The sequence below is a fragment of the Malania oleifera genome, chromosome 7, assembly GCF_029873635.1.
Source record: "Malania oleifera isolate guangnan ecotype guangnan chromosome 7, ASM2987363v1, whole genome shotgun sequence".
NCBI classification, from domain to species: domain Eukaryota; kingdom Viridiplantae; phylum Streptophyta; class Magnoliopsida; order Santalales; family Ximeniaceae; genus Malania; species Malania oleifera.
The window spans coordinates 48,471,908-48,543,996 of NC_080423.1; positions in this window are offsets into that span (position 1 = coordinate 48,471,908).

Genomic DNA, 72,089 nt, shown 5'->3' on the forward strand with positions numbered 1-72,089 from the left:
GGTTTAATATCTCTTCCCCACTTAGCCGCTTTGGCGGCGACCTTCGTTCAATTTTTCTATTGAAGCTTCTGACACCACGAGTCCTCCAAGGATATCCAGTTCGTAGAAAATGGCGATGACACATAAAGCATAACTTGTGGCCATGCTTCAAGGATAAGGACCCAACATCCTTATTACATACTGGGCATGCTAAGTAACCTTTTATGCTCCAACCTGAGAGGTTGCCGTATGCAAGGAAATCATTGATTGTATACAAGACTGCAGTATGCATCTGAAATGTTATCCCGATTTCCACATCGAATGCCTCCACTACTTTTTCCTATAATTCTTTCAACTCATCAATTAAAGACGCAGGTATATATCAATATCATTACCAGGTGCTCTTGGTCCGTGAATCAGCAAAGACATATAAATGAAAGGTTCTTTCATACATCGCCATGGCGGCATATTGTATGGCATCATCATAACTGGCCACATGCTATATGGGTTGGTCATGTTACTGAAAGGATTGAACCCATCTGAAGCAAGGCCAAGTCTAATGTTGCGAGGATCACTAGCAAACCACGGATGCATTTTATCAAATTCAGCCCAAGTTTCGAAGTCCGCTAGATGTCTAAGGGTGTTTCCATATTGAAGACGTTTCTCTTGATGCCATCTCATATTTGTAGTAGTCTTTTTGCGCATATATAATCATTGCAGCTGCGGGATTAATGGGCAATATCGTAAAACTTTTTTGGGGATCTTTTTACCCTTCTTCTGATTAGTTATACACCTCGGTTCACCACATTCTGGACACTCGTTCTCATTTTCATGTTAACCATAAAAGAGTGCACAATCATACCTACATGCATGTATTAGAGTGTAACTGAGACCCAATTCACGCATGTATGTCTTCGCCTCATAAAAAGACTTGGGAAGTGTTTCCCCATTAGGCAGTGCTGCCTTAATGAGGTTTAAATGCATGTTGATTGCGCTCTGAGATAACCCATGTATTGTCCTTACATGAAGCAACTTTATCAGAAACTCTAATTTTGAGAAGTTTTTACAGTTTGGATATAGGGGCACCTGTGCATCCCTCATGAGATTAGTAAATGGTTTACCAAGTCGATTCAATGTACTAGGATTGCAAGGTATGGTACCCGCTGGAGTAGTTTCATCACCAGTACGTGACACATTGACATCACCTACGTCCACTGCCATCCCCCTTTGCAATTCACCTAACATTTCAATTAACCCTTCCGAACATGTATCACTACCTACTATATTTGCCCCCTCATCTTCATCATCATCATTATCGCTCTGAACTTCGTAATCTTCACCGTGGAACACCCATCTTGTGTACCTTTTCTCCATTTCAAAGTCTAACAAATTTGAATGGACCAGATCAATGTGTTTGAATGTTATGTTTTGGCATTTCTTGCATGGATACCTTATTCTACTGGCTTTGTCTGCACAAGGACGCACGAACTCTATGAAATCATGTACCCCTTTCACGTATTCTGGCAAAAACCTACCCCGAGCATTCATCCAACTCTTATTCATGTTCATTAATTACCCTATAATATGTTCAAGTAAATGGTGTTCATTATATTCTCAGAATGTTTATCATGCATGCATCGTGAATCCTATAATCAACCATCATACTCTAAAGGGTACGGATCCTATCCCATTCAGGAATGTTGCATTTACATTGCGATCAATCACTCAAATTCCTTCGTCATAGTCGTTATAAATTTTGGCAGCATCTCCCCATGGCTCTCCAAGTACACGAGATGGGGGAAGTGAAAATTTTTCTAGTTTTCCATCACTAACAAATTGTCACGACACCCCACTATGCACCTAGAGAACATAAGTAAATACGCGCTCGAAATATATAATGACAATTGACAAAGCGTGAACGATGACAACAATGTAAATACAACTTCCTGAATTGTCTACATTGTACAATCCAAGAATGGTTGTAATACAAACATTACTAATCGTAAGTGAAACAAATAATTAACATGTTCAAGTGATTATTAGTCAACATAGTATGACTAATAATCAATTGAAGTATAACAATTGATTTGTCTCACATATACGATTAGGAATGAATGTATTGTAACCGTTCTTGGACAGGTCTAAGCTTCAATGAATACATGAAATGGCAGTAATTAATTTAGCATTTTACTTCATATTCCATTTAACGAAATTTCGGCAGCATGCCGTCTGTAAATTGGACATTTCCTAAAAAATTCCTACAGTAAAACTTGATAGATTCAAGCAAACAAATCACAATAATATGCACCATGTAGAAACAAGTGAGTTTGAGCATGCGAGAACCTAATTCCACTGCCAGCATGCAATTCACAATGTTGAAAAACCTTAAAATTACAAAATCAAAAAATTCCACTCTCCTTAGTTGACCCAACCAGCTGATGTAACCAATCTAGGTCTACTGTTCAAATTGCTACTCATTTAGATCAGCACTTAGCAATCCTACTCAAATTTGTGCACGTAGACGTGCCCCATCTGAAGATTGTTCACAAGTTACACTATTTTGGGCAACAAATCATCAGAATTATTCATAATATGCATTGAGTTTGATACTTTAAAATTTATATAAATTTGAAAGTTCATCGTTCAATTGTGAACATTGAACCTGAATTCGAGAAATATCCTCACGAGGTTGTTTTCAAGGTCTATGAACCTATTTGTTTTACCATGTGAGGCATAACCTATTAATGCATACCTTCTAGCTTGAATTCACAACTTAGGTCTTTAAAAAATTAGATCGCCTTCAGTATGCTAGAAAACCATTCAATAGTTTTTATTTTTCATTTTTAGTTTCATAAAAGAATTAAAACAATGCTAACTCTTTTATTTCTAGGTTTCCAAATAATTAGAATATAGAAAATTATAATTTTTTTTAAAATTTTCAAAAAAAATATATAAAAAATCAAAAATCAAGAAAATAAGAAAAAGATATTTTCCAACTTTGCTACGCAAATTTTGAAAATTGAAAAACAATATGGTATTTTTGTAATTATTTTAAATTTTTAAAAATGAAAAATAAAAGTATTCTCCATGAGGGAATAGTGCCAAAACTTATTGTTTTTCAAATTTTTTATATAAATGTTAGAAAATAAAAATTCATAATCTGGATTTTTTTTAATTATTTAAAAAAAAACTAAAAATGAAAATAAAAGTTGTCTCTCACAACTAAACATGCCCTAAGACTTTCTATTCTACCATTATTGTAATGCCCCGAACCCTTAAACCCGAGTCCGGTGCGTTATACCTGATAATATCCTGATAAATCATGATCCATAACATACGCAGCGGAAAACATAACCATAATCTCTATATAACATACACCACAATATCATAATTCTAGAGTTTACTACTTTCTACCTATAATCCAAAAAATTCATCCATCACCTGTGTTTCCATAAATACTTAATTCCCAAAACATTTCAGTATTTTCATAATCATTCCTTACTTAACAACCTTAAAACATAAAGACATAAAACATAAATATTTACATTCCCCAAAATTAACATAAAAATATACCCTTTTCTTTTTCTATTTCCCAATAATGCTATAAAAACCTCGAGCTCTCAAAGCTCGACCTCGAGGATGTCCTGAAAAAAAATACATATATATTCGGGTAAGACACATCTCATTAAGGGAAGAAACAATATATTAAACTCAGCGTGTGGCCATCATGAGATTATACATATCATTTTATAATGTTTGCAAATCATTAACATAATACTGAAAATCATTTTCTGAACTTAATAATCACATGCAAAGGTTTACCCATGAGATTACCCAAGGATAGGGGTGATTACCCGCCCATACAAGTACACCCTTCTGCTTTGATACTTAGATAACCTGAAGGTCACTATTGAAGCATACCAAAACACTCACCTTTCTCAGTAAGCTCTCAAGTGTTAACTTGATCTCGTTCTCACGCATTCAACAACAGTTTATTGGAAAAGGCCCTAAGGATAGGGAATTCTACCCTCCAATATAAGTAGATTCCCTCTACTCTAGTGCGTTATGCAGCTACTGCCACATCTGAAGCTACTAGTGCACTTGCTTTACTCAGTAAGCCCTCAGGCGAAGAGTATACCTCGCCCAATCGTAACATGTTTTACATACATAGATACTTCTAATATCATAATACATCATTCTTTCCATCATTATTCAATCATTCACATTCTTTCATGTTCATAACTTAACATTTCTTTGTGTTTCACTTTAAGTGACTCTTTCCCATTTGTATCATTCACATTTCACTTTTCATTTCATTGCATTGTCATTCATTGTCATTTCATTTCATAACATTTTCATTTCATTCCTTTGTACTACAGCCGCTCTTTAGCCGTCATCAGTTAGTCCACATAGAAATGCGCTAGAATCTACTACAGTTAGTTCACATAGAAATGCGCTAGAATCTGCTAACTCGGCTTTCAGTTATCATACCTTTACATGGTTGCATTTAACATACACAGGCAACATTGCCCATATCATATTTTATTCTCATTGCTTTACTTACTTAGTCTGCATCTTATACATTTAATATATAATTTGCACAGATTCTTATGCCACACAATTTTATAGTAAAATTCATACATATTCCTCATAAAATAAGCCAACTCACATTTAACATTTATATGCTCTAAATACATTTCATTTCTTATTTAATTCATCATAAATTTTTTTTCATTTTCATTTATTAACTTTCACATTTACATAACTATATCGACAATTCTAGGCTCAGAAAACATAAATTTCATGGCTAGCATTTTAATAATTCACACCAAAACATACATATAATATAACATAAATTATTGCCTTTAATTTCATAAAATCTGATTTAATATATAATTTTTCCTTACCTAAATTCTCGAACTACACCGACAGGGACTCTGAAAAAATACCTGCGACGCTCACCTGGACCCTGAATCAAAATTTCTAGTTCCATTTAATTATTCCTAAATAAAATACTATTTAAATATTTTCTAGGGTCATAATTTTCAAATTAACAATTATACCTGCAAATTTAACTCATTTGCCAAATTTCCCAAATCCCATTCTCGCTTTGAAGTGGGGCCTAGAAAACCCCAATTAGAAAATTACCTACGCCAAAATGACGACAACGACGATTAGGACCCCGTGGTGGTGTCTGATAATTGATTTAATAGCATATTTACAGAAAAATTGAGAAAATGGGAGAAAGTTAACTTTCCTCAAGAGTAGGAATCCAACGGCACCTTCGGTTTCCCGATCTGCTGCAAATTCACCGAGAAATTGAGAAAAAAAGAGACAGAGACGGACGTGAATTGGGACGTTGGAAATTTTCACTGGAGGGGGGGGTGATGGCCATATGACTTCTTCCTCTTCTTTCTTCTTCAGTTTACTTTATATATATATATATATATATATATATATATATATTATAATAACTTACCTATATATGTATATATATATATATATATATATATATTTCTCTTATTTCAATTAGTTTTTTTTTTTTAAATCCAATGTAATAATGTTTAATTTAATAACTAATTATTTAATTATTTAATTTATCTTAATTTAATTTAATTTCTTTAATTTTAATTTTCTTTTTCTTTTTTCCACGCCATTCCTTGTATTTATTTATTTGTTATTTTATCTATTATTTTTTTATTATTATTTCAATCATTTTAATTTTTCGGGTCTACAATTATAGTAGGGTTAAAAATTCCCACCCTTTTAATAATTCAAACTTGAGACCAACATGAAAGTTCCAACTCCCAACCCTTTAACCTAAAAACACTCAAACTATTGTATTTACCAAATGAAGAAAAATAAGATTTTCCACTACCATAATAGCATACTCGTTTAGATCTTTTTTCCTTTATGTTACATATAAATGCTATGCAAATTAGGAAACTTTGGCTTACCTGATATCAAGTGGACAAGTGCCTTAAAAAAATTTTATGTTGCAGACCATATATAACTGATACTAATAATAAAGTGACATACACAACCATAACAATTAATTAAGACATTTGAATCAAAATAATTGAGTAGAATTTGTGAAACAAATAAACATACCAACTGAAAAAAAATAAATACCCAATAATAGGATGATCATAGAAATTGAAAACTAAAATTTGCTTTAAAAGAAGTATGATTTGGTTTAGTAGAAAGGAAATAGAAACATAATGTTTTAAACTGGTTGTAGATTTGCAGCAATTCAATTCAACGATATATACAGCTATGTTTGTAAAAATTTGTTCATGAGGGTGTTTGTGTGTGTGCACCCAACCCATATAGGCTGCATCCCACATAGAGCCATTGAATTTGAGACTTTATCCACACTAAATTTAGATTATGCGCAGACTACAGAAAATAAAAAAGAAAGTTGAGGTAACCCTTAATTTCAAATGTCCCATTGAATTTTTCATGAATCACACAAAATTTATCACCAATTTGAAATTTAAACTTGTTAAAAATTTGAAATTTTTCATTAATTTCATGGAAAGCAAAGAAGCAGAAAATAGTTTCAAGATCATCCTCAGAAGCTGAGTACAAGTCCATGGCAGCGGCAACCTATAAGCTAACTTGACTCAGATTTTTGCTCAATGATATGCAAGTTTGTACAGGACCTGAAAGGTTGCTATGTGATAATCAAGTTGCTCTCCACATAGTAGCAAACTCAGTATATCATGGCATACCAAACACATAGAACTTGATTGTATGTTGTAAGAGAAAAGATACAAGATGGTTAGATCATCACCGAATTTGTTCCATCTCATTTGCAACCGACAATTGTTTTTACGAAAGCTCTTGGTGGAAATGTGTTTAAAGGATTAAGAACCAAGTTGAATATGCTAGATATACATGCTTCAACTTGAGAGGGAGAGTTAAGACTACATTAGCTTAATTTTAAAAATTGAGAGATATTATTTCATGTATATATTTAAGTGATTTGTAATCCCTTCAATTGAGGGAATTAGTTGAGATCTTTATTTTATTTTCCTGCAATTTAGGATGTTGATTTACTCTTGTAAATTGATATATAGCAATGAATTGGAAGACGTAATTTTTTCTGAAAACTTATTTTTATCAAGCGATGCCATAAAAACACCTTTCTTCTTCTTCTTCTTCATTTTTTTTTTTAATTGTTAGGAAGCTTTAAGAAAAAGTATTTAATCACATCTACTTTGGATGCTCTTCACAAGTAAAAGTCAACTTGGATAAGCACCTAACCCTTTACCCCTTCTGTGGCTGGGAATGAATTAAGATGGTAACCAACAAGCTACATATAGCAATCCAATTTTTGGCTAGTATTCTCAAGTCAAACCAAACTAGATTTCTCACAGTTTAGGCCTCCCCATATGATCAGAATTCAGACATGAGAGACCATTCTTTATTAGAATCACAAAACCACAGCAAGATATATAGGATCATAGTTGAATCAAATAGACATGTTCCTCTATTTGCAGGCTTTCCAAGATCCTTTCAAATCTCCACTGAAACACTTCATTTACAATGGCAACTTCGTCGGAGCTGAGATTTCTGAGAGAAGGCCGTCAGTCGGCTGGGAAGCAAGAGACTAGGAAAGAGGTTCGACGGGGGTCGCATGTCCGCTAGGGCTTCGACCAAGCCTGAGACGTCCGACGAATAGCACGTACCAGGCTGAGAGTAGTAGGAGATTGGGAGAGAGGTTCACGGGAGTAGGAGCCAGTTGAAGCAGGAGGGAAAAGCGAAGAGTAGGGGAAAGTGTGGGAAAATATCCCGCACGAAGGGATAAGAGTTTTGGACATTAGTGATGGTTTCAAAACCATCACTACTACTCTCCGTCTAATATTTTTTTTTTAAAATGACGTAACATTAGTAACGGTCTATAATTCGTCACTAATAAGGGACCAATGGTGACGTATTACTATGAACATAAATTTTTTTATTTTTTATTTAAAAAGAAGTATTAGTGACAAATCTACAAATTTGTCACTATTGGTCCCTTATTAGTGACGAATTTACAACATCGTCACTACTACTCTGAACTGGAATTTTTTATTTTTATTTTTTTTAAAAAAAGCATTATTAGTGACATTTTCAAATTTGTCACTAATAAGGGACCAATAGTGACGAATTCATGAATTCGCCACTAATACTCTGAACTTAAAATTTTTAATTTTTTTAAGAGTAGGAAGTACTAGTGACGGTTCTCAAATCCGTCACTAATAATAGGCCAATAGTGACGAATTTGTAAATTCGTCACTAATACTCTGAACTACAATTTTTTTATTTTTTATTTTTAAAAAGTGAAGTATTAGTGACAGTTGTCAAATCTGTCACTAATAATGACCAATAGTGACGAATTTTGTAATTCTTCACTAATTCGTTGAACTTAAACCCTTAACTAAATTTTTTATATATTCATAAATATTAGTAGTGACGGTTGGTTAATCGTCACTAATAACTGACTTTTAGTGACGATTTTAATTCGTCACTAATACCATAAAATCGTCACTAATGTTTTCCCAAAAAAAAATTTCGTGCGAAAATTATTTACCGCGCAGTTTTTAGTGACGAAAAACCTGTTTTTTTGGTAGTGTATGGAACTCTAGTAATGGTTTTCTTGGAGATTGTATCTTCTATTTCCGCTTCATTTTATAAGATGAGTTCGGTATCAGGAACACGGACGTCACTAAAGTAGCACCTCGAGCCCACGTGGCGGGTCAGGGCGTTACATAAACAATTCAAACTGGTGTTCTGCTCTTCTTCCCTTTGTTTTTAATTCTTGCATCTTATAATCTACGTGTATGGTTTTAAAATTCATTGGGAATGTTGTTGAATATTGAGATTTGATAATATTTGAATCATAACTTGGTTGTGAGTTTATGTTGTTGGATAAAAAATCAAACAGGTTTTGATATTTGAATTTCTGGGGTGATTTGCTGATTTAAGGTTATTGATATTTATTGTTTAATTAAAGTATAAGCATCAAGATAACCTACCTCGCTTTACTAAATTTGTTCCTTAAGAAAGTTATTGATCGTTGCTAAAATTCAGAACTGAATAATGAAATAACTAAAGTTTAAATTTGATTTGTATTTTCAGCATTCATATATATAACTAGGATTGTTGATTAGTATAGTACGGTCGCTAATTAGTTTATTTTGATTATGTAGTTGTGGTGATTTAAATTAAAAAGGGTTGAAGTGAACTAAAATTTCTCTAACAAGTTTTTAATTAGCCAATTCACCCCTTCTTGGGATTACATCTTTAATTTTAGAGTTAAGGAAGGAGTATGCCCTTACCGCACCATACCCTCAGAGACTATTGCCAGCTACCAAGAGTAAGCAACAAAAAGAAAATTTTGAGGTGTTCAAACATATGAAAATCAACATTCCACTACAGGAAGCCATTGAACAAATTCTGTCTTATGCTAAATTTCTTAAAGATCTATGCACAGTGAAGAGGCAGTTGAATGTAAAGAAAAAGGCATTTTTATCATAACAAGTAAGTGCAATCATCCAATGTGAGACTCCTCCAAAGTACAAAGATCTGAGTTCTCCTACAATTTCTATCATGATTGGTGAGTCTCAAATTACTAGAGCTTTGTTGGATTTGGGTTGTAGTGTGAACTTGTTGCCATACTCACTTTATGAGAAACTAGGACTGGGCTCGTTAAAGGCGACTCCCTCATGTTGCAATTAGCCGATAGGTCAATCAAGAGACCAAGGGGAGTTGTTGAAGATATGCTTGTACAAGTTGAAAAATTTTACTATAAAGTTGACTTTGTAATCCTGGATATGCAGTAGTCAAACTTTAAAACTTCTTAAGCACTTGTCATCCTTAGGAGACCATTCTTGGCTACATAAAATGCACCAATCAATTGTAGAAGTGGTTTTTTGAAGCTTACCTTTGGGAATATGGGACTAGAGTTGAATGTCTTCAATGTTTGCAAAATAACGAGCCACTTTGATGACAGAAGCAATCTGAATGCTGTAGAGGTTTTGGCACCTGTAGAAATTAAGGATTTAACTTTCCCCTCCTCTAGTGATGAGTTTATTTTTCAAACTTTTGATTTTTTACTTAATGAGGAAACTAACCATACTGATGAAAATCTCTTTGAAGCTTTGGATTGTTAAGAAGATTTTCCTTCACCACTTGACATATAGGTTGCAAGTGCTAGATGACAACCCCAGTTTAAGACTCTACCACCTCTAGACATGCTTAAATCTTTAGAGGAGGAAGTTACCTAGTTGGAATTGAAACCACTCCCCATTGATTTAGAGTGTGCTTTTCTTGGTCCTAAAGAAGGCACATTTCCTATTGTGATCTCTTTGAAGCTTAATCGAAAAAAGGAAGCCTAGTTACTAGTAGTTCTAAGCAAGCATCGAGGTGCAATTAGGTGGACAATAGCCAACATCAAAGGTATTGAGGCTGCCATTTGCTCATACAAAATCCATCTTGAGGATGATGCTAGACCAGTTTGAGATGCTCAACGTAGCTCAACCCTACTATGAAGAAAGTATTAAAAATGGAGTGCTTAAGCAGCTTTCAATGGGTGTCATTTATCCCATATAAGACAGTAGGTGGGTAAGTCCAACTCAGGTAGTACTAAATAAATTTGGATTGAGTATTGTTAGAAATGAGCAAAATGAATTTGTTAGCCCTAGTGGCTATGGTTCTTCATCCCAACTTGTTTTGATGATAACAACCCATTAGTGGTTCTTAAGTTAGCTAATATTTTTCCTCAAGTTCAGTTCAAATAAACAGGACAATACCAAAGCAAGCATAAAGGTCAGACGTATATTAAAGAAGTAATGAGCAAAGGGTCATAACCTTAGCACATACATGGAACACCCAAAGCACAACCAACCAAAGCATTTATGAAACTTTGTATTCTTACATGTTTGTTGGGTTGTGTGTGAGGTAAGAATCTTGCTGTGACTCTTGTGCATATGATGTGTATGAGAATATCTTGCAAGAGCCAAGCAATTGCATTTGCATTTAGTTCATACTAAGTTAAAACATTAAAACCGAGTTTACACATGCATACCGAGTCACCTAATTGCATTAGATGTCAAAACGAGTTTTCAAATATGGTTTATCAATCAAGACATCTTATACTTGGTCAAAATTACTTTTGGACAAGGTTGGATTTTTATTAGAACAATCTCACTTTATTTGAACTTGTCCTAGTACTTTTAGAAATTTTTTTGAGAAGTAAAACAAAGTGAATCGTCATTGAGAACAGGGGACTCATTGACTAGTATATGCAAGGGACTCGATGACTAGTGTAGGGAACTCATTGACTAGGAGATCCTGAGACCACATGAGATTGCAGAGGTGACTTGTCGATGAGAACAAGGGACTCATCGACTAGTGTATAAAGGTGACTCGTCAACTAGAACAGGGGAGTCATCGACGAAGAGATACAGAGACCTGTCTGAGACCTGCAAAGAAGACTCGTCGATGATAGTAGGGCACTCATTGATTGGTGCTTGTGTGTGATTCATTGACTACTTTATGGACTCATTGACGAGTGGCCTCGAGCAGATTATAAAAAATGTGCCATAACAACTAGTTTTTGACTTGTCTCTTCTCCATTAATGCCCAACGGCTAGCCAATGGCATGCTCGTCTTCTTGGCAATAAATATACCTCATTAGCATTCATTTTTCATTGATTAAGCATTGGTGGCTGAGCATATTCATTGTGCATTTATTCTAGGTCTCATATTTGCTCTCAAGCTCTCTTGGTCCTTATTCTTGTTTACACATCATTCGTCGTAGAGAGTAGTGTGAGGTTTATACTTGTAATATCAGCTTAAGAAGGGGAATTTTGTATTGCACCTACTTGCTATTGATTCATTGTACTTCAAGGTTCTTTGAGAGCCATTGTGAAGGAGGTTCTTGGGGAACTCCTTATTGTAGCTCTTGGTGAGTAGCTGGGACAAGGTCCCGTCTTATAAAGGCTTCCTAGCTCAAAAGGGGATTCTTTTAGTGGAGTTAGGAATCCTTAGCTTGGAGCTAAGGCGTGGACGTAGGCTTGGATCCAAACCACGTTAAGTCATTGTGTTGAGCTTCTCTCTCTCTCTCTCTTTCTCTCTCTAATCTATTTATTTGTTTGTGATTATTTGCTTTGGAACAATTGTGATATATTTCACTTTCTTATTGCCTAGTTATTTTATTTTGTAGAAAAATTCATATATCCGTAAAAGATGTCTATTCACCCCCCTCTAGATCCACACCCGAGTCGACAAGTAGTATTAGAGTTAGTCGCTTGACCTTCAGAGTGACATCTAGTGCACAAATCAAATGGCAGATATGTTTTCCCATGAACAATCTGTTGATCATCCACCAAAGTTCAGCAAAAGCAACTACCCAGCATGGAAAGACCAAATGACAATATTCATCGGATCATACAACTTGAAAATGTGGAATGTGATCACCGAAAAAGATTACATATTCAAAGATGACAAAGGTGAACTTATACCAATTGGGAAGCTGTCGGACGCCGACTCAAGGTTGGTTCAACTAAATTTCAAAACAAAAAAATTTATGTATTGTGCTATGAGTGATGAAGAGTACATTCGTATTTACAGATGCAACACCGCAAAGGAAATGTGGGAAAAGCTCTAGGTGACAAATGAAGGTATGTCTCAAGTTAAAAATTAAAAAATTTATATGCTGGTTAAAGAATATGAAATGTTTAAAATGGAAGAAGGTGAGTCAATTACTTCCATGTTTACATGGTTTACAAATATAACAAATGGCTTGAAAGCACTTGGCAGGGAATATTCTATGGAAGACAATGTGTAGAAAGTGCTTCGCTCGTTGCCCAAATCATGGCATGCAAAGTCTATAGCAATTAAAGAAGCAAAGGACCTATCTATGGTCACTCTTGATGAACTCATCGGGTCTCTTATGACTTATGAGATAAAAAACGAAGAATGCTTCAGCTGAAGTAGAAAAGTTGAAAAAGAAAACAGATATGGCTTTAAAGACAGAAAGCAAAAAGGAAATTATTAAAGAAGAAAAGAGCAATAATGATGAAGAAATAGCTCTCATCACTAGGAAAATTAGAAGATTCTTATTGAACAAAAAGGGCGGTAAGAAAAAGGATAAAGGAGAATCAAGCATAAGGTGTTTCAACTGCAAGAAGCGCAAACATTGTATAGCTGAATGTCCCCAATTCAGTAAGGGCAACAATCAAAAAGGTGATAAAAAGAAATCTAAGGCCATGAACACAACCTAGTGGGACGAGCTTGATGGACTCTCTACTAATGGAGAAAACAAAGAAGAAGATGCAAACTATTGCTTCATGGCGGATGAGCAAGATGAGGTAAATTTTGATGACGAACACTCTCCTTCATAAGATGAGTTAGAAGAAACTTGTAGAAAAATTTATAATGAATTAATCGCAACTAAAAGGAGAAATAATCATCTTGAAGAAACACACTCAAAATGCAAGAAAAAAGAGGTATGTCTTTGTTCTGCTTTAAAGAAGAAAATGCATCTTTAAATACATAAATTGAAGAACTTAATGAAATTTCTCAAATATATCATGAGTTTTTCCAAAAGAAAATTGAAAATTTCAAAAATCAAATTGATGAAAGTGTCAAGGAAAACTTGTCTTTGAAGATGAAAATTGAGGACCAAAGCAAGAATATTTACAAGTTTACCAGTGGAAAGGAGAATTTTGACTACTAGGGGCTCAAAGATTTGGGATTTTCAAAGAAGGTTTAGGTTATGGCTTTTCATCATCCAAATCTATTTTTTTTACAAATCTATGTGTCAAAAGAAACTCGTTACCAAGCAAAAATTTAGCACCCAAACCAAACCCTTTGCATACTAATAAAACTTGCCAATACTGTAAAAGAAAGGGTCATGTATGCTTCACTTGTCCTTTTAGAGGAAACAAAGGAAAAGAAAAGAAGTGCGTATGGGTGATCAAGAACTCTAACCCCATAGGACCCAAGGAAAATTGGGTACGAAAAAAATCACCTAACTCTATTTGCAGGTTTTCTTGAAGACCTATTCGATGAAGAGCAAGTGATTCCTTGACAGTGGGTGTTCAAGTTACATGATGAGAGATGCAAGCAAATTCATTTCTCTTTCCTACACGAAATAAGGGCTCGTGACATTCAGAGACAATGCCAAGGGAAGAATCATCAGTAAAGGATAAATAGGTAATTCTTCTCTTTCTATAGATAATGTTGCACTTGTAGATACACTTAAGCATAACTTGTTGAGTGTTAGTCAGCTATGCGATTAAGGACTAAATGTCTTATTTCAATCCGAACAATGCTTAATAATTGACTTGAATGGAACTACTATCTTAATAGGCAAGCATGAATCAAACATCTACATTGTTGAATTTGATGATATTAATTCTTGTGATATTAGATGTTTGGCCATAACAAGTGAAACTAGTTGGCTATGGCCTAGGAGGTTAGGTCACGCTAGCATGGAGCTTTTACATAGATTATCTTTTAAAGAACTGGTGAATGGTTTACCTAAGGGCAACTATATTAAAGACAAAGTATGTGATGCTTACCAATATGGAAAACAAAGTAAATCACCTTTCAAAACTAAGAAAATGATTTCCACATCAAGAACTTTAGAATGAATACACCTTGATCTATTTGGGCCAAATGATGTTGCAAGCATAAATGGAAAATTGTATGCATTTTTTTATTGTTGATGATTTCTCAAGATTTTCGTGGCTTATTTTTCTTGCAAACAAAAGTGACACATGCAGTGCTTTTATTTACTTTTGTAGAAAAGTACAAAATAAAAAAGGTACGCCCATTGTCCACATTAGGAGTGATAGGGGGAGAGAATTTAGAAATCAAAAGTTAGAAGATTTTTGTAATGAAAAAGGTTATTCGCACAACTTCTCCACACCTAAAACTCCACAACAAAATGGAGTAGTTGAATGAAAGAACCGAATGCTCTAAGAAATGGCTAGAACAATGCTTAATGAACATAAACTTCCAAAATATTTTTGGGCTAAAGTTGTTTGTATAGCTTGCTATGTTAGTAATCGTGTTATTATTAGATCCAAAATAGGGAAAACCCCATATGACATATGGAAGGGTAGAAAACCAAACATCTGACACTTCAATGTCTTTGGATGCAAATGCTTTATTTTAAATGGTAGAGATCACTTAGAAAAATTTGACTCAAAATCTGATGATGGGATTTTCCTAGGTTATGCAATGAACAATAAAGCTTATAGAGAATTAAATAAAAAAAAAAGCCAAACTGTTCAAGAGTCAACGCATGTTGTTTTTTGATGAAACTAACGCACATGCACCCAAAGTAAGAGTTGGCTTGGATGATCAAATGACTACCATGAGAATTGAAAAGAAACTTGAGCAACTTAAAATAAATAAAGAACAAGATGAAAGTTCCCAAGAAATTAAAAATGCTTATCTAGAGTCATCACCTGAAGAAGAAAATCAGAAACTTCCTAGAGCTTGAAAAATTGTTAGAAATCACCCAATTGATCTCATCATAGGTAATCCATCCCAAGGAGTTAGTATGAGGTCTTACTTGAGAAGTGGATGTAATCATATAGCCGTCGTGTCCCAAATAGAGCCTAGGAACTTTGAGGAGGCAGAAAATGACAAAAATTGGATCATTGCCATGCAAGATGAACTTGACAAATTCAAAAGAAACAAAGTATGGGAATTGGTTCCTAAACCTAACAACAAAATGATAATAGGCACAAAATGGAAACAAGAAAGATGAAGATGGAAATATTGTGAGAAACAAAGTAAGATTGGTCGCACAAGGGTATAATCAACAAGAAGGAATTGATTACGATGAAACTTATGTCTTTGTAGCAAGACTTGAGGCTATTAGGATGTTACTTGCTTTTGCATGTTTCAAAAGCTTCAAATTATCTCAAATGGATGCAAAGAGTGCCTTTCTATATGGATACATAGAAGAAGAAACCTATGTCAAGCAACCCCCAGGTTCTGAGAGTCATACTCACCTTGAACCTGTATTTAAACTCTCAAAAGCCTTATATGGACTTAAGCAAGCACCAATAGCATGGTATGAACGCTTAAGTAAGTTTCTTGTGGAAGATGGTTGCACAAGAGGAAAATTTGATACTACCTTATTCTTAAAACATAAGGGAAATGATATGCTTTTCATATAGATTTATGTAGATGATATCATTTTTGGTCCTACAAAAAAAAATATGTGTAAAGAGTTTTCCCGAACTATGAAGGAAACATTTGGGCTATGTATGATGGGCGAATTAACCTTCTTCCTTAGCTTGCAAATAAAACAAATGAAGAATGGAATATTCATTAATCAGGGCAAGTACGTCAAGGACATGCTCAAGAATGAGCATAATAACAAAGCTTGACAGTGATGAAAAAGGGAAGAATGTTGACAAAAAATTATTTAGAGGGATGATTGGTAGTTTACTATACCTTACTTCTAGTAGGCCAGACATTATGTTTACTATTTTCTTGTGTGCTAGATTCCAATCATGTCCCAAAGAGTCACATATCAATGTTGTTAAGAGAATATTTAGGTACCTAACAGGAACACATGACTTAGGGCTCTTTTACCTTAAGAATTCTCCAATTGATCTCACCTGCTATTCAGATGATGACTTTGGGGGGTGCAAAACTGATAGAAAAAGTACTAGTGGAATGTGTCACTTTCTTGGGCACTCTCTCGTTTTATGGTTTTGCAAGAAATAGACCTCAATTGCCCTTTCAACCACTGAGACTGAATATAACAGCCGGTAGTTGTTGCGCTCAAGCATTGTATATGAAGTAGCAACTCGAGGACTTCAAAATTTTAATAAAGGGTACACCAATCCATTGTGACAATACTAGTACCATCAATATCTCGAAAAATCCATGCCTGCACTCTAGGACTAAGAACATTGAAATCTGGCACCATTTTTTTTGAGATCACGTACAAAAGGGGGACGTTGCATTAGTATACGTAAATATTAAAAATCAACTGGCCGATATTTTGAAAAAACCCCTAAACGAAGAAAGAATTAATAAAACTAGACATGAGTTGGATATGTGCACTTCAAAGGACCTATGATTTAAACACCCAAATCATTTTGTTATTAAGTGGCTCAAAATTGAATTTCAAGGCAGTAGTTTTAACTACACTCGTCGACGAGCTAGAGGCTCTCATTGACATTAATAACTAAATAGCCACTCATCAACTATCGTATATCACATGTTGATGATCGGTAAAGGGCCACTTGTCGACTAGCGTATGACACTCGTTGACGAGTTCTGATGAGGCAATTTAAATTCCAGCTCACTAGAACTAAAGTTTTTCAAACCCTAACCCTAGACCTCTCAAAATTCTTCCTCCCTTCATCCCTTTGAACTCAATACTTCACACTCCATCATCTCTTGAGTTCAAATCTCCCACTCCCTTGAATCCCTAAGCACTAAACAACCTTATGGCATCCCGATCAAAGAGAAAAGCCATTGGCTTTACCTAACAACCAGAGATCGGTGAGGGTTCTTCTTGGAACCCCTCCTCTGAGCAAGCATGCAAAGGTGCCGAAAAGATAGGTGGGCAATTTGTGTCTTCCGAGGCTGCATTTCGCTACAACAATTATATTTCTAAGTGGAATATCGTTCATGGTAAGATCGTTCCTTCAAAATTTCTTAAGGATAATTTCCCCACTCTGTTAGAAAAAATCAAAGCTATAGGGTAGGAAGCTTTGTTTAATTTGCATGAGCCCGTTTATGATGAATTAGTTTAAGAGTTTTATGAAAATTTTGTTTTGTCTTCCAGAGGTTGTGCAATTTATTCCACAGTTAGAAGGACAACCATTAGGTTAACTGACTCACTTGATAAATGAGCAGCTCGAGAGCTATCCCAAGTATAGGAGTTGCGTCGTGTAATATTAAGCCCAAGGGTTAGATCGTCTCCTCAGGGAATGCATTTTAATTTCAAACTTTACGTTTTTCCAATCGAAACAAAAAAGGGTACTGAACTCGGTTCAGATTCAGGATTTTCAAGGTTTGAGATTTCTTTTAACAATTTAAACAAACACGCTAATTAATTAAAACCCTAATCCTAACATGCACTCAACTAAATAACAAGACCAGAAATCCTACGTTAATAACCGCCCAAAAATGGAAACACGCGTAATTAAAACATGCACTAGAGAAATTACACAAACACGGATACGATAAAAATACTGACTTTAATGAAATTGACCCTAATTAAATCAAACTTCGACAAAAAGATTATATTTTTTTGGAAGAACAACTAGTCTAAATTCTTAAAACAAAAACACTTTTTTTCCTTTCTTTTTTTTTTAATTTCAGAACGAACCCGACCTTTATTTAAAAACAATTAATTAAACACAATGACACTAAAGATTAAATAACATTCAAGATCCAATTTTTCCAATGAACAACAACAATAAACAACTTAATAATGAAAGAAAAGAAAAAAAAAGAAAGAAGAGAGAAAGAGATTATCAGTATCCTGGGCAGCAGAGGAGCTCTGTGCTTGTTGTGGAGGTTGGAACAGAGGTCTGGAATCATAGAGGATGGAGGCTTGGGGCTTGCTACTATCTATGGCATCTTCTGGCAGCAAGTTGCTGCTGTGTTGCTGCAAAGAGGGACCTCTCTACTGGCCGAAGCAAAGTGGACAGTAGGGGCTGTCATGGCTGGATGATGTCGAGAGGAGAGGACTGTTGTTGGTGTGTTTCTTGCTATGGAGCAACAGTGGTAGCAATAGGGGAAAGGGGATAAAGCATAGAGGAGAAGAAAGAGCAAGCGAAGTAACAAGAGAGGAAGAAGAAGAGAAGAAGAAGAAGGATAAGGAGAAGAAGAAGAAGAAGAAAACAAGGGAAAGAAGCTGCGAGAGAGAGAGAGAGACCCCCAAGAAAGCATGCACTAGGTTTTAAAAAGAAGCACTTTGCAGCCCTACCCGGATGGGGAGATCCGACCCAATTGGGTTTGACCCGGCTTTCATGGCCGGGTCACATCACATGACCTCTTATATATATATTTTTTCATTTTTTTTTGTTCTATGTTCATTGCCAAATTTTACCCTTCTAGAGCCCATTTCTTGCAAAACTTGAAACACAAAAGTTGTAGATAATCCTTTCCTCTTTCTCTATAAATTTCAATCATCTCAATCGGAACTCGGATGGAAAAGTTATGCATGAAATACGAACATGTGTTGGTTTTGGTTCCCGGGATTTTTCCTGCAATAAAAAATTATCAAAAATTCATAAATTGTGCAATAAAGTTCAAGAATCATAAATATGGCACTTTATTAAAATATTGGATATAATTGGACATTTAATTAAAAATATACGTCGTAAAGACCGGATTAAAGTGCCCAATTACGCAGTTTTGACGCGTAATCATTAACTGATGAAGAATTTTATGATATCCTATCTTGTGATTTTTACCTATTCAAAGCCTTCCCTAAGCCATGTGTCCTACAGGATATGACTAGTTTAACCCACACGAGGCATTGAAATTAATAACCGGCGACCCTGACATTCTTGAAATAGACAAACCAAAATCTAAGGACTTGACAGCTGATTTTAGAGTGTTACATCACATGATCACATACCATTTCTCGCCGAAAAAGGGGGGGCGAGACTGGGTAACACTCAAAGACATATTTGCTATTTTTTGTCTATGGAATGGTAAGGGAATTTATTTGCCGACAGTCATTATTCAGCATAGGGAGGAAAATTTGAAAAGGAAAAGGGGGTGCTTGCCATATGGCCGATTATTCACTATATTCTTTGACCACTTTGGTATTATCTGAGCTGGTATGCCTAGTGTTGTATCTTCTCCATAGGATATTTACACTGAGGCTACCCTTTACATAATGCATTTTGTATGAGATAAGCATCACAGGATCTAGAGGAAATCTGCCGAACTGGTAGAGGAAATGGAAGCCAATATGGAAGAGGATGCTCTTGAGGCACATCCTGTTGATCCCATTTTGAAACGCCTTGACAGACTTGAACTAGAAATGACATCAATGCGGTAGGAACACCGTGCAGCCATTCAATCTCAAGAAGTTCATATGACTCACGTCAATTCTAGTTTAGCTATGATTCTTGAGCATCTCTGACACAACCCATAGGATCCTCTCGTCTCTTTTTAATGATGGCAAAATAGGAGAAGAAATTGTATTTTTTCTTTTGAGAAGAAAAGTCTTTTTTGGAAAGAAAAACATATTGCTGTGATGTTTGCTACTTTTTGCATCATTTTTTTTTTTTATGCAAATCATCTTGTCTTAGATATTTGTTTTGAATATGATTGTTATTAGTACTACTTTGTAAGCATGATACATGCAATTGAGTACATGCCAATGAAGAAAAACATGTTATGGATTTCAATGTGTTCAACTGATGATTAATGGTTATTACTTAACTTGATTGCTTGTGTTGGACATACCGAACTACTTATGTTGAACATACTGATTAACGTTAGGAATATTGCTTAAATGTTGTGTATACTGAACTACTTAAATCAATCAGGTTTGTATGCACGATTTCTATGGAAAAATGCTCTATTTATAGATGGCATGTTGCCAATTTTTTTTTTTGATTTTTCCAAAATAAAATATGATTTGATGGTCATATAGTGCATACATTAAGGGGGAGGAATTGTTACATTATTTTTCAAACATATAGGCATATTTTGAGGGTGTGCATTTTTTTTAAAGAAGACTCTTTCAAAAGAGCGTCGAGGGTTTGCTATCATAAAAAAGGCCGAGAATGTTAGCCCTAGTGGCTATGGTTTTTCATTCCATCTTGTTTTGATGATAACAACCCCTTAGTGGTTCTTAGGTTAGCTAATATTTTTGCTTAAGTTCAGTTCAGATAAAAAGGACAACACGAAAGGAAGCATAAAGGTTGGATGTATATCAAAGAAGTAATGAACAAAGGGTCATAACTAAAGCACATACATGGAACACCCAAAGCACAACCAACCAGACCATATATGAAAGCTTGTATTCTAACATGTTTGTTGGGTTGTGTGTGAGGTAGGAATTATGTTGTAACTCTTGTGCGTATGATGTGTATGAGAATATCTTGCAAGAGCTGAGCAATTGCATATGCATTTAGTTCATACTACGTTAAAACATTAAAATCGAGATTACACATGCATACCGAGTCACCTAATTGCACAAGATGTCAAAATGAGTTTTCAAGCATGGTTTATCAATCAAGAAATCTTATACTTGGTCAAAATTACTTTTGGACAAGGTTGGACTTTTATTAGAACAATCACATTTTATTTGAACTTGTCATAGTACTTTAGAGACCTTTGTGAGAAGTAAAACAAAGTGAATCATCGACAAGAATAGGGGACTTGTCGACTAGTATATGTAGGGGACTCAATGACTAGTGCAAGGCACTCATCGACTAGGAGATCCTGAGACTACCTGAGATTGTAGAGGTGACTCATCAACGAGAACAGGGGACTCATCGACTAGAATAGGGGACTCGTCGACAAAGAGATACCAAGACCTGTCTGAGACCTGTAGAGAAGACTTGCCGACAATAGCAAGGCACTCGTCAACCGGTGCATATGTGTGATTTGTCGACTAGTCTATGGATTCGTCATTGAGTAGGCTCGAGCAGACTGTAATAAATACGTCATAACGACTAGTTTTTCGCTTGTCTCTTCTCCATTAATATTCAACGGCTAGCCAATGACATGCTCGTCTTCTTGGAAATAAATATAGCTCATTAGCATTCATTTTTAATTAATTAAGCATTGGTGGTTAAGCATATTCATTGTGCATTCATTCTAGGTCTCATATTTTCTCTCGAGCTCTCTTGCTCCTTATTCTGGTTTACATATCATTTGCAATAGAGAGTAGTGTGAGGTTTATACTTGTAATATCAGCTTAAGAAGGAGCATTTTGTATTGTACCTACTTGCTATTGATTCATTGTACTTGAATTCTTTGAGAGCCATTGTGAAGGAGGTTCTTGGGGAACTCCTTGTTGTAGCTCTTGGTGAGTAGCTAAGATAGGGTCTCATCATGTAAAGGCTTCTCCAACTTGAACTAATATTGTTTAGTGGAATTGGGAATCCTTGGCTTGGAGCTAGGGGATGGACATAGACTTGGAGTCGAACCACGTTAAATCATTCTGTTGAGCTTCTCTCTCTCTCTCTCTCTCTCTCTCTCTCTCTCTATCATATATTTATTTATTTGTGTTTATTTGCTTTGGAAAAATTGTGATATATTTCACTTGCTTCTTGTCTGGTCATTTTATTTTATAGAAAAATTCATATATCTGTGAAAGACATCTATTCACCCCCTCTAGACGCGTACCCAAGCCGACAAGTAGTATGAGAGCTAGTTGCTTGACCTTCGGAGTGACATCTAGAGCGCAAAGATCAAATGACGGATATGTTTTCCCAAGGACAATATGTTGATCATCCACCAAAGTTCAGTGGAAGAACCTACCTGATATGGAAATACCGAATGACAATCTTTATCTGATTGTACGACTTGAAAATGTGGAATTGATTACCGAAGGAGATTACGTATTCAAAGATGACAAAGGTGAGCTCACACCAATTGGGAAGCTGTCGGACGCCGACTCAAGGTTGGTTCAACTAAAATTCAAAACAAAAAATTTTCTTTATTGTGTTGTAAGTGATGAAGAGTACAACCATATTTGTAGATGCAACACTGCAAAGGAAATGTGGGAAAAGTTCTAGGTAACATATGAAGGTACATGTTAGAATTGGTGTATTCCCAAGAGGGGGGGTGAATTGGAATTTTAAAGTTTTCTCCTAGGTTGAACTAGATGTTAGCCAAATATTACAACCTAGTGTCTTTCTATGTAGTTCCAAATATGCTGATAAATATTATATATGGAAATTTAAATCAAGCGAATCATTCACATACTAACATACACGTGCGGTAAATATAAAGTGCGGAAATATAAACAAACACGCGATATGTTATCAGGGTTTGGCTAATTGTGCCTACTTCCCCGCCTCTAGCTCGCAAGCTCGAGGATTCCACTAAAGGCTCACTTAAGGGTGGAGCATCACCGTTTACAACTAGGTCAAATTAACACAGGGCTGACCTCAACCTTAACCAGGCCAATTAGGGGGCTGACCTCAACCTACACAACTTAATAGGACGACGCACCTAACTTTCCTAACCGGGTCTAAGCCAATCCGGGACTATTCCAGGGCTAGTCTCTCTTTATAGGCCCATGCTTGGAATATACAACAAATGTCAGATGGTACAGTGATTGTGCTTTCGTGTAAAGTAGATATGTACCCAAATGCGTGCAATAATACACACACCACAATATGATTTAATATGTAAGCTCAATGTGGTCCAATATTTCAACTCTCAGATATATATATATATATATATATATATATATATAGATATTTACTATCAATGTAATAAGTGCATGAGAGCATCAATCAAGCAATCTTTGTATCACAAGATATTCAGGCAAGATGTTCACACAAAGATACTAGCAATGTATAAGTTTGGTTTGCAAAAAGAGTTTAATCTTTGTATTCAACTAGAGATATAAATCAATGAATATTGCAACAAAGATTTTTCTCACACAAACAAATATCTCTTTAAAGATTTATCAAGACAAAGCACACTAGATATTTGAAAGTATTTTGAAAATATTTTGCAACCAAAAACAAATACAATCTTCTTAAGATGTTGCAATGAAGGTGCAAATCTTAGAAGATCTATCAAAGTCTTCTTAGGATAGACTTATTAACAAAGTCTCCTAAGAATACTTAGGTTTAGCTCTCAATGAAAATAAATCAATCAAATATGAAAGGGAGAGCAAACCTATTAAATATAAACACTCAATCAACTTACAGAGGATTTAAGAGATCGAAGAAGGTAAGAATGAGTGAATGGGGATTGGATATGAGTATTATAGGATTTGGGATTTTTAGAGAATTTCTCTTAACCAATATTTTTAATCCCATGCTAATCATCCCAAATGAGAGGGTGTTTATAGACACCCCTTGAAATATAACCGTTAGGGACCTCTTGGGAATAATTAGGAAAGTTTAATGACCTTTTAAATATTTTAACCCTGTTTAAAAATTATTTATCCACGGTAAAAATTCAGGGCAACCTGAGAGGTCTGGTCGACCAGAATAGGTTCGGTTGACCAAGTCTCATATGGTTCGGTCGACCAGGGAACTTTTGAACTAAGGGCACGATCGACCAGGAGAGGGCGATTTCCTAATTTTTCGAGTTTCGGTCGACCAGGGCATTTTGAACTACATGGTTCGGTCAACCAGATTGCTAGGAATTCTCCCAAGGACCCTCCGATCGACCAGGTAGTTGGAGTACACAAGTGGTCGGTCGACCAGATGGTAAAAATATTGACCAGGGAGGTTTTCGGTCGACCAGGGCCTTTTGAACTACTTGGTTCGGTCGACCAGATGGTCAAACTTTGACTCAAGGAGGTTTCGATCGACCAGGGCCTTTTGAACTACCTGGTTCGGTCGACCAGATGGTTAAAAGTTGACCAATGAGGGTTTTGGTCGACCAGGGATCTTTGAACTACCTGGTTCGGTCGACCAGGTGGTCAAACTTTTGACCTAAGGAGCTTTCGGTCGACCAGGGCCTTTTGAACTATCTGGTTTGGTTGACCAGGTGGTCAAACTTTTGACCCAGGGAGGTTTTAGTCGACCAGGCCCTTTTGAACTACCTTGGCTGGTCGACCAGAAGTGCACCATGTGTGCATTTCGGTCCCGTTTTGAAACATACAAGCCCTATTCAAATGCCCAACAAATAAATGTGTAAATGTGTGTGTCTTAGGGTCACTTGGAGTCCAATTTGAAGACACCGAAAAAGTCCGGTGTCGGTCGACCGAAAGGGTACACCCTAAGGTCATTTTTCATTATGATTTGGTTTGAGCTCACAAAATAAACCATACATGTGACATGTGATGTGTGTGCTTATTACAAACCTAATACCCTAATTACTATTACAGACAAATTTCACTACAAAAATATTATAATCAAGAGCATGAATTTGTCTACAAGTTTTGAGCTTTCACGTGCCATTAATGATCTGCTAATATGGACCTGCACATGAACTAGATATTTATTAAATACAAGAGTATTTGTCATTATCAAAACTAGGGCGTGACCTATAAGGTCAACAGTACGTCTTATGTTAAAAGGTCAAAAATTTATATTCTTGTTAAAGAATGTGAAATGTTCAAAATGGAAGAAGGTGACTTAATTGCTTCCATATTTACACGGTTTTCACATATAACAAATGACTTGAAAGCACTTGGTAGGGAATCTTCTATAGAAGACAATGTGTAGAAAGTCCTTCAGTAGTTGCCTGAATCGTGGCACGCAAAATCTATAAAAATTGAAGAAGCAAAGGACCTATTTATGGTCACTCTTGATGAACTCATCGGGTCTCTCATGACTTATGAGATCAAGAAGAAGAATGCTCCAATTGTAGTAGAAAAGCCAAAAAAGACAACAGATATGGTTTTCAAGACAGCAAGCAAAAAGGAGATTATTGAAGAAGAAAAGAGCAATTGTAATGCCCTGATTTTAGAACCATTTCTTTTCCATAACATATTATTATATTACTACTTTGATGATGCTCTGATACCATAATACGCAGTCAAAGTCAACTCGGACCCATAGGTACCGCGGGTTTACCTTTTTATGCATACATATTACCTAAGCAACAGAACCAAAATACACTTTGCTTATATACAATAACTAGAGTTTCACTATTTCTACATATAAACATATAAGCCCCAAAAATCCATCATATCCCTGACTCTTCTACTTAACCTGCTACTCAGTAAAACCAATGAACTCCTCAATCATGGAGCTCGCTCCACTTGTATGTTGAGATTTCCTAAACTGTTTGTAATGCTAGGGTGAGACACCTCTCAATAAGGGAAATAGACTAATACTAGTGTGTGGCAACATGAGTTTGTTATATTATATACATATACTGCAAATAATTTAATTGTAGTATAACTTATGTTGTAGCTGATAATACACGGAAAATTTGTGTTTATAAACATAATCATAATGAATTTACATAACATTGAAATCATCTGCTAAATGTGTATATTATTGAAATTATACCCTAGATGTCTGTGTATTATGATTCCACCCTTCATGATCTGGGTTGTGCAGCTCGAAGGCTGGGCTTAACCTGGATGGCCTACTAGGTTAATTCAAACATAACATATTATGCACGATTGCCCACCTAACCTTGTCTGCCCATCCTACTACACCATACACTTAATGGGTCAGTAACATAGTGGGTATCCTACTACACTGCCTACACTTCCGGGCTAATCAGCCACTAACCCACACTTCCTGAATAGTGTGGTTACACTGTTGGTTATACCTAATTTGGTCCGCCCAACCTACTACACCGTCAAAACCATTGGTGTCGGCACTTAGTGGGTATACCTGCTACATCGGTCTGACAAGCTAGCTATGGTATCATGCTGTTATCACAAGTAACCATCTGTGTTCTGATACTATATAATACATTTCACATAATATATATATATATATATATATATATATATATATATATTTCTATTCATAAACAACATTTTCATATTTTTGAAATAAAATCTTGCTTTTACATAACTCTAAATAAAGTTTTTATTTCATAATTTTTGAATCATATCATCATAATAAAACTGATCTCGGCATCTACGCAGGCTGTTATATCTCGGCATCTGCGCCAGTTATCATATCATAATATGCTGAAAAATATCTTAATTTCTATATTGATCATTAACTTTAATACTATAGTCACATTATGCTTATTTCGTAAAAATATAAAACATTCTGACATATTACAAATTTGCAGTAAAATCATTTATTCTCACGGCACACAAGTAAGTACTACTATATCATATTATCTGTCTTGAAAATAACATATTTTACTGGCGAAATAATGTTAAATATGAAATCATGTTTTACTTAATTCAACACCAGTATTTTCCCAAACTAATTAATTCATAAATAAATTCCTGAAATTAAATACTGCATATTTAATAAATAAATTTCTAAAAATAACTGACTTAATTTATTCCCTTACCTAGTTCATGAACTATGCCTACAGGGATCCCAAAATTATACCCATGACGCTCACCTAAACCCTGAATTCAATAACCCTAGTTCAATCAATTTAATCTCAAATAAAATACTATTTTAAAATTTCTTAGGTCCATAAATTCCAAATAAACAATTAAACTCCCAAAAATAACCAATTTTCTTAATTCCCTAAATCCCACTCTCACTCTGGAGTGGTGCCTAGGACTCCCAAATTGAAAATTTGCTCTAGCCAAAATATCAACAATCGAGACTAGGACCGGGTGGTGCCCAATCATCGATTTGACTGAAGATTTAAGGAAAAATTGAGGTAAGGGAGAGAGGTTACCTTACCCCAGGAGTGGTACCTACGTCGCTCTTACGACAAATCCGCTCCGGTAGAAATGTCGGTGGCGGAGAATGGAGCCTAGTGATATTTTTTGATTTTCAATCGGCCGAATATTTGCTAAGAATTTGAGGTGAGATAGGAAGAGGGACGAAGGAGATAAACAGACAGAGAGAGGTTTCTAGGAGGTTCTGAGAATCTAATTTCAATTGGATATATATATATATATATATATCTTTATTCCAATTTTTTTTTCTTTCATACTATTGCTTTTATTTGTTTATTTATTTAATTAATTGATTAATAATAATAATTAACTTTTTTCTTGGTTACTTCATTCTCCCCTCCTTAAAAGAATTTCATTCTCGAAATTTGCTACCCAATCCTTTTTTCATATTTCTAAAATTTATTAACTCACTATATCCCATATTGTTCAGTATATATCACCATCTGAATTTCTACATTAACTACAATTAAATAAAATCTTCATTATCTTAAACATAAATTTGTACCTGCCCCCTTTGCAATATTTGCCTCGGTCGGGATCATCATGTACACTCATGCTGAACCACCTCCACCTTGGGATACTTGCTAGTTTTCCCTTATCTGGTTTGGTACATGTGCAATAGGCAACGGTTCATGACAATTCCTCCCAATGTGCCTTGATTTACCGCACCTATAGCAATTAGGAGTCCTCGATTCGGCATTCACCCCTTTGCCTCTTATTACATCTCTGACATAAAGAGTAAGACAGATTATCCTAATAACCAAAATAACCCAGCATCATGGAGGTATCAAAATCCTATGTTGGAATTGGTGTAATCCCAAAAGGGGCGAGGGGGTGAATTGGGTTTTAAAACATTTTGACTAAATTAAACATTTACGCCGATTCACCACATATCATATCCCATTTAATATTAAATGCATGTATGTAAAATAATTAAGCTAATCGGTTCATGCATATATGCATATCTCATTCAAAGTAAATGTGTGATGACCGGCTTAATTTCCATATTTTTTTAAAATATAATAATAAAATCAATATCATATATTCCAGCTGATCATAATCCACCTGGACCCGTGGATGCCAGGGATAGATCAGAAACACATCACAAAAGCCTATGCAGTAGGAAACATAAATCATGAACACCTCATTATATCATACATCACAATACTAGAGTAACTACAATCACTGTATAGATATACACATAACACTCAACCCAAAAAGAAGTCTTAGGGTCATTTCCACAAAATACATCCAACCCTATCAAAATACTTACCCTTCTGGAAGGTCAGATCTACCGCACTAGATCAGCGAGGCTTTACCCGTTCTCCTATCAGGGGCCCCTGAAATATTTATAAAATTTGGGGTGAGATATCTCTTAGTAAGGGAAATACTAATACCAGTGTGTGGCAACGTGAGTATTCCGTGTTCTACATATACTATACATAACATATTCAGTAACTGTTTTGTCAAATCTGGGAAAACATATATATCATTAAAACATGGAAGAACATACTGAATTTCCATAAACATATCTCATCTCGTATAATAATAATAACACAAAAACATTCCTGGTAGGTTAGCTGGCTGTTGTTATATATTACCCCCACATGACTGGGTTGTGAGGCTCGAAGGCGGGACCTGACAATGGTTGGCCGACCACTGGCAAGTCAAAAGTACAGTCTGTAAGACTGATAGGTTTGCCTGACCTGGTCCATACACTAGGGGCGATCACACACTTCTTAAAAACCACATCAACCATCCAATCTCACACCACTCCGTACAGTGGTGTTAACACCGATATCATGGTCACGAAGACCACGGACACATAGCAATGGTACCGTGCAAGTGCTAGCTTAGACCAAGCCAATCAGGTTCTGATATCATATAACATATACTGAAACTGTGATACATGGATATCTCATATCATTATTTATCATATCAATCATATCATTTTGCATATATACGTATATCATGAAAATCATCGGCCCGTATGCCGATATTTCATATTTTACCATAGCTCGGCCCGTACGCCGGCAAATCATAGCACAGCCTGTACACTAGAAAATCACATCCATAGCTCAGCCCGTATGCTGGCAAATCATATCATAGCACAGCCCATACGCTGGAAAATCACATCCATAGCGCGGCCTGTACATCGACAAAATATATCCATAGCTCAACCCGTACGCTGGCAAATCTTACACATAGCACGGCCCGTACACCGAAAAAATATATAAAAATTCATATCATAATCACATTCCCAAAACAGTATTTCATATAAATTTCTACTCATGCCACACTAAACAGGTTTTTCGTATACTTGACATATCATATCTTTCAACAACATTTTCCCAAATATAAATCATATATATGAACATATTTACTTTCCTAAAATCAAATGCTATATATATACATACATTTTCTAAAAAAGAACTAGCTTAGTTTATCCCCTTACATGATTCCTGAAAAGCCCCTAAGAAAATCTGCCCCACACCCGCAGGGTTCCCCATTCAACATCTTGAAAACAACATTCCCTAGAACTAAAGTTCAGTATTTCTACACGTATAACACTTTCTAGAACTGTCAAAGATCCAAATATTGAGTAGAAACCCTTACCTTGGATTTGGGATGGTTTCCACCTCAGCCCTACCGACGATTTACTTTGGCAAACTTGCAGAGAACTTTCCCAGGAGCATCGTGGTGGCTTTAGATCGTCGAACTGGTGAAAATCTGGCCCGAAATCGAAGAAAGAAGGAGGAGAAACCATATGGGGAGAGGGAGAGGGATTCGGCGTAGTCAAATGAACTAAAAATCGCATTTAATCCAATTTATATTGCGGCCTTCGTCGACGAGCCACGTCACCTCGTTGATGAGGTCAATATAAAATTCGCCGATGAACTCTCCCCTTCGTCGATGAAATTCAGAAACCCCAAAATCATCCCCTTGATATTTCCTCATCGACGAGCCCAATCATATTTTCGTCGACGAACCCTATCCGTATCGACGAGCTCCTGTTATACCGTCGTCGACGAGGAACTGAAAAATTCCCGGGATTATCCTTTCCAAAATGCAATGTCTTCAATGAAGTTGACTGCCTCCTGTTTCCGGTTTCCATTTCCCTTTCTTTTATTATTTAAATACCATTATTCTTCGGGTCGTTACAAAATGTGTGCATGCAACTAAATATAACAGCAAATAAATAGGCATACACATACAGAATTTAAAGTGCCATAATTTAAATAAGATAGGGAGAGAGAGATACAAGATTTGTTATCGAGGTTCGGCCAAACCAGCCTACGTCCCCGACTTGGGCATACCCCCAAGGATTCCACTAAACCTGCTCACTTAACCGAGTGGAGCAGAAATCGTTTACATCCTCTCCTTACGAGGTGAGGAAAACCCCAGTTCAATTACTAGGCTAAGCTGAACTTGTCTCACTTATGGGGCTGAGACTCCACAGTTCAAGTTTCGGGTTGAACCGAACCGATCTCATTTATGGGGCTGAGACTCCCCAGTTCAATTAATGGGCTAAACCCAACCAGTACAATAAAAAAATATTTTTTGTACATAGTACAATGCTTCTAAATACAAGATGAAATGTACACATTTAGCTCATAAAAAATACACACTCCAATGATATAAAATAATGCTTAGTGGAGAAAGGGTGTAAATAAATTTAAACCCTAAGATTTTCTTAAAAAAAAAATATTTTTCAATAAAGTGTATAGGAAAACCTAGGGTGTGCATTCAAAGACATTTTGATGTCAGAAATACGCATTAAAAACCTCAAAGATCAAAGTGCCATAAAAAATTTCTCCAAGAAAGATTTGCAATATTAGATGCTTGGAGAAGTAGGATTTATACCTAGAAAATGTTTTTTGCAATAAATACAATAAAAAACAAAAGCCCAAACAAACGCTCTCTTATAAAAATGATTTTCAAGAAATAAATAAAAGAGAGTTGGAGAGTGTAAAAATTTATCCCAAGGAAAATTTTTTTGCAATGAAATCAGTTTGGGGGAACATTGATTAAGAGATAATTTGAGACGTTTTTAAAGTTAATCAAAATTACTAATTTGAGTTATGAAAAGGGTATATATAGACTCGGGGAAATTTTTGACCGTTGGGGACATGTTGGGTATTATTAGAAAAGTTTAATTAAATTTTAAACCCATTTTAGCATTAAAAACACCCCAACCCGAGAGGTTTGGTTGACCACTTTTGTGGCTCGGATGATCATGGTGCCAAGTTCGGTTGACTATGATGAATTTGAACTGAGTGTTCGGTCGACCATTCTTAAGGTGATTTCAAAACCTCCCCGGTTCGGTTGACTGAAATTTATGAGCTTCGATCAACCAAGTTCTTTCAAACTTGGTTGTTCAGTCGACTAGGGCGTTGCTTTACATTTCTGGTCTGTCAATCGAAGGGTCAAACTATTGACCCAAAGGAGGTTTGGTCGACGGAAGGGCCTTTAGTGCTAGGGTTTGGTCGATTGAACATGCAAATTTGGGCATTTCAGTCCTTTTCCTCTTATGCAATGTCCCTAATCACGTGATAAGAAGTTCTAAGTCAAAAGGGAATTTTTTTCATGCATAATTATGAGCCCTAAGGTCATTCTAAGTCTTTTGAGCATATACCCTAAAAAATCTGGCGTCGGTCAACTACCATACGATCATTTGGCTCCCTATGGTAAAACTATGGTCATTTGAGCATTTAAAACATATCATGCAAGATATATGCATTATTACAGACCAAAATAGAAAAGTTAAATGCATATAAAAATTAAAATGAACGTCTTCATCTTTTACTCTTCAGTATTCATGGAATACGCCAGATAATATGATCTTTATATTCCTCTATGCTTCCATGTACTTTACCTTATGTGTGTGCTGAATCATGAACCTGTTCAAAAACACTAAATGCACACATGACATACTTGTGCTTTGTCAGCATCAAAACAAGGATCAGACTCAAAAAGTCAACATCCTCCTCACTAGAAGCCTCCAAATCATACTCATCAAGAACTATACCTGCTGAGACATCCTAGACTAGGATGTGTAATCATTAGTTTGTTAGATCAAATGTATAAAAGGCACTTCACACTCTCATCATAACTTGTGATTCTTTTAAGTAAAAATTATATGAACTTCCAAACATTCCTTGGAATTCTAATAATCCAATTCCTTTTCAATATCAAACTAATACACAGGCTTACACTTTTAAATCAGGGCAAAGTATTATTTTCCTACGAAATTTGGTTTTTAAATTTTTTTTTCTTGCTTCAAAAAATTTTAAGATTCCACTTCCAACCTATGTTGGAAAATGTTGAATATCAAAATATAGTTGGAAGATATCCTCAATGAAATACATGGACGACAATTATGGTAAGTCTCAGTCCTGGTACACTGACCAAAGCCAACCCTGATCTAGCTCCAATGGTTGGAAAAATATGCGATAAACATGTGTCTCGGGTTTTGGTACAAAATACAATACTAATGAAGTTGTTAAGTCAGCTATGATCAGTGATCAGACATTGTCCGACAGCATAAATCTTGTGTGAAATGGACTAGGAAGGAAAGGGTGACATTTATTTGTATTAGAGAGTTGCTAATGGAGGAGGATTAGATTCTGAAGATGGCTTTAAAAGCCATAACCAACTAAAGATAACCACAGAATATTTCACATGAAGCAGTATACAAGTTAAATCCCAACCGAGCTAATGCCTAAGTGATTAAATTGGTGTCTCATTGCCAAGTAGGATTCACATGGATAGAGCAAAAAAATAAAACTCCAAATCCTAGCATACATGGTTTTCCTTCAGGATAGCATATTGTTAAATATACGAGTATCATTATGATCTTTCTTCTAGGTAAGTTGATAGAGATGATTTAGTTATGTTTTATTTGATTCACAGGATCCTTTGGAAGACTTGGCAATGTGATGCCTATGGCATCTTGTTCCCATGGTTGGTTTCAGATTATGGTGTTGTCCCTACTTCCGAGGGAATTAAGAATTTCCACAGAACATAAGAGTTCATTTGTTGCCCACTTAGTATCTTACATTCTTATAGGCATCTTAGTTTTAGGATTACACTGCCCCCACTATTATGGTCGACTTATGAAAATATGAATATATGTAACCGATGCACACTCCTATCAACCCATATTTCTTTTCCCTAAACAAATATTAGTGCTCCCTAGGGCGACACGCTGTGCCGAATAAACCCCTTATCTAATAGTTCCTACAAATGTTCCTTTAACTCTTTTAAGTATACCGGTGCCATTCTCCATGGCGCCTTCGAAATCGGCGTTGTCCTCAGAACTAAATCAATAACAAATTTTACCTCACGATCAGGAGGTAGTCCCGACAAATTCTCAGGAAATACATAAGGAAAATCCTTCACTACCGGAATATCCTCAATTTTCCCTTATGATATTTCCTTCACACAAGCCAAATATCCATGGCAACCCTCTAACAACAACCTCCTTGCCTGAATGGCGGATAACAACTGTGGTGGGGTGCGCATCCATGACCCCACAAATCTATACCCCTGTCCTCTTGGAGGTCTGAACACTACCGCTTTCTAATAACAGTCTATACTAGCGTAGTTAGCTGTCAGTCAGTCTATACCCAATATTATATCGAATCCTTACATGTCTAACACTACAAGATCGGCTGGTAATATTCTTTCCTGAATGCCCACTATATAGTTTTTAAGTACCCTTCCACATCTCACTACCGATCTAGTTGGCGTGTCTACTAACAAATTAGTTTCTAACAACTGTGTCTCAACTCCAATTGTTTTAAGATATCCCAATGACACTAATGAATGGGTGGTACCTGATTTAAATAAAACAATAGCTTTATATGATAAAGAAATAATCATACCTATCACGACGTCACTTGTAGCCTTAGCATCTCCCGACGTAAACGCATAGACCCTCGTCGGAGCTATGTTCCTCTACTGGCTGCCACCCTTGGGTGCCTAGATATTCCCATCAAATGGTTTGGGAGTAATAGTAGTACTAGACTACATATGATAGTTCTGTGCTATATGACCCGGTCCACCACATCGGTAGCAAACATTCCTCCCTACTCAGTATTCTCTTGAATGTCTTTGGTAACACCTCAGGCAAGGAGTGCGCGATGGATTACCCTATTCAGCCAGAACTCCTATTCCCTATCTCTGATCTCTATTGTCCCATACCTTCTCCAAGGCCCCTGACTGGTACTTGTCTGAAATCCAAGAGGCAAAAGTCTCTTCCTTTAGTTCAATTTCATAAACTCCTCTGCCTGGGCATCTCTAGTGGGAGAGTGTATGTATCGATCATAGAAATTTTTTTTTAAAATGGTTCCATGTCAAGGTTGTTGAATCTAGCCTCTGTTATTCGAGTAACTTCACTAACATCCACCAATGCTTGGTCTCCCCACTCATTTTGAAAACAGCATATAAAACCTTCTGGTCATCTGCACAGTGGAAACTTGCCAAAATATACTCCATATCATGGATCCATTCCTTCACAACGATTGCATCAACTTCTCCTATAAAAGTCGGCGGATTCCAACTAGTAAATTGCTCAATAGAGCAGCCCGTGTTAACTAGTCAGTAGTTCTGTCCCTTAAAGTTCCACACAATACCTGCCCTAACATGTTGGCCTACATTATGCAGCATATGTTTAGAGTCACTGCCACTCACACTGAAAGCCCCTACGTTGCCACTACTTTTAGCATTCATGTTGTTGTTCCTAGGGCCCATTCTGAAAAGAAAATAATCATAGTCTAAGGACTCTCTCTGCATAACATAACTAACATATTTATCTAACTAAAATCTCATATTTTCAATTAACCAAACATCCTTATTCCCAATTTAAGATTCAGTCCAGCAATTGAGAAACACAACCCGATAATAGTTTACTATGACTTTCTTGAAATCATCACTTTAGGAAAAACACAGAAACCACTATGTAAATTTTGCTTCTTGATCACTAAAAAAAACCCTAAATACTCATCTTAATTTCCCCAGTATTGACTTACTAAATTTCTGATCTATCCCTAAACTTTGGTATTGTATCCACTGCACACTAAAGTCTACAAAACCTAGCAAACTTGACTCTGATACCAAAATGTAATGCCTTGATTTTAGAACCATTTTTCCCCATAACATATTATTATATTATTACTCTGATGATACTTTGATACCATAATACACAATCAAAGTCAACCCAGACCCACAGGTACCGAGGATTTACCAGTTTATGCATACATATTACCTAAGCAGTGGAACAAAAATACACTTTACTTATATACAATAACCAGAGTTTCACTATTTCTACATATAAACATATAAAACCCAAAAATCCATCATGTCCCCGACTCATCTACTTACCTAGCTATTGGGTAAAACCAACAAACTCCTCAGTCACGGAGCTCGTTTCACTCTTCTGTTGGGATTTCCTGAAATGTTTGTAATGTTAGGGTGAGACACCTCTCAGTAAGGGAAATAGACTAATACCAGTGTGTTGCAACATGAGTTTGTCATATTATTCACATATACTACAAATAATTTAATTGCAGTATAACTTATGTTGTAGCTAATAATACACAAAAAATTTGTGTTTATAAACATAATCATAATGAATTTACATAACATTGAAATCATCTGCTAAATCTGCATATTACTAAAATTATACCCTGGATGTCTGTGTATCATGATTCCACCCCTTATGATCTAGGTTGTGCAGCCCAAAGGCTGGACCTAACCTGACTGGCCTACCAGGTTAAGTCAAACATAACATACTATGCACAATTGCCCACCCAACCTAACCTGCCCATCCTACTATACACTTCACGGGTCAGTAACATAGTGGGTATCCTACTACACTGCCTACACTTCCGAGCTAATTAGCCACTGACCCAGACTTCTTGAATAGTGTGGTTACACTGTCAGCTATACCCAATCTGGTCTGCCCAACCTACTACACCGTTAAAACCACTAGGGTCGGCACTCAGTGGGTATACCTACTACACCGATCTAACTAGCTAGCAAAGGTATCGTGCTCTTAACGTAAGTAACCATCTGGGTTCTAATGCTATATTATACATTTCACATAATATATATATATATATATATATATTTCTATTCATAAATAAACTTTTCATATTCCTAAAATAAAATCTTGCTTTACATAACTCTGAATAAAATCATTATTTCATAATTTCTGAATCATATCATCATAATAAAAATGATCTCGGCATCTACGCTGGCTATTATATCTCGGCATCTGTGCCGGCTATCATATCTTGGCATCTATGTCGACTAACATATCTCGACATCTGCGCCGGTTATATTATCATAATATGCTAGAAAATATCTTAATTTCTATACTGAATCATTAACTTTAAAACTACTGTCACATTATGCTTATTCCGTAAAAATATAAAACACGTTGACATATTACAAATCTATAGTAAAATCATTTATACTCATGCCACACAAGTGAGTGTATTACTATGTCGTATTATCCGTCCTAAAAATGACATATTTTACTAACGAAATAATATTAAATATTAAATCATGTTTTACTCAGTTCAACACCAGTATTTTCCAAAACTAATTAATTCATAAATATATTCCCAAAATTAAATATTGCATATTCAATAAATAAATTTCTAAAAATAACTACCTTAATCTATTCCCTTACCTGGTTTCCTGAACTACGCTCGCAGGGATCTTGAAATTATACCCGCAGCACTCACCCGAACCCTGAATTCAATAACCCTAGTTTAATCAATTTAATCTCAAATAAAAAACTATTTTAAAATTTCCTAGGTCCATAAATTCCAAGTAAAAAATTGAACTCCCAAAAATAACCAATTTGCTTAATTCCCTAAATCCCACTCTCGCTTTGGAGTGGTGCCTAGAACCCCTAAATTGAAAATTTGCTCCAGCCAAAATGTCGATGATCGAAACTAGGACCCCATGGTGGTGGCCGATCATCAATTTAGCTGAAGATTTAAGGAAATATTAAAGAAATGGGGAGAGGTTACGTTACCTCAGGAGTGGTACCTATGTCGATCCTACAACAAATACGCTCTGGTAGAAATGTCGGTGACGGAGAATGAAGCCCCGGGGTTGTGACGCCCCGATTTTCGTACAATTTTTTTCATAAACAATAATAAATAAATAATTACACGTCATCCATAACATTCACAAATCGGCCACGTCAACATCCCTACTACCATTCGTACGACCCTACCCGTATTGGGTACCGGGTAAAAAGTCATTTTATTTATAAAACCTAACAGCAGAAGACAGTGTATTTATATCATTCAAAATACAATACCAAGAGTATCTACATACACACATATACATCATTATCACAAACTCAAAAACTACTTAACATTAGGGGAATTACACACCCTCTAATCCAATAACTCACCCTGTGCGTCAGGGTCCGAGCTCCCTATGATCACAGAGCTCTATCACCTGGTCTATCCCTGTTCCCTGAAAAATTTAGATAATTTGGGTGAGACACATCTCAGTAAGAAGGAATAAATTATTTACAGTGTGTGATGTTATGAGTTCAATTATAGTACACTTTACTTTTCAAACCATCATTTCATCTGAGAAAATACACTAATATACACATTCTCATAATCATATAGATATACAACACAAGCTTTTATAAGATTTAAAACCATTTCTTGAATTCAATAATTTCCAACACATATTTATCGCAAAGTTCCTGAGAATAGGGAAGGTTAACTGCCCATACAGGTAGCTTCCCTCTGCCCTAACACGTTATGTAGCCAGATATGGCCACATATGATACCTATCAGGGCACTCACCTTACCTAGTAAGCCCTTAGGTGAAGCGTTTCACTTCGCCTTAATTATTTATATTATTAACTCACACAGTTCCATTTCTCAATTATATCATTCTTTATTTCTCAATTTCTATTCTTTCTTTCATTTCTCATTTTAGCCAATTTTATCATTCTTTCACTTTTTGTTTCCATTTTACTTTCCGGCTCATGAGTATCCTCGGTATCAAATATCAACATCGCGTCTGTAACTCATGGCCACCCTGAGGATCTTTCTATCCACGTCATGCTTCCCCCCATGGTCAAGGTTGTGCGGCCCAAGGCTGAATCTTACCGCGGTTGGCTGACCTGGTTAGATCGAAGTATCATATCACATATCACGTCTGTAGTACGACTGGCCGACCTATAACCCTGATTTGGACTCAGGGGGCGCAATAACCCTACAAAATGGCACAATCGACTGTCACGCCACACGCTCCAAGAGTCCGTGTGGTTGCACTAACACCACTAGTAACAGTACCATGCTCAATATCATAACCATCCAATAGGGTTTACTACCACATACCCACAATCATTATGTGGTATTGACATTTCATCAATCATATTCCAGTATATCATAATTCAGTTCAATATAAATATTCTCATCATTTTTTATGCACATTTCATCATCTCGTAATAATATATATCGTATTTCACGTATTTTTACATTTCCCCAAAATACTCATGCCAGTAATTTGTACAAACTCATTTCTTATGCAAATATTTTCCACTCACAAATAAATACCACATTTCATTATTTTCTAATATCAGTATTTCACAGAATCTCATTTTTCAGGTAAAACATTTTTACTCACATATAAATACCATATTTCATTATTTTCACTAATCATATCAATAATTCTCATTTCAATATTTTCTCAGAAATTACTCATTGTTATATTTTACACTCCAAAATATCACAATTTAAAATTACTTAAATGGCACACAATTTATCTGATACTTATATTATAATAATTTTCAGACAAAATATCATATGCTCATTTTCACATATTAATTCAAATAATAATTCAAAAGCACTGCTATAATTTATTCCTTTACCTGGTTTACTGAGAGTCTCGTTAACACCCAGATCCTATGCCCTTGGCGCCCAAAATTTTACTCTTGCAATTTACATTTTCCCCAAATTAATTAATCTATTTCTCCAAAATAATACCCATCTAACCTTCCCCAAGCTCCATATACCTCAAATTAATATTTAAACTAACATTTAACAGCCCCCCTTAATTTTATGAATTTTTCCTGGCGGTCCCAAAATTACACCCGCAGTGCTCACTCAGGTCCTAAATTTCAGAAATCCTACTTCAACCCTAGATGCTCAATATTTTAGCATTTCTAAATTAATCTTAATTAATTAAAAATATGCCCCTTAATAACCCCCGTACCCCAAATTTGGGGTTTTGCCCACGACAACCCCACGAGAATTTCGTCCCACTAGACTTGTAGAGAATCATTACTAGATTCTTGTGGTGGTGTCCGTTCATCGTTTGGGCTTATAATTTGCAAGATATTAAAGAAAAAGGGGAAATTGGCTTACCCTAGGAGATACACCTATGCCGCTCCTACCACCGATCCGCTCCGGTAGAAATGACGGCAGCGGAGAATGGAGTCCAACGGTATCTTCCAGTTTTCGATCGGGCGAAAATCCGTCATGAAATCGAGGAGCGAGGGAGAGAGAACGAGAAAAGAGTGAGAGAATTCAGAGAGAGAGAGAGAGAGAGAGAAAATTGGGGGTCTGCGTAGGGATCTCTCTAGATCCCCTTCTTCTTTTTTTTCCCTTATGAAAGCCTCCTAAAGCGGAAGCTTCACGAGGTAAGGTTATCTAATAATAATAATAATAATAATAATATATTTAATTAATATTAATAATAATATATTTTATTAATAAAAATAAAAATAAATTTTAATTATTTTTTTCTTTTTTTTTTAAACCCGATTAATTAATTACCTAATTAAATAAATAAATAAATAATTAATTAATTAATTAATTTTGTTTTGGAATCACTCCACTAATCTTTTATATCATTTTTTGGGGTTATTATAGGACTTTTCGATTTTCGATTGGACGAATATTTGCTGAAAAAATGAGGTAAGAGAGGAGGAGGGACAAAGGATATAGATGGACGTAGAAAGAGCATTTTGGGAGGTTCTGAGAATCCAATTTCAATTGGATTCAAATCGCTTCTAAAGAAGCTTTACTAACATATACATATATATATATATATATATATATATCTTCATTCCAATTTTTTTTCTTTCATACTATTCCTTTTATTTGTTTATTTAATTAATTAATTTAATAATGTTTAATTAATTAATCGTTTAATAATAATAATTAATTTTTTTTCCTGGTTACTACAGCGACAATGATGAAGAAATAGCTCCCATCACTTGGAAAATCATAAGATTCTTATTGAACAAAAAGGGCGGTAAGAAAAAGGATAAAGGAGAATTAAGCATAAGGTGCTTTAATTGCAAGAAGCCCAGACATCGTATAACTGAATGTCCCCAATTCAAAAAAGGCAACAATCAACAAGGGGATGAAAAGAAATATAAGGCCATGAACACAATGAAGTGGGACGAGCTTGATGGACTCTCGACCGACGGAGAAAATGAAGAAGAAGAAGTAAACTTTTGCTTCGTGGTGGATAAGCAAGATGAGGTAAATTCTGATGACGAATACTCTTGTTCATATGATGAGTTTAATGAAACTTGTAGAAAACTTTATAATGATTTAATTGCAACTAAAAGGAAAAATAAACATCTTGAAGAAACATACTCAAAATGCAAGGGAAAAGAGGTATGTCTTTATTCAGCTTTAAAGGAAGAAAATGCATCTTTAAATACAAAAATTGAAGAACTTGATGAAAGTTCTTGAATAGATAATGAGTTTTTCCAAAATAAAATAAAAAATTTCAAAAGTCAAGTCGATGAAAGTGTTGATGAAAACTTGTCTTTGAAGATGAAAATTGAGGACCAAAGCAAGAATATTTACAAGTTTACCAATGGAAAGGAGAATTTTGACAAATTACTTGGGGTTCAAAGATGTGCGATTTTCAAAGAAGGTTTAGGTTATGCCTTTTCATCATCCAAATCTATTGGTTTTACAAATCTATGTGTCAAAAGAAACTTGTTACCAAGAAAAAATCCAACACCCAAACCAAATGCTTTGCATGCTAATAAAACTTGCCAATATTGTGAATGAAAGGGTCATGTATGCTTCACTTGTCCTTTTAGAGGAAATAGAGGAAAAGTAATGAAGTATGGATGAGTGATCAAGAAATCTAATCCCGTAGGACCCAAGGAAAATTGGGTACCAAAGCAAATCACCTAACTCTATTTGAAGGTTTGCAAGAAGACCTATTCGATGAAGAACAAGTGGTTCCTTAACAGCGGGTGTTCAAGGCACATGACAAGAGATGCCATCAAATTCATTTTTCTTTTCTACAAGAAAGAAGGGCTCGTGAAATTTGGAGACAACGACAAGGGAAGAATCATCGGTAAAGGTAAAATAGGTAATTCATCTCTTTCTATAGATAATGTTGCACTTGTAGATACACTTAAGCATAGCTTGTTGATTGTTAGTTAGCTATGCGATAAAGGACTAAATGTCTTATTTAAATTCGCACAATGCTTAATAATTGACTTGAATGGAAATACTATCTTAATAGGCAAGTGTGAATCAAATATCTACATCATTGAATTTGATGATATTAATTCTTGTGATATTAGATGTTTGGCCATTGTGACGACCTTCTTAATTTCCATATTATTTTTTTTTTCATATTACAAAATCACAATCCTCAACTCAGCAGATCATAATCCAACTGGACCCATGGGTACCAGGGATACATCAGAACACATAACGGAAGCCTAAGCAGCAGGAAACATACAGTCACAATATTATAAATACGAAAACATCCATCACATCACCATAAATAGCAGAGTCACCATATCCACTGTATTTCAGTATATACATCCCAAAAACAAAATCTAGGGACATTTCCCACAAAATCCAACTATCCCTACTAAAACTTACCCTTCAAAGAGGGCAGACAAACAACACTAGATCAGCGAGGCTTTTCCCGCTCTTCTATCTGGCTCTCCCGAAAAGTTTATAAAATTTTGGGGTGAGACACCTCTCAATAAGGGAAATAAACAAATACTAGTGTGTGGCAACATGAGTATTCCGTGTTATACATATACCATACAGAACATATTCTGTAACTGTTTTGTCAAATATAGGAAAACATATATATCATTAAAACATGGCAGAACATACTGCATTTTCATAAACATATTTCATCTCATATAATAATAATAATACAAAAACATTCCTAGTAGGTTAGCTGGCTGTTGTCATGTATTACCCCCACATGACTGGGTTGTGTGGCCCGAAGGCGGGACCTGACAATGGTTGGCCGACCACTAACAAGTCAAAAGTACAGTCTGTAAGTCTGATGGGTCTACTTGACCTCGTCCGTACACCAAGGGTGCTCACACACTTCTTAAAACCACATTGACCATCCAATCTCACATCACTCCGTACAGCGGCATTAACACAGATATCACGATCATGATGACCATGGACACATAGCAACGGTACCGTGCAAGTGCTAGCCTAGACCAAGCCAACCATGTTCTGATATCATATAACATATACTGAAACTGTGATACATGCATATCTCATCTAATTAATTATTAGATTAATCATATCATTTTGCATATATACATATATCATGAAAATCATCGGTTTGTATGCCGATATTACACATTTTACTATAGCACATACCGTACGTCGACAAATCATATACATAGCTCAACCCGTACGTTGGCAAATCATACACATAGCTCGGCCCGTACGTCGGCAAATCATATACAAAAATTTCAGCCCGTACGCTGATTTTCCATTATAAAAATCAGTATCATAATCACATTTCTAGAAAACAGTATTTCATAACAATTTCTACTCATGCCACACTAACAAGTTTTCCACATATTCAACATACCATCATTTTCAATAGTATTTTCTCAAATATAAATCATATATATGAACATATTTACTTTCCTGAAATCAAATGCTATATATACATACATTTTCTAAAAAAAACTAGCTTAATTTATCCCCTTACCTGATTCCTGAAAAGCCCCTAAGAAAATCTGTCCCGCACCCACAGGGTTCCCCATCCAACACCCTAGAAATAGCATTTCCTAAAACTAAAGTTCAGTATTTCTACGCGTGTATCACTTCCTACAACTGTCAATTAACCAAAAATTGAGTAGAAAGCCTTACCCTAGATTTGGGATGGTTTCCACCTCAGCCCCACCGACGATCCGCTCCGGCAGACTTGTAGAGAACTTTCCCAGGAGCGTCATGGTGGCTTCAGATCCTCAAACCGGTGGAAATCCGGCTCAAAATCGAAGAGAGAAGGGGGAAGAATCGAAGTATGAGAGAGAGAGAGAGAGAGAGAGAGAGAGAGAGAGGGTTTATGTGCAAGATCTCCATAAAAAATCCAAGTTTTTCACTATTTATAGGGCTAAATTCATCGACGAGCCACGTTATCTCATCGACGAGTCCTTTAATAATTTCGTCAACGAAACCCATTCCTTGTTGACGAAATTCAGACCTCCCGAAACCTCTCTCAGTATTTTCTTGCTGACGAGACACGTCACCCCGTCGACGAGTCCTGTAGAAAGTTCTTTGACGAATCCTATCCTCGTCCACGAGCTCCTATTATACCCTCGTCGATGAGTCCCCTATATTCGTCGATGAGGAGCTGAAAAAATCTCTCAGGATTATCCTTTCCAAAATGCAACATCGTCGACTATCTCCTTCTGTTTGTGGTTTCCATTTCCCTTTCTTTATTATTTAAATACCATTATTCTTTGGGTCGTTACAGCCCTAACTAGTGAAACTAGTTGGCTATGACATAGGAGGTTAGGTCACTCTAGCATGGACCTTTTGCATAGATTATCTTCTAAAGAACCAGTGAATGGTTTACCTAAGACAACTATATTAAAGATAAAGTATGTGATGCTTGCCAAAATGGAAAACAAAGTAGATCATCTTTCAAAACTAAGAAAATGATTTCCCCATTAAGAACTTTAGAATTAATACACCTTGATCTATTTGGGCTAAATGATGTTGCAAGCATAAATGGAAAATTGTATGCATTTGTTATTGTTGATGGTTTCTCAAGAGTTTCGTGGGTTATTTTTCTTGCAAACAAAAGTGACACATGCAGTGCTTTTATTCACTTTTGTGGAAAAAGTACAAAATGAAAATGGTATGCCTATTGTCCACATTAGGAGTGATAAGAGAAGAGAATTTTGAAATAAAGAATTAAAATATTTTTGTAATGAAAAAGGTTATTCACATAACTTCTCTGCACCTAAAACTCCACAACAAAATGGAGTAGCTGAAAGAAAGAACTGAATGCTCCATAAAATGGCTAGAACAATGCTTAATGAACATAATCTTCCAAAATATTTTTGGGCTGAAGTCGTTAGTACAACTTGCTATGTTAATAACTGTATCATTATTAGATCAAAAATAGGAAAAACCCCATATGAGATATGGAAGGGTAGAAAGACAAACATCTCACACTTCAAGGTCTTTGGACGCATATGCTTTATTTTAAATGATAGAGACCACTTAGCAAAATTTAACTCAAAATCCAATGAAGGAACTTTCCTAGGGTATGCAATGAATAGTAAATCTTATAGAGTGTTTAATAAAATAACCCAAACTGTTCAAGAGTCAATGCATGTTGTTTTTTATGAAACTAACCCATATGCACCGAAAGCAATAGTTTACTTGGATGATCAAGTGACTACCATGAGAATTGAAAAGGAACCTGAGCAACTTAAAATAAACAATGAACAAGATGAAAGTTCCCAAGAAATTAAAAATGATTTTCAAGACTCATCACCTCAGGAAGAAACTATGAAACCTGAAGAAGAAAATTAGGAACTCCCTCTAGCTTGGAAACTTTTAGAAACCTGGATGTAATCATATAGCCTTCGTGTCCCAAATAAAGCCTAAGAAATTTGAGGAGGCTGAAAATGACAAAAATTGGATCATTGCCATGCAAGAAGAACTTGACAAATTTGAAAGAAACAAAATATGAGAATTGGTTCCTAAACCTAAGAACACAACGATAAAAGGAACTAAACGGGTGTTTAGGAACAAGAAAGATGAAGATGAGAATTTTGTGAGAAACAAAGCAAGATTGGTTGCACAAGGGTATAATCAACAAGAAGGAATTGATTACGATGAAACTTATGCCCTTGTGGAAAGACATGAGGCTATTAGAATGTTACTTGCTTTTGTATGTTTCAAAGACTTCAAAATATTTCAAGTGGATGTAAAGAGTGCCTTTCTAAATGGATACATAGAAGAAGAAGTCTATGTCAAATAACCCCCAGTTTTTTAGAGTCATACTTTCCCTGAACATGTATTTAAACTCTCAAAAGCCCTATATGGGCTTAAGCAAGCACCAAGGGCATGGTATAAATGCTTAAGTAAGTTTCTTTGGGAAGATTGTTGCATAAGTGGAAAATTTGATACTACCTTATTCTTAAAACATAAGGGAAATTATATGCTTGTCATACAGATTTATGTAGATGATATCATTTTTGGTACTACAAATGAAAATATGTGTAAAGAATTTTCCCGAACTATTCAAGAAAAATTTGAGATGAGTATGATGGGTGAATTAACCTTCTTCCTTGGCTTGCAAATAAAACAAATGAAGAATGGAATATTCATTAATCAAGCCAAATATGTCAAGGACATGATCAAGAAATTTGGACTTGAAATAGGAAACACCCAAGCAACTGCTATGAGCATAACATCAAAGCTTGATAGTGATGAAAAAGGGAAGAATGTTGACCAAAAATTATATGGAGGGATGATTGGTAGTTTTCTATATCTCACTTCTAGCATGCTAGACATTATGTTCAGTGTTTGCTTCTATGCTTGATTCAAATCATGTCCCAAGGAGTCACATCTTAAAGCCATTAAGAGAATATTTAGGTATCTAGCAGAAACAAATGGCTTAGGGCTCTTTTACCCTAAGAATGCTCCATTGATCTCACCTGCTATTCAAATGTTGATTATAGGGGGTACAAAATCGATAGAAAAAGTACTAGCAGATCATGTCACTTTATTGCACACTCCCTCATTTCATGGTTTTGAAAGAAACAAACCTTAGTTGCCTTTTCAACCACTGAGGATGAATATACTGCAGTCGGTAGTTGTTGCACTCAAGCGTTGTATATGAAGCAAAAACTCAAGGGCTTCAAAATTTTAATAAAGGGTACACAAATCCATTGTGACAATATTAGTACCATCAACATCTTGAAAAATCCATGCCTGCACTTTAGAACTAAGCACATTGAAATTTGAGACCATTTTATTTGAGACAACATACAAAAGAGGGACATTGAATTAATATACGTAAATACCGAAAATCAATTGGCCGATATTTTGACAAAACCCTTAAACGAAGAAAGATTTAGTAAAATTAGACATGAGTTGGGTGTGTGCACTTCAAAGGACCTATGATTAAAACACCCAAATCATTTTGTTATTAAGTGGCTCAAAATTGAATTCCAAGGCAACAATTTTAGCTACACTCATCGACGAGCCTTTAAAGAGCCACTTGTTGACTATCATATATTGCACATCAAAGATCGGTAAAGGGCCACTCGTCGACGAGTCATGACGGGGCAATTTAAATTCCAGTGCACCAAAACTGAAGTCTTTCAAACCCTAACCCTAGCCCTCTCGTGATTCTTCCTCCCTTCGTCCCTCTAAACTCAATACTCCACACTCCATTATCTCTTGAGTTCAAATCTCCCACTCCCTTGAATCCATAAGGACGAAACGACCTCATGGCAACCCGATCAAAGAGAAAAGTTGTTAGCCCTTTCCGATAACTAGAGATTAGTGAAAGTTCTTCTCAGAACCCCTCCTTCAAGCAAGCATGCAAAGGTACTGGAGATACAGGTGGGCGATTTGTGTATTTTGAGGCTGTATTCCGCTACAACAACGATATTTCTGAGTGGAATATCGTTCATAGTAAGATCGTTCCTTCAAAATTTCTTGAAGATAATTTCCCCCCTTTGTTAGAAAAAAACAAAGTTGTAAGGTGGGAAGCTTTGCTCAATTTGCATGAGCCCTTTTGTAAGCATGATACATGCTAATGAGTACATGCCAATGAAGAACAACTTGTTATGGATTTCACGTTGTTCAACTGATGATTAATGGTTATTGCTTAACTTGATTGCTTGTGTTGGACATACTGAAATGCTTGTGTTGAACATATTGATTTAGGTTGGGAATATTGCTTAAATGTTGTGTATACTAAACTACTTAAATCAATCAGGTTTGTATGCATGATTTCTATGGACAAATACTCTATTTACAGATGACATGCTTTCGAAATTTTGTTTGATTTTTCCAAAACAAAATATGATTTGATGGTCATATTGTGCATGCATTAAAGGGGAGGAATTTTTGCATTTTTCTTTTAAACATGTATGCATATTTTGAGGGGGAACATTTTTTTTAAGAAAAATATTTCAAAAGAACACCTATGGTTTTCCATTATAAAAAAGGCAGAGAATGTTAGCCCTAGTGGCTATGGTTCTTCATTCTAGCTTTTTTTGATGATTACAATCCATTAGTGGAACACCAAAGCAAGCATAAAGGTCAGACTTATATCAAAGAAGCAATGAGCCAAGGGTCGTAACCAAAGCACATACATGAAACACCCAAAGCACAACCAACTAGATCATATATGAAAGCTTGTATTCTTACATGTTTGTTGGGTTGTGTGCGAGGTAAGAATTATGACGTAACTCTTGTGCGTATGATGTGTACGAGAATATCTCACAAGAGCTAAGAAATTGCATATGCATTTAGTTCATACTAGGTTAAAACATTTAAGCTGAGTTTACACATGCATACTGAGTCACCTAATTGCATAAGATGTCAAAACGAGATTTCAAACATGGTTTAACAATCAAGACATCTTATACTTGGTCAAAATTACTTTTGGACAAGGTTGGAATTTGATTAGAACAATCACACTTTATTTGAACTTGTCCTAGTACTTTTAGAGACCATTTTGAGAAGTAAAACAAAGTGACTCGTCGACGAGAACAGGGGACTCGTCGACTAGTATATTGTTGACCTTATAGGTCACACCCAGTTTTGATAATGATAATTACTGAGGTTTTTGATAAATGTCAAGTGTTTGTGCAGGTCTAAAGGAATATCCCAATGAAGGACACTTAAAGCAACTAGAAGACCCTGAAGACCTTTAAATTTGTAATTGTAAATTCAATATGTGTAATATGGGACTGTAATAGTAACTTTGGATCTGGTCTGTATTTACCTTACGTGCACATCATGCATATAGGATATATGGTAAGCTCAATAAGACCATAGTAAGATTCTAGGTCCCAACACTCACACACATAGCATATAATATATAGGAATGTTAAAATTGTGCTTGAATTGAACATTTCTAAGCAACTTGAGACATCTCGGGCGAACGAACCCCTAGAGTTCAAAACTCCTCGAGTGCCTGACTGTTGACAATTCAACAAGTTGACTAGGCTCTCGGGAGACCAATCCATAAATACACACACCATCCACAGGCACCCGAACCCCTTGAAAGAGATGGTCCACCAACTCGGGCGACTGATCATTTTAGTTCAAAAAGAACTCCAGGCGACCAAACACCTGGATTCGGGCCACTGAATACAGGACCGGACACCTGAAGTCACGAAGCAATGCTACTGACTTTAATTCAAGTCTCCAAACATGAAACCGGGCGACCGAACTAAGTTTAATAAAATTTATTACTGAGTCTTGTTGGGCGACCAAACCTAGGTTCAGCCACCCAAACCCCAGCCGGTTAAAATTAATTTAACCGCGGTTAAATAGGGTTAATTTGGGCTTATTGTATTTTAACCTTTTGGTACCTTTTTAATTATTCCCATCATGTCCCAACCGGTTATATTTTTACCCCTAGCTATAAATATGAGTTCATTTGCAAGATTAATACAAGATTAGGAAACAAATTAGCCAAGATATCCTCTCTTTTGAAAATACATCTTTTGGCCAAATACTCTCAAATCTCCATTCATTTGATATCTTCTATGATTGTGTGAACATCTCTAGAGTGCCTAAGATTGCTATAGTTTGCTAGAAATTCCCATTTGAGTGATTGATTGCTATATTTCTTCTGGGGAGTTTTAGCTTAGGTTTATCCTACAGATTTGCTCATTATAAATCTTGTGTGGGGATAAACCAAGTAAGCTTAGGATATTTGCATATTTGTTGCAAGTGCCTAATAGCTTGATTTTTTTTGTGCAAAGATTTTTCAAACAAGCAAGTATTTTCAAACTAGTTTTGTGCATCTTTCATTGAGGAAAACTCTCTTTGAACTAGTTCGATTATCTGATTTGTATACTTGGAATATTAATCTGCTATTGAAATACTTTTCTTTTCTTCCAAGATATTGCTTTTGTTAAATACTCTTTAGCATCATACTGACTATATTGATTTGAGTGTTGATTGCACAAAACCTGCGTCACTAAGCTTACACTATATCCATGCTATTGATGTGTATGTGAATGTGCGTATTTGGGTACATATCAGCTTTACGTGAGAGCACTATTTCTGTACCATCTATTTGATAGAATACAGTTGTATTTCTAGGTGTGGCCTGAAGGGGCGGTAATCCATCCTAGTAAGGATTGGTTGTAAGGGTTGAGGTCAACCCTATGCTAATTGACTTGATTTGTATAGGTGCCGCTCCACCCACTTAAGTAAGCAATTATAGTGGTAATCATTGTGCTTGTTAGCCAAGGCGGGGATGTAGGCAATTGGCCGAACCTCGATAACATTTCTGCGTGTCACTCTTACTTTACTCCTTTCTGGTGCTTGTGTTGTTAAATAGATTGCTTTATTTAATTACTGGTACATATTACAAATGATTTACAATACTGCACTAGATTGACCATAGGGTTGTGAAAATACTGCTATTTGGAGATTGACCTAGTGCTTAAAATTTAAAAGTACCAATTCACACCCCCTCTTGGGATCACTGTAAAGCTAACAATTGGTATCAGAGTCACATTACATAGACTAGCTGTTATTTTGCAAAAAGATTACTTATGGCTCATAGCTCTGTGACCCGTTTCCCTGACGGACCATCTTCCACACGACCTCCTGTTTTTAGTGGTGTTAATTAAATCTTCTGGAAACAGAGGATGCACATCTACCTTCAGAATACTGATTGGAAGGTGTGGAGGATGGTATCTAAAGGAAATTATGTCCCTATGAAAATTGAGGGCATGACTAGAGTTCCTAAGACTGAAGAAGAATATAATAATGATGATATGAAAGCTGTTAATCTAAATGCCATAGCCATGAATATTTTGTACTGTAGTCTTGATGTAAATGAATTTAACAGAATTATGGCATGTTCTACTGCAAAAGAAATATGGGATAAGCTAGAGGTCACATATGAGGGTACTAGAGATGTGAAAGACAATAGGATAGATATGTTGACTAGTGAGTATGAGGCCTTTAGGATGAATGTAGGTGAGTCCATTCAGAGCATGTACACCAGATTCACACACATCCTAAACTCACTGCATGCATTAGAAAAGACCTATCCCACATATGAGATGATTAGGAAGATCCTTAGAGGCCTACCTCTTGATTGCGAAGCCAAGGCTATGACCATTACTGAGGGTAGAAACCTTAAGGCCATGACTCTGATCACCTATGAATTAGCCATAAATGAGAGACTTAATGAGCATAATAGGGCTAAGAAAGTGACTGCATTAACATGAGAGCTCAAAGTTTGAATCAATGACAAAATATCAAAAGGATGGAAAGAGATGAAAGCTCAGATAATTCTAAAAGATCAAGGACTAGCAACAAAGAAAGTTCAGAGCAAAGAAGAATTTTTAAGTATTTAGGACAAGTCTTTGTAAGTACTTTAAGTTTATTCAAATAAGAAGTTTACATTTTGAACCTCATTAGGCAAAGAGACTTAGAGACCTTAAGATAAAAACTTGGAACATGTTTTTAAAATTAAAACAAATCTATATTCTAATCAACAATGAGAGAGAAATCAAAAATTGACTAGAAAAGAAAAATAGTCAGTGGACAGACGACTGTCTGTTAATAGACTGACGATTGGCCAAATTAACAAGGCTTAAAACATAAACATAGAAGCCTGACAGACGGCTGTCAAGGCTCTAACAGACGACTACCAGTGTAAAGTGAGAAGTCTGTGAATGGTTCACTTGATGACTGTCCACCTTTTGTGTCATTGAAAAACTTAAAATTACTCATGGACAGATGACTGCCACCTCATATTCTAGTGACAGACAACTACCACTCAAGGGACAGACGACTGCCACCTTTCTGCCTATGTTTTTATAGCTATATTAAATGGACAGACGACTGCCAAGACTTCACAGTCGTTTGCCTCATGACATTTTTTTGATTTCCAGTGGATATAATTTTTGCAATTCAAATATTTGAAAACTCAAATAAGTTTAATATATGGAAACAACTTTGAGTATTCTTGGGGAACAAGTAAGAAAGTTTTCTACATCTATAAATACCCCCAAGATACATTGATTTTAACACACCAAGATCATTAAGAAATCATATTCTGCTGTCATACTCTCTCATTCTGAAATTTTGAAAGTGCTTCAATTGCTCTCATCCTTGCTCGAAGTTAAGAGAAGTTTTGTTGAATCTCTCACTTTGTTTGAGCATCGAGTTGTTGATTCTTTCATTTTTTGAAAGATACTTATGGTGATAAGTTTCTAAGAGCTTCATTCTGAAATTCATATTCTGAATTTGCTGAAGTGTGTAAGTATTTCAAATTTTTACTAATTAGCTCTTTGAGGAGCAAGTTCTTAAACATCTTATTTTCTATCTTTGTAACAGGATTAGTTGACGGTTCAAGTATTGAATCGTTGGACCAAACAAGGGGATATTGTTTGGAGAAGGTGGGCTCTAGCCTTACCCAAGGAGTGCTTGTAACTGATGTTGTTCCATTTGATAAAGGAATGGTAATAGTGAAACCTTTGGCGGTTTTGCCAAGGGCGAGGATGTAGGCTGTGTTGAAGCTGAACCTCATAAAAATCCCTGTGTTCTTCTTTCTCTACTCTACTCTATATTTTTCTTTTTACAAAAGATATAATCTGTGTGGTTGTTTTAAATTTAAATTCTAAATGTTTGGTTATTGAATAGACCGGAATGTAATTTGTTTTGGCTAAATCAGCATTGATTGCGGAAACCGAAAGGGACAACTTGGTTGATTATCCTTGACCTATTTATCTGAAACTTTATTTAAAAGTTGAACATTAGGAAAAAGAATAATTGTGATACAGGGCCTATATTAAGTTCAGAAAATTTTAACTTATATATACAGGTTTATTGTTACATAAATTGAGTGTTTGATCTTGCTATGTTGATTGTGATTGTTTCTAAGTTTTACAACTTAAAAGAACTAATCCTAAAGGGACTAAATTTTTTAAAATTCCAATTCACCCCCCCTCTTGGGAAGCTATTCTAATTTCGATTAGTATCAGAGCCTAGTTATAATAATTCCTAACAAAAAACGATAAAAAGATCAAATGACAAATATAGGAGTAGCACCCTTTGGTGAAGGCCAATCCTTAACCCGTCCACCAATTTTTTGTAGACATAATTATACCTTTTGGAAAAAGAGAATGCAAATCTATCTCTAACGCATGGATTGGAAAGCATGGGAAGTAGTTACGGATGGAGACCTTATTCCCACTAAAATAGTTGATGGAAAACAGATTCCAAAAGAAAAAAGGAATATAACCGATTCAGACTATAAAATGCTTCAAATCAATTCAAGCGCTATAAATGCTTTATATTGTGCCTTAGATGCTAACGAATTTAATAGGGTCATGGTATGCAAGATGGCTAAAGAAATATAAGATAAATTAGAAGTGACATATGAAGGAACTATTGATGTTAGAGACAATAGGATAGACATGTTAACAAGCGAATATGAAGCATTCAAGATAAATTCTGATGAAACAATATCAAGTATATACACCAGATTTACCCACATAATAAATTCCTTAAGTGCCTTACGGAAAACTTATACTACCTTTGAAATGATCAGAAAAATCCTAAGAGGCCTTCTCTCAATATGGGAACCAAAGGCTATAGTTATCATTGAAGGTAGAAACCTTAAGACGACCTCTTTAGATAAACTCATAGGTTCACTTCTTACCTATGAAATGGCCTTAAGAGAAAGGAATCTTGAACCAAAGCATAAAAGATCCATTGCACTAAAAGCGTCACAACTCTAGTGAAGAGGAAAGTGAGACAAGTGATTTAGATCAAGATGAATTAGCATTCATCACTAATAGACTAGGTAAGTTCTATAGAAGAAATAAGAAATTTCCTAGGAAGTTCAATAAAAAGAAACCTAAAAAAGGAGAGACAAGTAGGAAAGAAAATAAAATTAAGAATGAACCTCCAATATGTTATCACTGCAAGAAACCAGGGCATATCAAACCAGACAGTCCGTTGCTCAAGAAAGAGAAAAAGAAAAAGAAAGAAGCTATAAAAGCTACGTGGGATGATTCAAGCTTTAGCGAGACAGAAAATGAATCAAGCAGACAAGAGATGGCAAATATATGCTTCATGGTGAATAAAGAAGAGGTAAACTCCTACTATTCCTATACAAAATCTTACAATGAGTCATGTGATGAGTCATGTGACAGCATGCCTTCCTATAAGGAATTGCAAGCTAAGTTATTTTCATTGCATAAGAGATTCATAAAAATTTCTAAGAGAAATATAACTTTGAAAGATCGAAATAAATAACTATTAAAGCAACTTAAATCATTCAAAATCATTGAAAGAGAAAAAGACATTTGTATTGAAAAGTTAGAAGAGGAAGTAAATAAAGTAACTCAAGAATTAAGCAAAACTCATAAAGATAGTTTGAATAAAAAGGATTTAGAAGTAAATAAACTTAAGATATTACTAGAGGATAAAGAGAAAATTATATAAAACTTTACCAAAGGTAAAGATAATTTTGAAAAGATGATTGGACAGCAAAGGTTACATGGAAATAAAGAAGGGATAGGTTATAATGGTAAGACAAATAAAAAGAATAAGAAATTATACATGGGATACTTCTTGAAGGAAGCCAAGCACTATGCTAGCACTTCCTCAAACAACAAACATGAACACACCACTTGCTATATGTGCAAGACTAAAGGTCACGTAAATTTTGACTGTCCACTAAAGAGAAAGTATGTTAAAAGTGCAAGGGGAATGGAAAGTCAATAATGGAACTAACAACAAGAAAAAGAAATTAAAAGAATTTGGGTTTCAAAGACTAACACAAAAAAATCCTCCATTGTAGGTATGTTTTAGGACAACACCATCAACGGATAAGTGGTATGTGGACAGTGGATGTTCAAGGCACATGACCGGCGATAAGACCAAGTTTACCTCTCTAAGACAAAAGGATGGAGGATATGTCACCTTCGGTGACAATGCCAAGGGAAAAATTATTGGCATTAAAAAAATAGATAAAGAACCTTCTCTCACTATTAACAATGTGCTCTTAGTAGAAGGATTGAAACACAACCTTTTAAGCATTAGCTAATTAAGTGACAAAGGGTTTGAAATAACTTTTAAGAAAGAAAAATGTGTTATTCAAAATCCTAAGAACAATGAAACTCTGTTTATAGCTCATAGGATAAGCAATGTCTATTGTATAAATTTTGAGAACTTAGTAAATCAGAATGTAACTTGTTTGGCAGCAATGAATGAAATAAGTTGGCTAAGACATAGGAAACTAGGACATGCTAGCATGGACCTATTATCCAAATTATCAAAGAAAGATCTTGTCAAAGGACTACCTAATACAAAATTCATAAAAGACAAGATATGTGATGCATGCCAAAAGGGAAAGCAAGTTAAAACAAGTTTCAAAAAGAAAAAAATACATATCTACAAAAAGACCCCTAGAATTGTTCCACCTAGAATTATTTGGTCCAACTAGAACCTTAAGCCTAGAAGGTAAACAATATGCTTTTATAATAGTGGGTGATTATTCAAGATTCACTTGGGTATTATTCCTAGCAAACAAAGATGAAGTCTGTGACATGCTTATCACATTATGTAAGAAATTATAAAATGAAAAGAACTATAATATAACAAATTTTAGGAGTGATTAAGGTAGGGAATTTAAAAACAAAAATGTTAAAAAAATCTGTAATGAATATGGAATAAACCATAATTTTTCTGCACCTAGGACTCCACAACAAAATGGAGTTGTTAAAAGAAAAAATAGAACCCTACAAGAAATGGCAAGAACCATGCTAAACGAAAATAATTTACCTAAGTATTTTTGGGCAGAAGCAATAAATACAGCCTATTACATAATAAATAGAGTATCCATACGATCTAGTATAGACAAAACACCATATGAATTATGGAAAGGAAGAAAGCCCAATATCTCTTACTTTCATGTATTCGGTTGCAAATGTTTTATCCTTAATACTAAAGATGATCTTGGAAAATTCGATGCAAAATCTGATGAAGGAACTTTCTTAGGTTACTCATCAAATAGTAAAGGTTATAGGTTTTACAATAAAAGAACTCTTACAACTATTGAGTCAATACACATAACATTTGATGCATCAAATGATCATGTTAACAAAATTAAAATTGATGAAAAAGAAAATATTTCACATAAAGAAGAAGATATTGAAATAAAAGAAGAAAATATTAATGAAGCCTCAAAAGAAAATACAATTGAAAATCTAGAACTACCTAAAGAATGGAGATATGCTAAAAGTCATCCAAAAGACCAAATTCTTGGAGAACCATCAAAAGGAATAACCACTAGAGCCTCATTAAAAAAAAAATTTGTAATCATTATGCTTTCTTGTCTCAAGATGAACCCAAGAATATAGAAGAAGCCTTAAAATATGACTCTTGGATCATAGCTATACAGGAGGAACTAAATCAATCTAAAAGAAGTCAAGTATGGGAACTTCTACCTAAACCCAAAGATAAGTCAATCATAGGAACTAAATGGGTGTTTAGAAATAAAAAGGATGAAAATGGGGTAGTTGTAAGAAATAAAGTTAGGCTTGTAGCACAAGGTTACAATCAAGAAGAAGGCATCAATTATGAAGAAATCTTTGCTCCTGTAGCAAGAATGGAAGCAATAAGGATGCTTCTTGCCTATACCGCCTATAAAGAGTTCAAATTATATCAAATGGAAGTAAAAAGTGCATTCCTAAATGGCTATATTAATGAATAAATTTACATTAGACAACCTCCAGGTTTTGAAGACTCTAAAAATCCAAATATTGTATTTAAGCAAACTAAAGCCCTATATGGATTGAAACAAGCTCCTAGAGCTTGGTATGATAGGCTAAGGAAATTTCTACTCCAAAATAATTTTTCAAAAGGAAAGATAGATAATACTTTATTTATAAAGACCAAAGATAATAATATGCTTATAGTACAAATTTATGTTGATGATATTATATTTGGAGCAATTCAGGAAGACTTTTGTAATGAATTTGCTATAACTATGCAGAGAGAGTTTGAAATGAGCATGATGGGAGAATTAAATTACTTTTTAGGATTACAAATCAAACAAGCTAAAAATGGAACTTTCATAAATCAAACTAAGTATATTAAATACATGTTAAAGAAGTTTGACATGGAAGAAAGTAAACCTATAGGAACTCCCATGAGCACCTCAACTAGTCTAGACAAGGATGAAAAAGGGAAACAAGTTGATACCAAGCATTACCAAGGCATGATAGGAAGCTTACTTTACTTAACAACAAGTAGACTAGATGTAATGTTCCATATGTGTATGTGTGCTAAGTTCCAATCGGCTACTAAGGAATCACATCAAATAGCAGTGAAACAGATCCTTAGATATTTGCTAGGCACACTAGATTTAGGGTTATGGTATCCAAAAGGTACTGATTTCGAAATAATGAGTTATTCATGCAGATTATGCAGATGCAAAATAGATAGAAAAAGCACTAGTGGGACTTGCCACTTCTTAGGACACTCACTAGTTTCATGATTTTCAAAGAAACAAAATTCTGTAGCATTATCTACAGCTGAAGCAAAATACATAGAAGTTGGAAGCTGCTGTGCTCAAATTTTATATATGAAACAACAATTAAAGGACTTTGAGATTCAATACCAAACAATCCCCTTAAAATGTGATAATAAAAGCATGATAAATATCTCAAAAAATTTGGTATCACATTCATATTGATATACATCATCATTTTTTAAGGGATAATGTAGACAAGAAAGAAATAGTTCTTGAATTTGTTAATACTCATGCTCAATTAGCTGATATATTTACCAAACCATTAGCTGAGGATCAATTTGTATTTATTCGACGAGAATTAGGCATGTTACATATAAGAGAAGTTAACTAAAAAGGAAGAAGTTTAGTTGGTAGTGGCAGACGACTGCCAGTAAGCTAGCAGGCGACTGGCAGGCTACTGTCTATGTAAAAGAAAGTAGACAGACGACTGCTAGTGAGCTAGTAGACGACTAGTAGACTATTGTCTAAGTAAAAGACAGTGGACCGACGACTGTCTCGCAGCGGGTGGTGTTCCTTTCATTTAAAAACACAATTTTTAAACCCCATAGACGTCTGTCCATTCATATTCCCCTCTCTAAAACATTCGCTCTTCCTTTTCATCAAAGTTCTTTCTCTCCAAAGCTATTCCCAACGATCATCTATCACAAACCTACTCCACACATATCTAGGGTTTTTGCACTTCAACTGGTTCATCAAGATGGTTCGTACCAAAACAGTGGGAAAGAAGGACAAAGCCTCCTCATCTTCTTCAAAGCCTACAAGCAACGATGACATAGATGGCTGGTCTCTTTTCATGCGAAATCATTGTATTAGAATCATATATCTACAATCGATCCAATGTTCTATAAGATTTTAGACATCACTTTCTTTGAAGAAAATTTTACGGAAATTATTGCAATGTTCAAAACTATAGGATGGGACAAGTTCATTCTTCATCAAGTGAAAGGGTATTACCCAGATCAGATCAAGATTTTTTATTCCAACTTGGTAAAGATGGAAGTTGGAATTACTATTGAGATTTATGGTCAAAAGATTACTCTTACCCCACACTCATTAAGGAAAATTCTTCATATCAAGCATGGAAATTTTGATTCTACTCCAATTGAGAAGCAATGGGCTATGGAATAAGGATTTTCACCACAAGAATTTTTGCCTCTTGTGATGAATGATGCACCTGTTTATTTTGGACTTAGTCCACCATTTAAGCAGCTCAATCTTCAGGCACAAATCTTACATAAGATCATTGCATACAATATAATTTCGAGGTCTGGATCCTTTGATTATGTATCATTTTTTGATTGTTTTATTATGTGGTGCTTACTAAAAGGGAAGAAATTAGACTTATCCAGCATTATACTGAAGTGGATGGTGATGAAGCTTGAATCTCCTAGAATTGGGCTTCTATACGGCAGTATTCTTTCCTTAATCTTTGCCCATTTTCAGGTCCTCTCTCCAGCTTCAAAAATAGTAAAACGAACCCATTACCATGTTTTCTTGTCTGCTACACTGAAACGAATGAGTTAAAAAAAGTATACCGAGGGTTGGATGTTTTGGGGCAATAGACCGGCAAGACCTACACAAGAAGAAAGGAGTCCAGCTCCTGAAGAAGTTGATAGGCCACCTTGGTTTGTTCCATTTTATCAGAATTATACTAGCTTTAGTTATAAAATGTGAGATAACTTTGCTTCTCTTCAAGATAAACTCTCAACCATTGATGACAAGTATACCTCGTTAGACAATCATATTTCTAAGATAGAGCATCATGTCATTAAACATGACACTGATTAAGATAATAAGGGTAGTGAAAATTCTGATGAGGAAGAAGCTAAAGATGAAGAAGGTGACGGAGAAGTAGAAGAAAAAGAAGAAGAAGAAAATGTAGAAGATGATGAAGAAGCCACTAGAGAAGAAGAAGAAGAAGGCTCACAGCAATCCAAAGGAAAAGGAATTGTTGAAGATAGTGACACTAACTCTAATACATAGACTTTTGATGTGTTTTTGCTATTTTGTATGCTACACATGCTTAAATTATGAATGTATTTTTCCTTTTTTGTTGCTGTAAAAATGGGGAGTATATGTAAGAAAAGATTATGAATCTTTATATGTATTTGTTTCTAGCTCTGAAACCCTGAACTTTTGAAATGCTTTGTTATCAGTTTGATGTATTATAAGTTCTAATGTTAATGATAACTCTGAAAACTTTGAAACTTCTGACCTTATGATTTACAAGAAATTATTGAGTATACTAATTGACAGGGGGAGTATTATGATTTATCACTTGTGAATAATCCTTAATCAGTTAATGTTAATACATTATATTTTAACACTGGTATCACATATACTCAAAATGATATTTGCCCTTGATCATTATATTTTTTTTGATCGATGACAAAGGGGGAGAAGTGTTTAGCAAAAATTGAGTTGAACTTGACCTTGAACTTGAGCTTGAACTTGAAATGAGCATGATTGATATATGATTTTACAATAAAGAAATGAGCATGATTAATGAAGTATTTGACAAGGAGGAGAAGTATTTGTTGTTGATTGATATACTTGAACTTGAATGATGTATGATTTTAAAATAAAGAAATGAGCACGATTGATGAAATTAATATTGATTCTATTAAGATGAAGCTTATTGAAAGGGGGAGTCTTTTTTAGGCTCACTCAAAATTTTTGCTTCTTGTTTGTCATCATCAAAAAGGGGGAGATTATTGGCCTTACAAGGCTTAATACCCTATTTTGATGCTAACAAACAAGTAGGACTTAACATGCTTCGGTTGAGTGTTGTATTTCTCAGGAATCAATGTTGAAAGTACTCATGTTGCTTGGATCCAAGTCTGATAGCATGGATCAAAGTCTGAAGACCATAAGAGCATGATGATTAAAGAAGATCAACATAAGAGATCAAAGTCTGAATCAATGATGAAATATCAAAAGGATTTAAAGAGATGAAAACTCAGAGAATTCTGAAAGATCAGAGACTAGCAACAAAGAAAGTTCATAGCAAAGAAGAATTTTTAAGTATTTAGGATAAGTCTTTGTAAGTACTTTAAGTTTATTCAAATATGAAGTTTTCATTTTTAAACTCATTAGGCAAAGAGACTTAGAGACCTTAAGATAAAAACTTGGAACATGTTTTTAAAGTTAAAACAAATCTATATTCCAAACAACAATGAGAGAGAAATCAAAAATTGACTAGAAAAGAAAAATAGTTAGTGGACAGACGACTGTTTGTTAATAGACAGAAGACTAGCCAAATTACCAATGCTTAAAACATAAACACAGAAGCTTGACAGACGACTGTCAAGGCTCTAACAGATGACTGCCAGTCTAAAGTGAGAGGATTGTGAATGTTTCACCAGACGACTATCCACCTTTTGTGTTATTGAAAAACTTAAAATTACTTATGGACAGACGACTGTCACCATATGGACAAACGACAACCACCTCATATTCTGGTGACAGATGACTACCACTCAAGGGACAGACGAATGCCACCTTTATGCCTATATTTTTATAGTTATATTAAATGGATAGACGACTGCCACGACTTCACAGTCGTCTGCCTCGCGGCATTTTTCTGATTTTCAACGGATATAATTTTTGAAATTCAAATATTTGGAAACTTAAATAAGTTTAATATATGGAAACAACGCTGAGTATTCTTAGGGAAAAAGTGAGAAAGTTTTCTACATCTATAAATACCCCCAAGATACATTGATTTTAACACACCAAGATCATTAAGAAATCATATTCTGCTGTCATACTCTCTCATTTTGAAATTCTGAAAGTGCTTCAATTGCTCTCATCCTTACTCGAAGTTAAGAGAAGTTTTGTTGAATCTCTCACTGTGTTTGAGCATTGAGTTGTTGATTCTTTCATTTTTTGAAAGATACCTACGGTGATAAGTTTCTATTAGAATTGGTGTATTTCCAAGAGGGGGGGTGAATTGGAATTTTAAAACATTTTCTCCTAGGTTAATCTATCCAACAACAGTATATACACAACCTAGGGACTTCTCTGTGCAATTTCCGAATGCGTAGATAACAGTGATGTGGAAATTAAATCAAACGCAACATTCACACAATAATATATACGTGTGGTAAATATAAAGTGCGGAAATGTGAATGAACACACGATATGATATCGGGGTTTGGCCAACTGTGCCTACGTCCTCGCCTCTAGCTCGCAAGCTAGAGGATTCCACTAATAGCTCACTTAAGGGTGGAGCGACACCGTTTACAAGCAGATCAAATTAACACAGGGCTGACCTTAACCTTAACCAGGTCAATTAGCGAGGCTGACCTTAACCTACATGCCTTAATAGGACAACGCACCTAACTTTCCTAATCGGGTCTAAGCCAATCCAGGACTATTCCAGGGCTAGTCTCCCTCTTTAGGCCCGTGCATGGAATATACAACAAATGTGTATATAATCAGATGGTACGGTGATTGTGCTTTCGTGTAAAGCAGATATGTACCCAAATGAGCGCAATAACATACACCACAATATGATTCAATATCTAAGCTCAATGTGGTCTAAATGGCTCAACTCTCAAAGGTAGTTTCTATATGTGTAATGAGTACGTGAGAGTGGCAAACAAGCAATCTTTGTATCACATGATATTCAACAAATACGTTCACACAAAGATGTCAAGTCTCCAGTATTTCAATCAGCAAGATAACTCAAGCATGTAAGTATTAAATGATGTATATGCTTGGTTTGTAAAAGACATGTAATCTTTGTATTTCAGCAAATAATATATGAATGAAAGAATATTGCAAAAAAGACCACTATCACACAAACAAATATCTCTTCAAATGTATTTATCAATATAAAGCACACTAGATATTTGAAGATGATTTTGCAAACAAAATACTATACGATCTTCTCAGGATATTGGAATGAAGGTGCAAGCTAGGAAGATCTAATAAAGTCTTCTTAGGATAGACTTATCAACAAAGTCCCCTAAGAATCCTTAGGTTTTGCTCTCAAATAAAATCATGTCAAGCAAATAAAACAAGGAGAGCAAACCTTACCAAACACACACTCAATCCACTTACAAATGATGTAGATGATAATAAAAGGTAAGCTTGAGTGAATGAGTAAGAAAATGAGTAGTATAGGGTTTTTATTTTTTAGAGAATTCTTCCCTAATCAAAGTGGCTAATCACACTTAATTTTCTCAAATGAACTCATATATATAGACATGGGAGAAAATATGACCGTTGGGTACCTATTGGGTATAATTAGGAAACTTTAATGATGTTTAAAGCATTTTAACCCTGTTTAAAAAATATTAACTGCGGTAAAAAATCAGGGCAACCCGAAAGGTCCAGTCGACTAGAACAAGTTCGGTCGACCAAGTTTCATATGCTTCAGTCGACCAGGGGACTTTTGAACTGAAGGCTCGGTTGACCAGGAGAGGGCGATTTCTCAATTTTTCGAGGTTCGGTCGACCAGGACATTTTGAACTACCTGGTTTGATCGACTAGACCGTTGGGATTTCTCCCGAGGACCCTCCGGTCGACCAGGTAGTTGGAGTACAAAAGTGGTCGATCGACCAGATGGTTAAACTTTTGACCCCATGGGGTTTCGGTTGACCAGGGCCTTTTGAACTACCTGGCTTAGTCGACCAGAGCCTTGGTCAATTGTTGACCCAGGCCTGGTTTCGGTTGACCAGGGCAGAATGAACTGTCTGGTTCAGTCGACCGAAAGTGCACCAAGTATGCATTTTGGTCCCGTTTCTAATCATACAAACCCTATTCAAGTGCCTAACAAGTATATGTGAAAATATGTGTGTCCTAGGGTCACTTGAGGTCCAATTTGAAGACACTAAAAAAGTCCGATGTCGGTCGACCGAAGGGAAAATCCTAAAGTTTTTCTAAGGTCTATTCTCATTCATGGTTTGCTTGAGGTTACGTAGTAAATCATGCATGTGATGTGTGTGAGCTTATTACAAACGAAATACCTACTTACTATTGCAGACCAATATAAATATATTACAATACTGAATTATAAATTGGTCTTCAAGCTTTTCTTACTTTGTGCACATCTTGATCTTATCACTCTTAGTTCCTACACAAAACCTCAAACACTCATTAGATACAATGAGTATTTGTCACAATCAAAATCGGGCATGACCAATAAGGTCAACAGTTTCTAAGAGCTTCATTTTGAAATTCATATTTTGACTTTACTAAAGTGCATAAGTATTTCAAATTTTTACTAATCAGCTCTTTGAAGAGCAAGTTTTTGTACATCTTGTTTTCTATCTTTGTAACAGGATTAGTTGATGGTTCAAGTATTGAATCGTTGGACCAAACAAGGGGATATTATTTGGAGAAGGTGGGCTCTAGCCTTACCCAAGGAGTGCTTGTAATTGGTGTTGTTCCGGCTGATAAAGGAACGGTAATAGTGAAACCTTTGGCAGTTTTGCCAAGGGCGAGGACATAGGCTGTGTTGAAGCCAAACCTCATAAAAATCCCTGTGTTCTTGTTTCTCTACTCTACTTTTTATTTTTCATTTTACAAAAGATATAATTTGCGTGGTTGCTTTAAATTTAAATTCTGAATGTTTGGTTGTTAAATAGACTGGAAGGTAATTTGTTTTGGACGAATCAACATTGATTGCAGAAACCGAAAAGGACTACGTTGGTTGATTATCCTTGACCTATTAATCTAAAAGTTTATTTAAAAACTGAACATTAGGAAGAAGAATAATTGTGATACAGGGCTTATACTGAGTTCATCAAATTTTCACTTATATATACAGGTTTATTGTTACATAAATTGAGTGTTTGATCTTGCTGTGTTGATTGTGATTGTTTCTAAGTTTTACAACTTAAAAGAACTAATCCTAAACAGACTAAATTTTTTAAAAATCCAATTCATCCTCCCCCCCCCCCCCTTCTTGGGAAGCTATTCTAATTTCAAAAAGAAAGCCATGAAGGCTAGAACATCATGGGAAAAACTTAGTAGCAGCGACTTAGAGGTCGCTAATCTATGCTTGATGGTGCACGAGGATGAAGTATCGTCTTCTAGTTCATTAACTTCATATTATTCATCTGATGATTGTGATTCTGATTGCATGCCTACATTTAGAAAATTACAATTTGAAAATATTTGTGTATCTAAACTGTTAGGTAAAATGACCAAATAAAATGATGATTTGAAAGAGAAATGTGAAAATTGGTCAAAATTATTTAATATTGCAAACCTCTTATGCCTCTATTTTAAAAGAAAAAGATGGTGCTATTGTTGAGCTTGAGAGGGAATTGGAGGATAGCTCCAAAATTATTTTTAAATTCACCGAGGGCAAACACAATTTTGAAAAACTACTTGGTGTCCAAAGAAACTCCTTAAGTAAAGAGGATCTTGGTTTTAATGGTATTGAAAATATTAGATGACCTGATCTTTACTTAGGACATTTTACACACGAGTCAAAGTCTCATGTCCCTCCTAAAGATCCTAGGTGTAGATTACGATGTTTTAAATGCAAACAAATTAGTCATATTCAATTTGATTGTCCACCTAGGAATAAACATGCTAGAATTAGGAAAGTATGGGTAGTTAAGGGAGATTCGACCACTAAGCCCCGTGGACCCAACAAAATTTGGGGACAAGCATAAGTTACTTAGTGTATTTTGCAAGTATGCCTAAGATCGTCCTCCTCCAAGGACCGGTGGTAGTTAGATAGCGAGTGCTCATGGCATATGACCGGCGACAAGGGGAAATTCACTTCAATCGTTCCCAAGGATGGAGGCTATGTGAAATTTGGTGACAATGCAAAAGGACACATCATTGGAGTAGGTAAGGTTGGTAAGAATTCCTCTCTTGCTATTGATAATGTTTTATTGGTTGATGAGCTGAAACATAATTTACTTAGCATAAGTCATTTGTGTGACATAGGATATAAAGTATCTTTTGAAAATGACAATTGTATAGTAGAGAATAAATCATATCACAAAGTACTTTTTACTGCCGATCACCATGAAAATGTGTATACTACTTCTCTTGATAACTTAGATTCACAACAAGTCACTTGTTTTTTTGCTGTAAATGAAGCTAGTTGGTTATGGCATAGGCGCTTAGGACATGCTAGCATGGACTTGTTGTCTAAACTTGTTAGAAAAGAACTAGTAAAAGGCTTGCCTAAAATGTCATTTGTAAAAGATAAAATTTATGATGCAAGTCAAATGTGTAAGCAAACAAAATCTAGTTTTAAGAAAAAGAAATTCATATCTACTACTAGACCATTTGAGATGCTCCATTTAGATTTTTTTTTTCCTAACTCTGTGCAAAATCTTGGTGGTAAATCATATGCTTTTGTAATTGTGGATGACTTTTCTACATTCACATGGGTGTTGTTTCTTGCACATAAAAATGAATCATGTGAACAGTTCACTAAACTTTGTAGGAGAGTTTAGAATGAAAAAAAGATATAGGATAACTCATATAAGAAGTGATAAAGGCACGGAATTAAAAAATGAGAGCATAGAAAAATATTGTGACTTAGAGGGCATATCACATAACTTTTCTGCACCTATGACATCTCAACAAAACAGTGTGGTAGAAAGAAAGAATAGGTCACTACAAGAAATGGGTAGAACTATGCTGAATGAACAAAACTTACCTAAATATTTTTGGGCCAAGGCCATTAATACTGCATGTTATGTTATGAATAGGGTGTTGATTAGACCATCAATTAATAAAACCCCTTATGAAATGTGGAATAAACATAAGCCTAGTATTTCCTATTTTCATATTTTTGGTTGTAAATGCTCTATGCTTAGGGATAATGAATGCTTAGGAAAATTTGACTCTAAATCTGATGAAGGTATTTTCCTAGGTTATGCACTTAATAGTAAAGCATATAGGGTTTTCAACAAAAGAACATTAACTGTCATTGAATCTATTCATGTTGTATTTGATGAATCTAATCCATTTTGTAAGAAAGATGAAGAAGATGATATTGATATTAGAAAATGCTTAGATAAACTATCTATTGAAAACAATGCAAGTGAAAACCCTGAAGTAGATGAAAAATCATCTAAGAAAATAAAAATTAGGAGTTGCCTAGAGATTGGAAATACATTAGAAGTCATCCTATTGATCAAATCATAGTTGAACCATCCCGTGGTGTAGCCATAAGGTCCTCTTTGAGAAATCTAGTGAATCATTCTACTTTCTTATCCCAAGAAGAACCTAAAAATATTAAAGAAGCCATCGAAGATGGGTCTTGGGTGATGTCCATGCAATAAGAACTTTATCAATTTGAAAGAAGCAAAGTGTGGACTCTAGTTCGTTGGCTTAATGATCACACAATTATTGGAACTAAATGGGTGCATAGAAGTAAGAAAGATGAGAATGGGGTAGTAACTAGAAACAAGGCTAGACAAGTTGCCCAAGGGTATAACCAGCAGGAAGGGATTGACTTTGAATAAACATATGCTCTTGTTGCTGGGTTATAAGACATTCATATGCTACTTGCTTTTGCCCTTTTTAAAAATTTTAAATTGTTTTAAATGGATGTTAAAAGCGTTTTTCTAAATGGCTACATTAATGAAGAAGTATATGTAGAACAACCACCCGGTTTTGAAAATCATAAATATCTAGATCATGTTTACTGGTTGTCCAAGGCTTTGTATGGATTGAAACAAGCTCCTAGAGCTTGGTATGAGAGGCTTAGTTGTTTTCTACTAGAAAATGGGTTTACTCGTGACAAAATTGACACTACACTTTTCATCAAATCCAAAAATGATGATATGCTCCTTGTTCAAATTTATGTGGACTATATCATTTTTGGAGCTACAAATGATGAGTTGTGTAATGAGTTTGCTAAATGCATGCAGAGTGAATTTGAAATGAGCAGGATGGATGAACTTAGTTTCTTCTTAAGGCTACAAATTAAACAAACTAATCATGGAACTTTCATATGCCAATTTAAATATATCAGGGACTTGCTAAAGAAATTTAATATGAAAGATTGTAAAATTCTTGGTACACCTATGAACTCTTCCATTAAGCTTGATAAAGATGAGCAAGGAATTCCCGTTGACGTAAAATTGTATCATGGCATGATTGGGAGTCTCCTATATCTCGCTGCTAGTAGGCCTGATATTATGTTTAGTGTGTGTATGTGTGCTAGGTCTCAGGATGACGGTAAGGAATCCCATCTAAAAGATGTTAAACAAATCCTTACGTATCTAGTTGGAACTATAGCGTTAGGCTTGTGGTACCCTAAGAATACTACTTTTAAGATTGTTAGTTATACTAATGCTGACTTTGCTGATAGTAAGATTGATAGAAAAAGTACCAGTGACACTTGTCACTATTTAGGACAATCTCCTGTTTCTTGGTTCTCCAAAAAACAAAACTCAGTTGCCTTATCCATGGCCAAAGCTGAATATATTGCGGCTGGAAGTTGTTGTGCTCAAACTCTTTATATGAAACAACAACTTATGGATTTTGGATTGCACTATGATACAATACCGATTAAATGTGATAATACTAGTGTAATCAACATCTCTAAAAATCCTATCTCACATTCATGAACTAAAAACATTGAGAGTAGACATCATTTTCTTCGTGATCATGTGAAAAAATGAGATGTGACTCTTGAGTTTGTATGCACTAATGAGCAGTGGGCGGACATTTTCACTAAACCACTACCCGAAGATAGATTCATATAGATAAGACGTGAGTTAGGTCTAATGCATAGTAGAGAGGCTTCTTAGATATATCATAGTTTGCATAAATTTATAGGGAGCTCTCTAATAAAATCTACAAGTCTTAGCAACTAATATTATTGTTGATATGCTTAAGACTTGTGAACATTGATTGTTGCTTGTGTGCATGATTCTTATGACTGCTACATGATGTCAATGGACTTTATATTTTATTGCATGATAATATTGAGCATTATGTTTTACTGGTTGATCATACTGGAACTGTTTGAGTAGTTGTGGATAAACTGTTAGGATTTATAAACTCAAACAGGATACTATTTATACAGGATCTGTTTTGGAAAGTCCAATTTTCAAATAGCACTGCCAAATTTTTTTTCAAAACCTTTCCAAACTCATAATGTATAAATATTACACTCACCCATTGCCTAGAATTCTTAACTCTTGTAGATTTTTTTGCTGTTGCCAAATAGGGGAGATGTATGTAAGGGCAACAAATTGGGTTGCTAACCCTATTAAATCGAATTGTGGATTGAATTGAATTGATGGCAAAAAATTAGGTTGTTAACCCTATTGAATTGAATTGTGGATTGAATTGAACTGAAAATATTATTTAGAACTTTACATGGTGCACATTGTTAGGAGGAGCCTCTTAAGACTATACCCATTTTTTGCATGATGTATTTGTCATCATCAAAAAGGAGGAGAATGTTGACCTTATAGGTTGCACCCAGTTTTGATAATGAAAAATACTCAGGTATTTGATAAATGTCAAGTGTTTGTGTAGGTCTAAATTAATATCCCAATGAAGGACACTTAAAGCAACTAGAAGACCCTGAAGACCTTTAAATTTGTAATTGTAAATTCAATATGTGTAATATGGGTCGGTAATAGTAACTTAGGATGTGGTCTATATTTACCTTACCTGCACATCATGCATATAGGATATATGGTAAGCTCAATAAGACAATAGTAAGACTCTAGGCCCCAACACTCACACACATAGCATATAATATATAAGAGTGTTGAAATTGTGCTTGAATTGAACATTTCTAAGCAACTTGAGAGATCTTTGGCGACCGAACCCCTGGAGTTCAAAACTCCTCAGGCACCCGACTATTGACACGTAAACGAGTTGACCAGGCATTCGAGTGACCGATCCATAAATACACACACCTTCCACGGGTGCCCAAACCCCTTGAAAATGGTAGTCCACCAACTTGGGCGACCGATCTTTTTAGTTCAAAAAGAATCCCGGGCAACCGAACACATCGATTCGGGACACTGAATAAAGGACTGGGCACCCAAAGTCACGAAGCAGTGCTACTGACTTTAATTCAGGTCTCCGAACGTGAAATCGGGCTACCGAACTAAGTTTAATAAAATTTATTATTGAGTCTTGTCGAGTGACCGAACCTAGGTTCAACCACCTGAACCCCAGCCGGTTAAAATTAATTTAACTGCAGTAAAATAGGGTTAATTTGGGTTGATTGTATTTTAACCTTTTGGGACCTTTTTAATTATTCCCATTATGTCCCAACCGGTAATATTTTTACCTCTGGCTATAAATATGAGTTCATTTGCATGATTAGAACAAGATTAGCAAACAGATTAGCCAAAATATCCTCTCCCTTGAACATACACTTTTGGCCAAATACTCTCAAATCTCCATTCATTTCATATCTTCTATGATTGTGTGAACATCTCTAGAGTGCTTGAGATTGCTATAGTTTGCTAGAAACTCTCATTTGAGTGATTGATTGCTATATTTCTTCTAGGAAGTTTTAGCTTAGGTTTATCCCACATATTTGTTCATTATAAATCTTGTGTGGGGATAAACCAAGTAAGCTTAGGATATTTTCATATTTGTTGCAAGTGTCCAATAGCTTGATTTTTGTTGTGCAAAGATTTCTCAAGCAAGAAAGTATTTTCAAACTAGTGTTGTGTATCTTTCATTGAGGGAAACTCTTTTTGAACTAGTTTGATTATCTGATTCGTATACTTGGAATATTGATGTGCTATTGAAATACTCTACTTTTATTCCAAGATATTGCTAGTGTTAAATACTCTTGAGCATCATACTGAATATATTGATTTGATAGTTGATTGCACAAATCCTGCATCACTGAGCTTACGCTATATCCATGCTATTGATGTGTATGTGAATGTGCGTTTTTGGGTACATATCAGCATTACATGAAAGCACTATTTCTTCACCATCTATTTGAGAGAGTACTATTGTATTTCTAGGTGTGGCCTGAAGGGGCGATAATCCAGCCCGGTAAGGATTGGTTGTAAAGGTTGAGGTTAGCTCTGTACTAATTGACCTAGTTTGTATAGGTGCCACTCCACCTGCTTAAGTGAGCAATTATAATGGTAATCCTTGTACTTGTTAGCCAAGGCGGGGACGTAGGCAATTGGCCAAACCTCGATAACATTTCTACATGTCACTCTTACTTTACTGCTTTCTGGTGCTTGTGTTGTTAATTAGATTGCTTTATTTATTTACTGGTGCATATTACAACTGATTTACATTACTTACACTAGATTGACCATAGGGTTGTGAAAATATTACTGTTAGGAGATTGATCTGGGGCTTAAATTTTAAAAGTACCAATTCACCCCCCCCCCTTTTAGGATCACGGTAAAGCTAACATATATGTAGGAGACTCATCGACTAGTGCAGGGAACTCATCGACTAGGAGATCTCGGGACCACCTGGGATTGCAGAGATGATTCATCGATGAGAATAGGGAACTCGTCAACTAGTGTATAAGGGTGACTCATCAACAAAGAGATACCGAGACCTATCTGAGATCTACAGAGAAGACTCATTGATGATAGCAGGGCACTCGTTGACTGGTGCATGTGTGTGATTCATCGACTAGTCCATGGACTCATCGACAAGTGGCCTTGAGCAGACTGTAATAAATGTGCGATATGGCTAGTTTTTGCCTTGTCTCTTCTCCATTAATGTCCAACGGCTAGCTAGTGACATGCTCATCTTCTTAGCAATAAATATACCTCAGTAGCATTCATTTTTAATTAATTAAGCATTGGTGGTTTAGAATATTCATTGTGCATTCATTCTAGGTCTCATATTTGCTCTCAAGCTCTTTTGCTCCTTATTATTGTTTACACATCATTTGCAATAGAGAGTAGTGTGAGGTTTATACTTGTAATATCAGCTTAAGAAGAGGCATTTTGTATTGTACCTTCTTGCTATTGATTCATTGTACTTGAAGGTTCTTTTAGAGCCATTGTGAAGGACGTTCTTGGGGAACTCTATTTTGTAGCTCTTGGTGAGCAGCTTGGATGGGGTCCCATCTTGTAAAGGCTTCTTTGGCTTGAATGAAGATTGTTTAATGGATTTGGGAATCCTTGCCTTGGAACTAAGGCATGGACGTTGGCTTGGAGTCGAACAACATTAAATCATTGTGTTGAGCTTCTCTCTCTCTCTCTCTCTCTCTCTCTCTCTCTCTCTCTCTCTCTCTCTCTCTCATCTATTTATTTGTTTTTGTTTATTTGCTTTGGTACAATTGTGATATATTTCACTTGCTTCTTGCCTAGTCATTTTATTTTGTAGAAAAATTCATATATCCATGAAAGACATCCATTCACCCCCTCTCTAGACGCACACTCAAGCCATTAGAATTAATCCCAACTAGGATGGTAACTGGCTGGAGGATGTATTGATTACAAAAAACTTAATTTAGCTAATAGGAAGGAATATTTTCCTTTGTCATTATTGAAGCATATTTTAGAACGTGTGGCTAGTTATGCAATTTATTATTTTTTGGATGGTTTTTATAGGTATTACCAAATTGTTGTAGCACCTGAGGACCAAGAGAAGTCTA